Source organism: Salminus brasiliensis, chromosome 15 (genome assembly GCF_030463535.1).
Source record: "Salminus brasiliensis chromosome 15, fSalBra1.hap2, whole genome shotgun sequence".
Classification (NCBI taxonomy): domain Eukaryota; kingdom Metazoa; phylum Chordata; class Actinopteri; order Characiformes; family Bryconidae; genus Salminus; species Salminus brasiliensis.
Genome location: NC_132892.1, coordinates 24,491,458 through 24,563,546, shown reverse-complemented (window position 1 = coordinate 24,563,546; position 72,089 = coordinate 24,491,458). Strand labels below are relative to the sequence as shown.

The 72,089-nt window shown below is 39.5% G+C and overlaps 4 protein-coding genes across 6 annotated transcripts in view; 3 read left to right on the top strand and 1 right to left on the bottom strand.

The window, feature by feature from the left end:
* Positions 1-6,895: 6,895 nt before the first annotated feature.
* serhl (serine hydrolase like) lies at positions 6,896-16,263 on the bottom strand. The gene is made up of 12 exons (XM_072656793.1): positions 15,921-16,263; positions 14,797-14,940; positions 13,987-14,100; positions 13,735-13,776; positions 12,199-12,218; positions 12,004-12,078; positions 11,209-11,318; positions 10,976-11,055; positions 10,182-10,216; positions 9,343-9,419; positions 8,535-8,616; positions 6,896-8,390 (listed from the first exon to the last, which is right to left on the bottom strand). The coding sequence occupies exons 1-12, from the start codon at positions 15,976-15,978 to the stop codon at positions 8,259-8,261; spliced, it is 969 nt and encodes a 322-aa protein (XP_072512894.1). The 5' UTR covers positions 15,979-16,263; the 3' UTR covers positions 6,896-8,258.
* A 5,309-nt stretch (positions 16,264-21,572) lies between these two features.
* Positions 21,573-25,225, top strand: trappc5 (trafficking protein particle complex subunit 5). Of its 2 annotated transcripts, none has more exons than XM_072657042.1 (3): positions 21,573-21,644; positions 22,272-22,543; positions 22,978-25,225. In XM_072657042.1, the coding sequence occupies exons 2-3, from the start codon at positions 22,274-22,276 to the stop codon at positions 23,272-23,274; spliced, it is 567 nt and encodes a 188-aa protein (XP_072513143.1). In that variant the 5' UTR covers positions 21,573-21,644; positions 22,272-22,273; the 3' UTR covers positions 23,275-25,225. The 2 variants fall into 2 exon arrangements, with proteins under 2 accessions (XP_072513143.1, XP_072513142.1); XM_072657041.1 differs by having other exon boundaries at positions 21,574-21,644; positions 22,241-22,543.
* Positions 25,226-28,668: 3,443 nt separating this feature from the next.
* Positions 28,669-54,370, top strand: mcoln1a (mucolipin TRP cation channel 1a). Its single transcript, XM_072657481.1, has 15 exons — positions 28,669-28,884; positions 38,621-38,862; positions 40,258-40,422; positions 41,866-42,022; positions 43,361-43,442; positions 43,557-43,653; positions 45,210-45,309; positions 45,898-46,004; positions 46,572-46,721; positions 47,839-47,940; positions 48,631-48,753; positions 49,905-50,021; positions 52,898-52,987; positions 53,141-53,271; positions 54,183-54,370. Exons 1-15 carry the CDS (start codon positions 28,842-28,844, stop codon positions 54,217-54,219), a joined length of 1,743 nt encoding a protein of 580 aa, XP_072513582.1. The 5' UTR covers positions 28,669-28,841; the 3' UTR covers positions 54,220-54,370.
* A 7,596-nt stretch (positions 54,371-61,966) lies between these two features.
* prr36a (proline rich 36a) overlaps positions 61,967-72,089 on the top strand; it is a 27,339-nt gene continuing 17,216 nt past the window's right edge. For both annotated transcript variants that reach the window (XM_072657225.1, XM_072657224.1), the window contains exon 1: positions 61,967-62,242. The gene's annotated coding sequence lies outside the window, so the exon portion shown is untranslated. The remainder of the gene's footprint in view (positions 62,243-72,089) is intronic.

Here is a 72,089-nt window from a genome sequence, read left to right as displayed (position 1 = left end):
CTAAGCCTAGCCAAAGAGATATGTTCAATAATTGAAAATGCAGAATTTGGTCATAAACCTAATAGTGCTGATTTCTTGGACATGCACCTTTAAAGGTTTAAGTGGTTCTTGTCTGAGACACAGTTCTTCAGAAAGCTGAATTCCCTCTGTTTATGTAATATCTATAAAGGTTTCATAACATGCACAATTGTCCAAATGTTTGTGGACACCCTTTCTAATGAATGCATTTAGCTACTTTAAATTGCACCCATACTGACACAGATGTGCAAATGCACACACACACACACACAGCTTGTCTAGTTCCTGTAGAGAAGTACAGCTTATAGAATAGGCAGATAAACATGAACCTAATGGCACCTATGGGTCATAGGGCTATAAAGCCCCCAGCATTGAGCTTTGGAGCAGTGGAACTGTGTTCTCTGGCACAACAGTGCTCTATTCACTACTTTCAGGATGAGTTGGGGAATTGAGGATGAAGTAGGGTGGTGATCATCCAACATCCTGACCTCACTTATACTATTGTTGCTGAATGCAATCAAATCCTCACAGCAGTGCTCCACAATCTAGGAGAAAGCCTTCTTCCCTGGACAGTAGAGACAGTTACTCCAACAAAAGCAGGATCAACTCTTTTGAGAGTTGCCTCTATTGCTATATCTGAATAGAGACAATAGCAGTTTAGCCACACCCATTTGCACTGAAGTTGAAAGGAGTGTTTTGAATGAGGTGCCAATCAGAACCGAAGTCAGATGAATAAATAAGCCATGAAGGCACAGTTACAAAACTTGCAAAGCCAATGTTTTTTTCACCAATGATCTTATGTAGGTCTGGCTTACCTGGGTCTGGGAAACCAGCCATATAAGTTTATTTGATACAGAGGGATTACAGTGAAAACTGAAGAAAGAAAGTAGATAAACTGACCTGTTAGTGTCCGTCTGCATCTTTCTGTTGACTGGGAGAGCAGGAATGACAGGAGAAGAAGAAGAGAGAGAAAGGCAACAGGAAGTGGTGGGTACCAGATTCACATTCTCTCAATTCTTTCCCTCTAAAGCCTCGCTGTCTCATTCACCCACTCCTATCACTCTGCGCTTGATAAATGACAGAGGGTGTGTGAAACTCCCAAATGATCATGAAGAAAAAGAGAAACAACAAAGTTTTGAAATTCTTGTAGTTGGTAAGTTTTTGATTGTTGTTGTTTATGTACAAATTCAGCCCTCAGCCTGTCGAAATATGACACTTTTATTCATGTAGGCCATTTATTGTTTGTGGGAAAGTACACAAATCATAAATGAGGTGCTTCATGCTGTGGTAAATGATAAAATCATGAACTATATATAACCATATAAAACTATGGATACATATATATGTTTTCCAGCACACATCAACACGTTATCTGAGCTAGAAGTAGCAGACCCTATTGCCACATGACATGTAAAGTGCAGCTTGTGAAATAGAAAGAACAGTCCAAATGTCTCACAGCAAGTAAGTAACATGAATTTTGGTGTGAATCAGGAAACATTGGCACCTACAAAGCAGGAAAACACTGTATATTTGAAAGCTATCTAGATAGGGACCTCATAACTCACACATAAGCACTGAATAACATATTGGGCCTGTATTTACAGGACTGCATTGACATAAATGCACTTAAACTCTACTATAAACAATAATTCAACCCAAAATGTACCTTCATATAGTAAACAGCAATTTAGTTGATATATTAACCCTATTTAAACTGCTTTTGATCACAACACCACATTATTAGTATTTTCTAGATTTTCTCTAGTTAGATAGTTTCCCCTCCACAAAATGCTAAGAGCCAACATGTGGATGTTTCAGTGGATGTTTTAAATGTAGCGCCTTTAACCATAGCTGCAGCTCCTTTTCTTTGGAAGGAGGTGGATAGTTTGATGGTTCTCTACAACACTTCAATCTTTTTGTGTTGTGTTGTCTCTTGTTCAAGCAAAATTCTGATCTTTCTCCAATTAGTGTGACACCATCTAACCGAGCTTATTAAACTACTCACTGTATGTTATAAAGCATCATTCCCTAGTAATGGGTCTTACTTTATAATCATCTTATGTCATTCTGCAAACAGTGAGAAAAGCTGTTATAAATTCTCAAATGTTGCTTTTGAAAATGTTACTTAATGTTTATGCATGTTATATGAAGTCCCTATGTAGGTGCCCTTCAAACAATGAGTTACCATACTGTGCTTTCACAGTGAAGATGTACAGCGTAGACTATTGACAAATTTATACAGGTGTCAGTTTGGCAAACATGTTTAGTCAAATTTACTGAGATTATGTAGTGAGCAGTGAAACTGTTGGAACTAAACACATACAACCACAAATCCATGAATTACTGGATTCATTATTGGCATGGTATACAGCACCTCGCAAAGCTATTCAATTCCCTTAAAGCAATCAGATTTGTCTGAAAGACTGACCCTCAAAATTAAGTATTTAATAAATGTAATATGTAAAAGCTCCAACAGATGAGAATACTTCCTTAATGCGTACAATTGACCTCTATTTGTGAATCATTAAAAATTCAAGTACAAAACAATTAATTCAAGTACAACTGACAGACTGTGAATCTGAAGGTAAATTTGGAAAATGAAGACCAAAGAACATTCAAGAAAATTGCACAAGTTAGGAAAAGGCAAATCAATACGTATTTAGATATCCCAGTGAGCACTGTTAGATCAACTGTAAGGAAATGGAAGCAAAAATGCCACAAAGAAGCCAACAATCACTTTGAAGGAGCAACTGAGTTCAGTGTCTGGAGAGTGAGACTGGAGCATATAATTACACAATAATAATACCTAATTCTCAGTAAACACCATCTCAACAGTGAAGTGTCATGTTGTGGAATGCTTTTCATTTGCAGGGACTGGGCAGCTTAAGGACAAATGGCTGGTGCAAAATACAAAGGGATACTATAAGAGGTCTAGAGTCTTTGGCACTATTTGAAAACTGCAGTCCACAAGCATCATCCAACCAACAACTTGGAGCAAACCTGTCATGTAGAATGGGTGGAAATCTGGTAGAAAAGCTGGTAGAAACTGTAATAGACTTAAATCTGTGATCTGATGAGGTAAAAATTAAAATGTTTAGTTTAAAATGTTTTAGTTTTAAATCATTTTATTTTGCTGATAAATAATACGTTTTGCCTTTGAATGTATTTTAAGACCATATTGGTTTGTAATAAAAGTCCTGGCTGAAAATATGTGTTAGTGTCATTTGTAATCCAGACAAACCTGATGACTTTTAGGGGGTTGAATACTTTTCTGTATCTTAACATCTTCCAGGTCTTTTGACTGTCTGTAAACACAACCTTGTAATCACTTGGAAGGACACTGCATCCATATTTCCCCACTCCATTTTTCAGTCTTCATAGCCCCACGTTTGTAGCTTTTCTTTTCAGGAGCCAAAGTCCTGAAGTCATTCCTACTTTGAGAGCTCAGACTACAATGGAGCTGTTGACAAGCAAACTAGCATAAAAAAAAACCGACTGCCCACACTACTGGGATTCTCTTCAATAGAAGCTCTTTCTAACCTCTAAGAGCCAAAGACCACAAACCTCTACCTGTCTCAGAGCTCTCAGCTTAATACAACATTTATGAAATGTTTGGTGAACTTGTCCTTGTGTGTTGTGTGCTTGTTGATGTGAAGTCAGCACGAGGAGGCCACTTTTCATGTTCCCCCTCCACACGTCCTGTCATATTAGCGCGCTGCTGTCATCGTCTCGATGGGCATGCAGCGTCGGGGCAAGGGGTTGTCGCTTTATGGACTTGTTGCTCCACTTGTGGGCATCTTGAAGGCCGGGTTCCAGGAAGTAGAGGCAGGCCCCAAAGCCAGCCAGCACCAGGACAGAAACCAGAAGGTAGACTGGGACAAACCAGTCCACAAACATCCAGGACATGGTGCTGTGTATAGCTGGAGAGTGAAGAAGTAGGAGAGGGATAAAGAAACATAGAAGAAGCAAATCTAATTCAAATTCATACATGATGCTTAAGCCTCAGCATCTCCTCACATATTACTGCTTGTGCCAGACAACATCATACAGATGCAGAAGATTAGGTTGAAAATGCTAGATGATTCCTTTAACCCCTTAAACCCCATAGCTTTCTTATTGCCTTATTTTCCATGTATTTAATGAGTGATAAGCCTTAAAAGTTCTTTGGAAGATAAAACCTTCATCATTGCCAGGATTTTATTTCTAAACTGGGTTTAGACCATCCGTTAACTGTACATGACATCATATATTAAACATATGTAAGCATTTGTTATTCGCACATGACCTTCACCACATATAACTGTATATAGAACCCCTAATGTACCCCTATATGTACCATTACAGTGACTGCACATGACTTACCCCATATATTAACCATACATTAACTGTATATGACCTATATCATATGTACATCCTACATAACCATACCTGCAACCCCTATTATCTATATGAATATATTATATTATCCAAACATTGACTGTACACGCCTTGTATTATTATTTACATCATATTTTAACCAGGCATAATCATACATGACCATGCCCCGCATGACTTATACACCCTGACATATACTGTACTGTAACCATTCATGTCTTATACCATCTTTTAACCACACATCAATACATCATTCATTACACCAAATCACCATAATCATGCATGCTACACCCCATATTCTACATGCATGCACTGTTGCACCTGCACATACCTGTAGATGCTCTGGTGTTCCTTGGCTGGTTGTGTGACCCACTGAAATGATGTGAAAACACTGATGCTGCAGTGTGACCAGGCTGTGAAGGTGAATGGAAAGATACAACCCTTTGCTGATGTACACAAGGGTCTGCAATCTCACGCGGTCAGTCCTCTCACACACACACCCTCTCGCCTTAGTCAAGGCTGTGCCAACCTCGTTCCAGAAAGAAAAGGGGGGGGGTACGTAACTATAGTAACAGCTCGGGCTGTGACGAAAGCAGGGAGGGTGAGTGTGAGCCTTATGTAAGGGATTTTTTCTCTGACTCCTTGTCATTCCCTCCTTCTCTGCAGCGGCTGAGGCAGAGTGATGTAATGACGAATTGCAGATCAGTGAGTGTCAGACAGGCTCTGAAGTGGTGGCTCAGACAAAAAGTTTATTTACACAATTCTCCTCTGTGTCATTCTCAAAGCGGGTACCATTTACGTCTGCAATGTTCCGTGAGATGCATTAAGCTCAGAAAATGTGCCAAAGCGTGTTTTCAGGTTGAAGCTATTCATTCATGATCTCTAAAAAAAATAGAGTAGATAATTTTGTTATTAATAAATGACCAATTCACAACATGACATGACGTGTGCATGTAAAATAAATGTTTTTTGTTTTTTGGGGGGTTTTTTGGGGTTTTTTTTTTACCAAGTCTTTACATATAATATATTTCCTTAAACATATTCCTTAAACCTTATTTTTTTGCAAAAATATTACAATGCATGCATTCTTCAGTTTTACTTACCACCCCGTTACACTACATTTTTGTCCATAAATAATGTACTGTTACTTTAAATGACACCACAAAGAGGACGTGACATAATTAGAGCCCTTATTAGAGCAGCCAGGAACAAAAAAAAAAAAAGTTCTGACATTCTTAAACTTTATCTACCTTCCAAAGCCTAGCTTGTAGCCGAGGTAGAGGGGGTCCTCTGTAGGACTGTCCTATGAAGACTCCCTCATAGTCGACTACTGGTCACACAGATGGAACAGTCTAACGAGGCAGGGTGGTGACATCACCAGAAAAGTCCCGTCTCTTGCGGTGCAAAACTTGTGTGCACATTTGTTTTCACAGAAATTAATTGTAATTATAAAAACAATTTTAACATTTTAAAACTAACTAGAACTGAGGGCTTGTAAGGATACAATTGCATCCTCAAAATCTTGACGAAAGTGGGCTGCATTTCTAGTCTGTAGAAAACAACGTCCGAGAAACGTGGCCTTCCTCACCTGGAGCCTAGTCTTCGGAATGCAGCTATTATGTTTTTGGTGTGTCAAGCTCAACCCACCCACCCTGCCATGCGAAACAGATGGAGAGTACTGTTTTTATTACAAAAATTATATTATTAATGCAAAGAAAATAATATTCCAATTATCTGGCATGTGTCCTAGATCAGGGACTTAACTACTTGAAGAACTGCCACTATTTTAGGATTAAATTTACCACCCTATCACATTTTGAATATGGCTCCTATGCCTGAATACATTGCAATATTATTAAGGATTTTATGCCCGAGGTGGGAAAATATGTGCAGTAGACAGAAGACGAACATATCAGTCATGTTGAGAAAACTGCCCCCGTTTTTATACAATGACTCCTTTGACCCCAAATGTAGCTTGCCGTTAGCTAACTGACGGGGCACAAGCTTCCATTACTTGTTAGCTACATTAGCCTTGTAGCTCCAGCGCAAACCTAAAGAAGCAATGACTGCATTTGGGGTTTGGGGGAGGTGTTCAATTTGATTTCTGGTCAAATGTGAATTCTGGCCACTACTGCTTGAAAAATGACTTAAGAAAGATAGGATGACACACACACACACACACACATTACGACAAAGACATCTTCTCACTCAGCCTACAGACTGAGCAGCCACTGGCATGATCAGTAATACACAGTGCAGCAGCTTCTCCAGGCTATTAGACTCAGCATCCTCTCAGAGTGCCTCACGCCTGTTGATGGATCAGGGTGAGAGCAGTGTGTGGAGTGTGACAGACGCAACAGATCTGCCTTGACCTAGATATGAGCACAGGGACAAATTTAGATGGGTTCCCCTGGAGCACACTCACACCCACCCGTTTTACTGAGCGTATATAAGAATGTATCAGAACACGAGGGAGGTGCGTACACGGGGGATATGGTGTACACATTACTTATTTATTAAGAGCACCAGAACTCTACAGATTCAGATGATGTCAGAGCATATGTAAAAACAACATTTTAGATCATGTTATATAGACCTTAATATATGTTAATATAAAAACTGGTTTAGTTGATCAGATGACATATTGACCCCAATAACATTAATACAATATCAGTCTCCGTTTAGTTTGTATTACATCCATGTGAAACTGAGCCACAGCACTGCAAAGTTAAGGGCTTCCATAGTAGTAGTATTTTAGATCAGTCCATGTATTTATATGGTGCGTTTATGCCCCAAAATGCGCTTTTACTGGTAGTTGGTTCTTTGAGTGTCAAGGTTGTTGAAAAGCTGGTCATCCAGGTAAAAATATACCCTTTGCCGGTAAGCAAGCTGGTTGACCAGCTCTTTACCAACAAGAGCGTATATTGCAGTTGATCTTGGTCTTGCTGGTCATGCTGGTCGACCAGCTTGGTCAAGCTTTTTTGTGGTCTTGGTTGATCAGGTTGATGCTAGTATATACACACTAAACCATCAATCTCAAACAAAATCATACAATGTACTGACCAAGAGCTAAACTGGTCAACCAGCTTAACCAACTTGACCAGGTTGAGCTGGCCATGCTGTTTTTTCAGCAGGGTATTTTTTCCAACCTTTCTTAATTCTTTACAATTAAGCAATTTCAATTTATTATCATGCCTTTAAAACTGTCACACGTAGATGACCTCTTTGAAAATTAGTACGGGCTAAAATGTGCAGGAAAAAAAACTGATAAGCTTGGACCAAAATACTCCAGTCATAGACTGTGTGCACAGTTGCAGCACTTCTTAGCACTCCATGTGAGGGCTAAGCTGTGGTTAGCTGAATAGGTAGTCCTATATGAATGTTCATCATGGTTGTGACATCACAACTGTTAACACATTTACATATGACCCTTCCTTAGCATTTCATGGGAGGGCCAAGCTGCAGTAGGCCCAATGAATTCACGATGGCCTATTTTGCAGCTTAATTTCACATATGTGGACTATATGAACTAGGGAGTGAAGAGTTTTGACAATTTGTACATTCTCTATCATGAAAACAACATCTGTTTTTAATTATACAGGCCCTTTAATACAGTCAGTCCAACCCAAGAAGAGCTGGATCTGGTGTGTAAATTCGGCAATGCTGTGGCCCTTTAAGACTGACGCCTCAGTGTATAGCATTTAAACTGCAAAACTGTAAATAACCAGGCATTATGTTATTGTAAAACCTTGTTCATTTTACAGCACTTAGATTCAAATCAACAGAAAAAAATGAGCACTCTAGTCCTGTGTTCAAAGTGAGCATTCATGGTTCTGGATATGGAAGTATGTGTTCGGAGAGGTTTTTCATAGTTTGGCAGCTTGACTGGACGTGTTTTCTGGCGTTAGGGACTGCAGGAAGTCTGTGATGGCTGGTGCCACAACCGCTGGGTTATTCAGGTGGACGTGATGGTCACCTTCGACCGTCAGTATGGTACTCTAAGACAAAGAAAGAGAAAACACTGAGGAAACTGCAGTGTCCCAATTTGAGTACTAGCTACTTTAAGTGCACTTCACTAGGATGTAGTGCACCTGAATGACCTACTAGACATCAGTGTGTGTGTATATGAGAGTAAAACTCACTGCTTTATTCTCCCAGCCTTTTTCCAAGGCATCCATTATGTCCTGAGGTTGCGGAAAGGTTATTTTCAAACCCTGGTTTGCCCTGAAATGAACATATAAAGCCCTTTAATTATGCTGCTGTGTTATTATGTTGGTCCCTGACCCTATTTGAGCTAACCTGCTTAAGGCAGAACTATGTTAGTTTGGGGATTTGGCGCCATCTGTGGTGCCAACTGCAAGCATGTATGTAACTGCAAGCAACCGAATCAGAATTATAGGCCTTATTTACAGACTGTTGATCGCTGGTTCGAGTCCCAAGTCATGCAATGCATATGCACCCCTACTCTCTCTGGGGTGGGCTGATGGCACTTCCTCCCCACATCACTACTAGTGTGATGATGGTCAGCAAAGGCGTCCATTTCCTCCAAGCACGCTGGCTGCCTAGCAATGCTGCATCAGTAGCGGTTTGAAAAGAGGAGTAGTATTCACCCTCCTAGTGTTGGGGGGCATTGCTAGTGATCAGTTTACATGAACAGGGATTAAGTAATTCAGCGGTTAGAGCACTGGGCCATTAACGACAGGGTAGTAGGTTTTTGTTAGGACTTTTCTCAACAACTTATCAGGAAGATAGTGGAAAATGTGGCCCAATCCATGGCCCAGCCGTTTTGAGGTATCCTCCATATATTCTACAGGGGACTGATAATGCTAAAGCTAATGTAGTGTTGGAGCCTTCTCGGTAGGGTTGATATGAAAGGGGTTATCTTTTAGCCCAGAAGTCTGCTACGCTTAGTCAAAGCCACTGTACATTACACTTGTCAGCAGAACCCACCGCAGTACCAGCACTTTAGCTTTTATCTGTTCCTGCAAGAGTAGACTCTGCCCCAAATCCATCCTTGCAATATTAGTCTGGGAAAAAACAAACAAAACAAACACAAATAAACGCTCATAGTTAACAGCACTGCTCACAACAGCATGCAATAGGACATTTTTGACCCTGTTGACACCTGGTCACTTCATGTGACTACTATCTGGATTGTCTTTTTGTAAGAGTTGTGGAATGCGTCTTGGGGAGACGGATGCATTAACACTGCTATAACATGTGGCTCAAATGCATCTCCCACCCTACCAAATCTAATTTCTGGCAGGTAGCACCAAAGAACCCCAACCCACCTCCCACCACCAGGCTACAGGACACTAAACTGAATGAAAGCAGTCGACTGTAAATACCACCCAATAAGAACACTGATAGATCTACTGAGCAAAAAGAGAGTGTAATTAGCAGGCATCAGAATTCCGTTAGTTGCAGGACAGGTGGGATGTCAGGTCAGACCACCTCCTGAAGTGGTTTGAGTGATCGGATCTGTATCTGGTTTAAATGCGTCTCGGGTGCGTTTACACTTGCACTTCTATGTGGCTTGGCCTGACCCAGATGTAATCCTGATACTCAAGACACATGAAAGTGACCAGGTGTAAACAGGGTCTTTATTACTGGATACTGAACACATTACACAGGTACCTTTTTTAGCCAATTTTGTCACGGCTGATATACAGTATTAAATAAAGCTATAAGATTAAAGAAAGTAAATGAATGCAGAACAACTGAAATATTTTTTTACTGACAGAGAGAGAAACCAAACACATAGAAAAGACCAAAAGAAGGTGACTCACCAAGTTAATTCGGATGTCCCTGCTGAACACCACTCCTAAAATAAAAGAAAAAATATATAAAAATAAATAAAAACACTGTAAATAACATGAGACAGTGATGCTGTTTTCCTACATTCATTCCCACCTGACAGTCAGTCCTGGACTGGGCTGGACAAGAGGACTGAGGGTTGTGCAAAAAAAAAAATATGATTTATTCACTCGTAGTTGTATGAAAATGTTTGAAAACAACTGTTTAAATGAATGTTGATATTCCAAGTGAAGAAATACCACAGGGACAAAAGTACTGGGACACCAGCTCATCCACAGTTTCTTTTAAAATCAAGCATATAAAAAATGGGCTACCCTGATTTGGTTGGAGGAACTGTCTCCACTGTCTACTAGATTTTGGAGAACTGCTGTGTTATTGCTAAACCAGTTGTTTTACCCAAATACTACAAGGAGTATGCTGCCCAAATGTTTGGTGGACACCCTTGTAATGAATGCACTTAGCTACTTTTCTAGGCCTTGTAGTGAAGTGTCGCCAGGCAGCAGACACGCTCAGAGGAAAGTGCCGGTTTCCAAGCTCCACCACACCAGCTAACAGACGCCTGTGCTGGCCAACATCGCTTTAAGAGTGATGAGGGAAGAAAGAGAGCGCCATCTACCTACCCGGAGAGAGCACAGGCAAGTGTGCCTTCTTTTCTTTTTTGTTTTCTGGACGCTAAAGTGAGAAATGGGCAACTCACCCTGTAGCAATATTACATGCAACCAAGGCCTGTATCTTTAGAGTGGAAAACAAATAAAGAACTTCTAACCTCCGTCCACCTGATGGACCCCTCGTTCCAGGAGGATCTGAGCAGACTTATCTGAAAGAAATGGATTTGCTGCCTTCAGCCTGGAAGAGAATGAAAAAAAGAAATATCTTTAATCAGAGAAACAATCCCATATTTAGACATAATGTGTTTGTATAATTATTAAATAATTTAATTTAATTGAATTACATTTAATTAATTAAAATCAAAATAAATAAATGGGGGGGGGGGTAAACCTTTCTTGGGCTGACTCATAGGTGTAGACCCTGTCTTTTCTGTCATCCATCTTTTTTTCATACTCGAGCTGTTCATCTATACCTTTCCTTAGGTTGAGGTTCATCTTTTTCTGTGAGAAAATAAAAGACAAGACAAGACAACCATATTCACCATTAGTGTTGGACAACATCCGCTTTTAACCCATCCATGCAGTGAACACACACCGTGCATGATCTAACACAGACAGTGACAGTGAGCACACATGTCTGGAGCAGTGGGCAGCCATTGCTGCAGCACCCGGGGAGCCTTGTTCAAGGCCCCAACAGTGGCAGAGTCACAAGACCTTGCAACTTCTGTGTAAGTAGGTGTGGCTAAACTGCCATTGCCTGAATAGGCGGTTATATGTAAATGAGTTGGGTTTTGGTTTGGAGTGAGTCGGTCTCTACTGTCCAGGGAAGATGGTTTTCTACTAGATTTTGTTGTGAGAATTGTTGTGAGGATTTGACTGCTTCAGCTACAAGAGTATTAGTGAAGTCAGGATGTTGGATGATCATCACCCCACCTCATCTCCAAAGTACTGTCTGGAGCACCATGTATCATTCCAGTTCAATCCCAGCTCAATGCTGGGGGCCGTTATACCCCTCTTGCCCACACCTGGTATTAGGCATGGTGCCAATAGGTTCATGTCTATCTGCTCCAGAGAGTCCTATTATACTGGCTTTAGCTAAATGCGTTCATTAGAAGGAGGGACCACATCTGGACACTCATTTACTTTATAGATGTTATTTCTGTTTTTCGATGCGTTGTGGACGTACCATGTTTGCTGGGAGAAACCCATAAGAGTCCAGGAGCACTACAGCGTCCACCATCTCCGGATACAATGCACTGAACTGCCCAAAAAAAACAAAACAAAAAAAAAAACATCAGCGAAGAAAAACAAGCCACGCTTGTACTGATCACCATTGACCCCATTCACTGTACAGCATGACAAACATGTGATAAGGCCTTACCATTCCTGCTATGTTTCCACCTGTAGGGTAAACGAAGATATGATGACCGTGTTGGAGTCAATAAACCACTGATCAACAAACAGTTAAGCAGTTGGCCATTTACCCAGACTGACTACTCATTACATTTATGATAAGAGACGTGGTGTCGAGTTCATCCTGACCGTGACCTATCACCCAGATACCTTTGATTTCACTGCTGCCCTGTAGATAATAGACTTTTCACACAAAATACGGTGAAAGGGTTTGTTATTTGGAATGATAACGTGAAATATGCTCCTTGTTCATTTTTGTACCAACCGTAACTATACAACCAGTGATTATTCCTGCTCTAAAGTATTAATATTAAGAACATAACCTCATGAGAATTTCACAGTATTCATTATTCAATATATATATATATATATTTTTTTTTTTAGGTTTGTAAACAGACTGGAACAGACTAAATGCGCCAGCACACAGTACAGCAGTGCCATGTGCCAGTAAAATAAACTAATAAATAAATAAATAAGCACATGTATTTGCATTTGTGTTTTATATTTTTTAATTACACTTACAATGACACTAATTATAGTGCATGCAAATTTAAATGATGTAGGAAAAACACAGGAACAACTACAAATAAATTGTGAAAAGAAATTAATGAATCTAAAAATTTACATAAAGCAATATTTACTAAGGTGTTTAGCATTTCCAGTCATGCAAAAACCTTGTATCTCCAAAATGTCGACTTTAAAAACGTTAAAAACGTTCTTAATTTATCAATAAAAAGTAATTTTCGTATTGTCCACCAGATTCACATTATGTCAATAAAGTGAAAAGCGTCAAGAATGGAGATACAAGATTTTTGCCTGACAGCGACATTAGGCAGTTAGGAGTTGTTGTTAATAGGTTCTGTACAACTATTCTCAATCTCTTTTTAATGATACATGCAGTTGGTCAGCGTCCTAGAAGTACTGATGCAACTTTCTCAGACATGTCCATCACCCCTAATTACATATTGAACTAACAAACAAACAAAAAGACAAAAAAGACAAATGCATACTTTAAAACTACCTTATCATCTCCACAAAGTTATCTACAAGGGCTGAGCACTTGCAACAGTCACCTATTAATGACCAGCCTGATCCTTTCTATGAAAGCTAACTGAAATGCTGGAGGTTTTACGCTAATATTCGCACAGTGTCCCAAACCATACACTAACCACAGAGACTGTGGACTTAAAACAGAGCAATACGCATCAGTGTTGCAAAGTAGGTAGTTATGTTTTTTTTATGAAATTTGTGACACACAATTAGACCAGCCAATCAGAGGGAGCATGATCTGCTGCACATATTAAGCTGGAGCGGATAAGTGGAACACAGAGTGGGAGAATTAGAAACAAGTCCTTAATATCCTTAATATCCTTAACAGCACAAACCTCAAGTGCATCATTGCTTAATTAAATGGCTAGGATTGGGAGTGTAGGCAAAATTCAGAAGGTTCCTAATAAAAGTCTGGAAAACATTTCTTTCAGAGGAAGTGTAATAATCAGCTTACCCATACTGTGTCCTATTATGGAGAAACGCTTCCACTGTAGAGCTGCACAGAGAAACACAACATCTGTTAGTGGCACTGGGTCATTTCTACCATTCACACTCTACAGGCGAAGACAAGAATAAATAGACAGCAACTTTTAGGTTGTTCTACAATAAAAATAAAACTCTGTAATAGGTCACTTTGCCAGTCAGATGACCCCTGACGCGTTTAGAAGGAAAAAATAAACCCAAACAAAACATGATGGACTCATACCTTCTACGACTCGTCTCATATCTGCAACATAACAAGGGAAGCTGTAGAAAACTCCTGGAGGTCTATGAGAGGAAAAGCCATGACCTGGAAGATCTATGGCCAAACACCTCCAATCTGAGAGTCCAGGAGAGAGACAGAGAGAGGCAGATGTAGCACTCATAAGACATAACACTCCTTAGCATTGCATCTGGATTTTGTATTGTATATAGCTGTAGATTTCTACAGAGACTAGACAAGCTGTGTATGTGTGTGTGTGTGTGTGTGTGTGCATTTTCACATCAATGTCACCAATGGGTGCAACTTAAAGTAGCTGAATACATTTATTAGAAGGGGTGTCCACAAACATTTGGACATATAGCGTTTCTGCATCACATGCAAATATGGATCTATACTGCACACTTTTCCAACTAAAAGGTGCTAAAGGGTTTTGAGTGGTGCCACATAAGAATCATGTTTGGGTCCCGAAAGAACCTACCTACATCAACTAGATGTAAAATAGTACTTTATAGAACCAAAAGAGGTTCTTCTGTGGTATCACTCAAAGAACCTTTAATAGCACCTTCAGGTTAAGGAGTATGTGTAAATAACAAACACACAGACTGTAAATAAAATACTTGATACAGGGGTCTCTCAAATAGACACATACGACCATATATCAGATAGTAGTACTGTCAATACTGGTAGTAAAACATACTACCTGTATGTAATTTGTCCAAACAAATAAATAAATAAATAAATAAATAATTAAATAAATAAATACTAGGGAAAAAATGGCATCACATGCATAGTTGATCTACACTGAAACTTTACCGCTGGGCAGCAGTGGAATCAGGGTGTTAAAAGATCCACTGTTGTCCGACCAGCCATGAATGCACAGCACTGGTCGCCCATGATCTGGACCCCAAATCCGGCCCCTCATCTCTCCCCATGGCACAGGCATACGGAACTCAGACACTGTGGAAGAAATCAGAGGGGCTCCGTTAAAACAGTAAACTTTACATAACAGTTGTGTGAGGTCTACTGCAGAGCATCTACACAAGCGGTACTGGGCTAAGCTTAGGAAGACACTGAAGAACTGCAGCCATTCCAACAATGGACTCTCCTCTCTGCTGTGATCAAGTTCATCACCCTTCGCCCAGTGCCCTAGGATCATACCCTTCTGGACATCAGTCAAATCACGTCCTGTCCTTCGCCCATGATGATTGCTTTGCACTCTGCTACTCTCCTCGCTTATCTACATGTGCAACAAATCCTGTCCCATGGCATCTGTGACATCCTGGGCTGAGACCCACCCCTGGTTTGGAATGATCTGAATAATACTGTGATATGACAGGATGTTCTAGAGCTGGAGTGAGGGGCTTCTTGCTCATTGACTGCCTCCCAATGGCATGATAGTAATTCCCTTACGAATATCTTCTGTCACCTAATACTGTCCATGCCACAATGTCTCGCTAGTGTCATCTGAACCAGGGGTGGTTGTTCCCACTATTAGGTAGGTAGGTGTGTATGTGTGTGTGTGTGTGTGTGTAATTAATCACACACATTATTTAATAAATTTATCTGGGAACATCAATTTGTCCCAGACATTAATTCCTGTCTGGGAAACCGGCTCTATGGATATGTACGAATTGCGTGGTATACTGACCACTGACCATACCATAAACAATCTACAGGAATGTAGATAATATGATATAATTGATATCCTTATAATTGATATGAATGATATAATTTACAATATACAGAAGATACATACTGCTGGTAAGTGTCTGTGTTTACTACAGAGTTCCTGTAGAGTTATTAGAAAGCTATATATTTACTAGAAAGCTCTATATCTTCAAACAACACTAATATAGCTATCTGACCTGCAGCGCCACTTGGATCACCCACAGTCCTGAACACAGCCTCAGGTGGCATAAACAGTCTGTTTCCCTCACCTGTGTGTTTCATCGTTGCAGTGGCCAGGTGTCTGACACTCTTCAGTGCCTGAATCATTCTTCACACAGACAGCAGCAACACTTTCCCCACGTGACCTTTTGATCAAAGGAATCGAAACCTCTAATTTTCTGTGATCTACCTAGAGCTAACGCTGCAGGCCGAGATCATGGCCCAGGCAGGGGCGACCCGCCACAGAGGAAACCCCGCTGAGTCACAACATAGACTTTACAAACACACCGAAATTACGCTGGATACAAAGTTATGATAAGTGTCCTGTAAAGTCACGCCACCAAACCAGCGCTTTCTGACCCGGGTGAAGTCAGTGATGACACACACACACTTCACACGGCCTCGTCTCAACACGCACAGTAGAGGCATGCGCACTCGATCCCTAACAAGTGTCCGAGGCAGACTTCCGGGAGATTTTGCGCACTGGTTTTTTAGATTCGGGGGTTTTGTATAGTGCACATTTATTTATTAGTAATATTCAATAATGGTGTATACAGTCTTTTAGTGAGCACTGTTGTCATTTGGGATGTTCAGTATTCCAGCTCGAAGATGAACGCTTGACACAGTCGAGGAAATAAAGGAGCTGCTCGTCAGTGATTTCCAACCCTGCTCCTGGAGAGATACCGTCTCACAGGCAAAGTGGAAATGCTGTTCAGAAACCTTCCTTCAATGTAATAAATCAGTCCTTAAATGTAATAAATCAGTCCTTAAATGTAATAAATTGTTCCCTTAATGTACTAAATCAGTCCTTAAATGTAATAAATTGTTCCCTCAGTTTAATAAACTGTTTCCTCAATGTACTAAATCAGTCCTTAAATTTAATAAATTGTTCTTAAATTTAATAAAATGTTCCCTTAATGTACTAAATCAGTCCTTAAATTTAATAAATTGTTCTTAAATTTAATAAACTGTTTCCTCAATGTACTAAATCAGTCCTTAAATGTAATAAATTGTTCTTAAATTTAATAAATTGTTCCCTCAGTTTAATAAATTGTTCCCTTAATGTACTAAATCAGTCCTTAAATGTAATAAATTGTTCTTAAATTTAATAAACTGTTCCCTTAATGTACTAAATCAGTCCTTAAATGTAATAAATTGTTCTTAAATTTAATAAATTGTTCCCTTAATGTACTAAATCAGTCCTTAAATTTAATAAATTGTTCTTAAATTTAATAAACTGTTTCCTCAATGTACTAAATCAGTCCTTAAATGTAATAAATTGTTCCCTAAATGTACTAAATCAGTCCTTAAATGTAATAAATTGTTCTTAAATTTAATAAATTGTTCCCTTAATGTACTAAATCAGTCCTTAAATGTAATAAATTGTTCTTAAATTTAATAAATTGTTCCCTTAATGTACTAAATCAGTCCTTAAATTTAATAAATTGTTCTTAAATTTAATAAATTGTTCCCTTAATGTACTAAATCAGTCCTTAAATTTAATAAATTGTTCTTAAATTTAATAAACTGTTTCCTCAATGTACTAAATCAGTCCTTAAATGTAATAAATTGTTCTTAAATTTAATAAATTGTTCCCTTAATGTACTAAATCAGTCCTTAAATTTAATAAATTGTTCTTAAATTTAATAAACTGTTCCCTTAATGTACTAAATCAGTCCTTAAATGTAATAAATTGTTCTTAAATTTAATAAATTGTTCCCTTAATGTACTAAATCAGTCCTTAAATGTAATAAATTGTTCTTAAATTTAATAAATTGTTCCCTTAATGTACTAAATCAGTCCTTAAATGTAATAAATTGTTCTTAAATTTAATAAAATGTTCCCTTAATGTACTAAATCAGTCCTTAAATGTAATAAATTGTTCTTAAATTTAATAAACTGTTTCCTCAATGTACTAAATCAGTCCTTAAATTTAATAAATTGTTCTTAAATTTAATAAACTGTTCCCTTAATGTACTAAATCAGTCCTTAAATGTAATAAATTGTTCTTAAATTTAATAAATTGTTCCCTTAATGTACTAAATCAGTCCTTAAATGTAATAAATTGTTCTTAAATTTAATAAACTGTTTCCTCAATGTACTAAATCAGTCCTTAAATGTAATAAATTGTTCCCTAAATGTACTAAATCAGTCCTTAAATGTAATAAATTGTTCTTAAATTTAATAAATTGTTCCCTTAATGTACTAAATCAGTCCTTAAATTTAATAAATTGTTCTTAAATTTAATAAATTGTTCCCTTAATGTACTAAATCAGTCCTTAAATTTAATAAATTGTTCTTAAATTTAATAAATTGTTCCCTTAATTTAATAAATTGTTCTTAAATTTAATAAACTGTTTCCTCAATGTACTAAATCAGTCCTTAAATGCAATAAATTGTTCCCTTAATGTACTAAATCAGTCCTTAAATTTAATAAATTGTTCTTAAATTTAATAAACTGTTTCCTCAATGTACTAAATCAGTCCTTAAATGTAATAAATTGTTCTTAAATTTAATAAATTGTTCCCTTAATGTACTAAATCAGTCCTTAAATTTAATAAATTGTTCTTAAATTTAATAAATTGTTCCCTTAATTTAATAAATTGTTCTTAAATTTAATAAACTGTTTCCTCAATGTACTAAATCAGTCCTTAAATGCAATAAATTGTTCCCTTAATGTACTAAATCAGTCCTTAAATTTAATAAATTGTTCTTAAATTTAATAAACTGTTTCCTCAATGTACTAAATCAGTCCTTAAATGTAATAAATTGTTCTTAAATTTAATAAATTGTTCCCTCAGTTTAATAAATTGTTCCCTTAATGTACTAAATCAGTCCTTAAATGTAATAAATTGTTCTTAAATTTAATAAACTGTTCCCTTAATGTACTAAATCAGTCCTTAAATGTAATAAATTGTTCTTAAATTTAATAAATTGTTCCCTTAATGTACTAAATCAGTCCTTAAATTTAATAAATTGTTCTTAAATTTAATAAACTGTTTCCTCAATGTACTAAATCAGTCCTTAAATGTAATAAATTGTTCCCTAAATGTACTAAATCAGTCCTTAAATGTAATAAATTGTTCTTAAATTTAATAAATTGTTCCCTTAATGTACTAAATCAGTCCTTAAATGTAATAAATTGTTCTTAAATTTAATAAATTGTTCCCTTAATGTACTAAATCAGTCCTTAAATTTAATAAATTGTTCTTAAATTTAATAAATTGTTCCCTTAATGTACTAAATCAGTCCTTAAATTTAATAAATTGTTCTTAAATTTAATAAACTGTTTCCTCAATGTACTAAATCAGTCCTTAAATGTAATAAATTGTTCTTAAATTTAATAAATTGTTCCCTTAATGTACTAAATCAGTCCTTAAATTTAATAAATTGTTCTTAAATTTAATAAACTGTTCCCTTAATGTACTAAATCAGTCCTTAAATGTAATAAATTGTTCTTAAATTTAATAAATTGTTCCCTTAATGTACTAAATCAGTCCTTAAATGTAATAAATTGTTCTTAAATTTAATAAATTGTTCCCTTAATGTACTAAATCAGTCCTTAAATGTAATAAATTGTTCTTAAATTTAATAAAATGTTCCCTTAATGTACTAAATCAGTCCTTAAATGTAATAAATTGTTCTTAAATTTAATAAACTGTTTCCTCAATGTACTAAATCAGTCCTTAAATTTAATAAATTGTTCTTAAATTTAATAAACTGTTCCCTTAATGTACTAAATCAGTCCTTAAATGTAATAAATTGTTCTTAAATTTAATAAATTGTTCCCTTAATGTACTAAATCAGTCCTTAAATGTAATAAATTGTTCTTAAATTTAATAAACTGTTTCCTCAATGTACTAAATCAGTCCTTAAATGTAATAAATTGTTCCCTAAATGTACTAAATCAGTCCTTAAATGTAATAAATTGTTCTTAAATTTAATAAATTGTTCCCTTAATGTACTAAATCAGTCCTTAAATTTAATAAATTGTTCTTAAATTTAATAAATTGTTCCCTTAATGTACTAAATCAGTCCTTAAATTTAATAAATTGTTCTTAAATTTAATAAATTGTTCCCTTAATTTAATAAATTGTTCTTAAATTTAATAAACTGTTTCCTCAATGTACTAAATCAGTCCTTAAATGCAATAAATTGTTCCCTTAATGTACTAAATCAGTCCTTAAATGTAATAAATTGTTCTTAAATTTAATAAATTGTTCCCTTAATGTACTAAATCAGTCCTTAAATGTAATAAATTGTTCTTAAATTTAATAAAATGTTCCCTTAATGTACTAAATCAGTCCTTAAATGTAATAAATTGTTCTTAAATTTAATAAACTGTTTCCTCAATGTACTAAATCAGTCCTTAAATTTAATAAATTGTTCTTAAATTTAATAAACTGTTCCCTTAATGTACTAAATCAGTCCTTAAATGTAATAAATTGTTCTTAAATTTAATAAATTGTTCCCTTAATGTACTAAATCAGTCCTTAAATTTAATAAATTGTTCTTAAATTTAATAAACTGTTCCCTTAATGTACTAAATCAGTCCTTAAATGTAATAAATTGTTCTTAAATTTAATAAATTGTTCCCTTAATGTACTAAATCAGTCCTTAAATGTAATAAATTGTTCTTAAATTTAATAAACTGTTTCCTCAATGTACTAAATCAGTCCTTAAATGTAATAAATTGTTCCCTAAATGTACTAAATCAGTCCTTAAATGTAATAAATTGTTCTTAAATGTAATAAATTGTTCCCTTAATGTACTAAATCAGTCCTTAAATGTAATAAATTGTTCTTAAATTTAATAAATTGTTCCCTTAATGTACTAAATCAGTCCTTAAATTTAATAAATTGTTCTTAAATTTAATAAATTGTTCCCTTAATGTACTAAATCAGTCCTTAAATTTAATAAATTGTTCTTAAATTTAATAAATTGTTCCCTTAATTTAATAAATTGTTCTTAAATTTAATAAACTGTTTCCTCAATGTACTAAATCAGTCCTTAAATGCAATAAACTGTTCCCTTAATGTACTAAATCAGTCCTTAAATGTAATAAATTGTTCTTAAATTTAATAAATTGTTCCCTTAATGTACTAAATCAGTCCTTAAATGTAATAAATTGTTCTTAAATTTAATAAACTGTTTCCTCAATGTACTAAATCAGTCCTTAAATGTAATAAATTGTTCCCTCAGTTTAAGGGAGGATTTAATAAACTGAGGGGGAAATGATTAAGCTCAGGTCAGGAATCGTTAAATCGAGGGAACAATGTATTAAAGCTGAGGGAACCGTTTAAGAGTCTAAATAATATTGTTGCTACCAATCCACCCAAATACTGCCTACGGAAGTCTTTGATTGGGTGGATGGGGTGTGTTACATCTGGGCTGCAGTTAAAGAGACCACTCGTCTATAATGGGGGATAGGAGAACCGCTCTTTAAACAAACACAAGCTGAACATCGCAGCGAAAACAAGCCACTGAGTTCACGTGCAGTTTGATGCTGAGCAACAAATACAGCATTAATGACTTTTAAATCGGTTATCAACGTTTACATTTTTAAATGATTTTCATGTTAGGGATTAAGTTTATATAAAAACGTCTTTGCTTCGCAGCTGGCACATTTTAAACCCTTTTTTAAACACTTCTTTGATCATGTGAAATAAGTCCGCGGAGGACTTTTATTTTGAAATGCGTGCCCTCCGCCATCCGTCGATGATAGAGGGTTGAAATCCGGGGTTTATCATTTTAAGACGCAAAATATTAGCTAGGTAAGCTACAAGTCAGAACACTGTATTGTTTTTTTTTATTTATTTTTTTATATGTGCTATTTATTTTTATTTGTTTTATTGTGCAAACGGACGCGGTTTCATGTATTTACTGCAGTGTAAACCTTAGTGCTACTTCTCTAGGTAGCCAGCTGGGCTAAACGGGAACTAGCTAACGTTAAACATCTAGCCAGATGTTTCTACCAAAATCGTTTACGTATTGATGTTACGCTGATGCATCTCTGACTGTAGGAACAGACTAGCTGTATGTCGTGCGTTAATACTGCATGGCCTTACATTGTGCTCAGATGTTACCCAGCAAACCCAGTTATCTTGTGACAGCGGTGTGACAACCTACAGCTTTGGTGCCACAACACTGTCTGCTTGGTGCTCTCTACGTTGTCACAACGTTGAAACGTAGACAACATTCCTGCAGGTTGTGACAACGTACTGGCAACGTGAAAAAGAGCTCCTGTAATAATCTCATAGGGCAATCCTTATAATAATGACGTTGTGACAACGTCGAGACAACGTAAACAGCACCAGCTTTTGACAACATTATAGCAACGTTCTGACAATGTTGTGTGTGATTAACCTAGGTTCGCTGCCCGGTCTCCTCTTGTGTGCCAGATATGGAGACTCGCTTCACTAGGGGTAAGTCCTCCATCCTGGAGCGCTCCCTCACCAGACCCAAGACTGAGGTGAGTGTTAGCGCCTTCGCCCTGCTCTTCTCGGAGATGGTGCAGTACTGCCAGAGTCGGGTGTACTCCGTGTCCGAGCTGCAGGGGCGCCTGGCCGACATGGGCCAGGGTGTCGGGGCCAGTCTGCTGGATGTTCTGGTGATGAGGGAGAAGAACGGGAAGCGAGAGACCAAAGTGCTGAACATACTGCTCTTCATCAAGGTGAGGGTCCCAACCCAGAGCCGGTGTCCAGCACAGTTGAGTGATGTCCCATGTGTTTGAATAGTGACATCAGCTGATTTTGCTGGCCCTCAGCCCTCCAGAACTGGAACTGAGGAGCCCTGGCTTTGGGCTTGTGCCTTTTAAGGACTCAAAATGGCCTTTGTTTAGCTGAGTAATGGTTTTCCCACCAGGAGACACTGCTTGAAAACCCTTCAAAGTGGGATGATGGTGAAGTCATGTCACGTTTGTGACATTGGTGCTATTTTAATGTTGGCCAAGGATAAAAGCAAACCGCTCACCAGTTTAAAAAAAGACCATAATTAATGAATGTCTGCTGATTACTAGTTAATAAACTACAACAAACTCCATGTTTTTAGTATCTTTTCCTTTAAATTATGTCTATTTTTCTTTCTCTCCCTGTTTGTCTTGCTTAGGTGAACGTATGGAAAGCCCTGTTTGGCAAGGAGGCCGATAAACTGGAGCAGGCCAACGATGACGACAAGACCTACTACATCATAGAAAAGGAGCCGCTGATTAACGCGTACATCTCGGTCCCGAAAGAAAACAGCACCCTGAACTGTGCAGCCTTCACTGGAGGCATTGTAGAGGCTATTTTGACTCACAGTGGATTCCCAGCCAAAGTAACCGTCCACTGGCATAAAGGAACCACCCTCATGATCAAGTTTGACGAGGCAGTTATTGCTCGAGACAAAGCTCTAGACGGTAGATAAAGAATTGTGGTTTAGCCCTTTGCCCTGACTGCTGTTGAATTTTCATTACGATTCATTTGAGAGAAGACCGATGGAGTGCGGGCATGAAAGGGGGTAACGAAAGGGGACCAGGTCTTTGGTCTGCTTTAACAAAAGATCAAGCATCACCTGCCGTAGTGTTGAGTTAGGAGTGAAGTGACCACATTGTTGGGAACAGTTTAATACTGTGAGGTCAGCCTTTCATTAAAGGGTCCATGTCATGGTCTACAGAATTCTCACTTTCTAAGAAATAACAGTTTGATTTAGTAAACATAAACTTATCCTTGCTGTCACACAAAAACCTCATGCAATGTACAAATATTTAAGTATTGAAACTCTGACACAATGTAACGATCTGCTGCCCTGATTCAAATTGCACTATATGTCCAAATGTTTGTAGACACCCTTTCTAATGAATGCATTCAGCTACTACTCGGCTACTAAGTTGCACCCAATGCTGACACAGATGTGCGAATGCACAGACCCACACAGAGCTTGTCACTTCCCTGTAGAGAAGTATTGCCAATACAATAGGACTCTCTGGAGCAGTTAAACCTTTCATTGGCACCATGCCTAATGTGCTAGAGGGGTATAAAGACCCCCAGCCTTTAGCTGTGGAGCAGTGGAACTGTGTTCTCTGGAATAATGGAGGTGCTCCATTCAATCCTTTTGTTGCTGAATGCAATCCAATTCTCACAGCGGTGCTCCAAAATCTAGTAGAAAGCCTTCTTCCCTGGACAGTAGAGAATTACTTTAACAAAAGCAGGATCAACTCTTTTTGTAAAACTCCTGGTTTGGGAAGAAGTGATGAATGAGCAGGTGTCCCAATATTTTTGTCCATATAGTGTATGTCTAAATATAAAAAATAACCCTGCAAAAATGGAGGTGCAAGGTTTTTGCGTGACAGCGATGATGTGTAAACACAGAATCTTACTGTTCACTCCCCAGCAAGTATAATGAAACTGAGCTCATCTTGAGTTTGTTTTTGTGATTTTGTTTATTTATGTATTTACATATTCACATTCACATTTCCAGCTCCACATATTTATAATATCTTATATACGTTATAAAGAGTGTTTCAGTCTGAATGTCTTTTTGCATGAGGCAAAGTACAGAACAGGATCAGAACAGAGCTCATTTTCATTTATCAGTGTTAAAGGCACAGTAAAAAGAAAGCTGAGATTCTGAGAGATGAGGAGAGCTTGAAAATGGTCATGTACAGAAACAATTGTAGAAATTGCACCCACTCGGTAAAAGTCACACCTACTGTAGTTTTAACACATCCACTTCAGAGGTGTGACGCAACGTTCACATTTTGCTCGTAAGCTGTGTGTTTTCTGGCTCGCCACTGGTCACGTGGTGCTGGACGATGAATCAGCCTGACTGCATGACCGTTGTAGAAAACTAGGCAATTCCTCAAATGCCTGGATTGCTAAACACCATTTACCATCTGCTGTGCTGTAATTTATTTATTTATTTATAGGTTTTGTTTGGTTTTATCAGAACACACTTTCTGTACCTATTGTTTTTACATACCTGATTTTATTGAGACAAAGCATGGCCAGCTTTAACTCCTAGTAGATCACTGGAACTCACTTTCTTCTAATGTGCTTCATTGTCTACCAGTGCAGTCATCAGGGTATCCTGAATTGCTTGATTTATGATATTTCAAACAGTACAGGATATTCCACCTATGATAAATATTAGATGCTTGTATAACGATGATAGGCAGTCGCTTCTATGGCTGACTTGCTTGTACTGTATGACCCTAAACTGTCCTCGTACACACTGTTTAGGGTGAATGCTTCACAGCAGTTTGTGTTGTGAAATGGGAACAATGTTGTGTTGTCATGGAAGCTCTTATTTGAATATTCTTATTTGTCTTTGTGTGTTGTTTTTGAGTCAGTTTAATAAAATATTTCAACCTCAACAAGGACTGATTTAGTACATTGAGCAAACAGTTTATTAAATTTAAGAACAATTTATTAAATTGAGGGAACAATTTATTACATTTAAGGACTGATTTAGTACATTAAGGGAACAATTTATTAAATTTAAGAACTGATTTAGTACATTGAGGAAACAGTTTATTAAATTGAGGGAACAATTTATTACATTTAAGGACTGATTTAGTACATTGAGGAAACAGTTTATTAAATTTAAGAACAATTTATTACATTTAAGGACTGATTTAGTACATTAAGGGAACAATTTATTAAATTTAAGAACTGATTTAGTACATTGAGGAAACAGTTTATTAAATTGAGGGAACAATTTATTACATTTAAGGACTGATTTAGTACATTGAGGAAACAGTTTATTAAATTTAAGAACAATTTATTACATTTAAGGACTGATTTAGTACATTAAGGGAACAATTTATTAAATTTAAGAACTGATTTAGTACATTGAGGAAACAGTTTATTAAATTGAGGGAACAATTTATTACATTTAAGGACTGATTTAGTACATTGAGGAAACAGAAGAAGACCAATTACCCAAGCCCTGTTAATGTGAACTATTAACCCTACCACTGACAATGGCCCCTAATGGAATTAGGCATGGTGCCAATAGGCTCAGGTTTATCTGCTCTAGGGCTTTCTATTCTATTGGCAATACTTCATAGCAGGGACTAGACAAGCTGTCTATTTGTGTATTTGCACATCTGGGTCAGCAATGGATGCAGCTTAAAGTAGCTAAACACATTCATTAAACACAACAGGTGTCCACAAATATTTGAACCTGTAGTGTATTTATAGTGCATATAGATTTTTTTTTTCTAAAAAAAAAAAGATATTTTTTTATGTATGTTTATGTTTATTTAATTTGTGTCCACTTGAAAATATAATTGTATTTCTTATATATTTCTATTAAATTTCATGTAAAAAAAAAAAAAAAAGTACAGAAGAAACGAAAAGTTCTAGAGCTCAGCTCAAAGGATTTAAAATCTGCTTCATATGGGACATTATTTTTAGGATTTTTTTTAACTGTAGCATAAAAGTCAAAAGCAGCTTTCACATGTTTAGTTTGAATATCTAATAGTGACCTGTATCCATAGATCTAAGTGATCTGTGGCTTATAGATCCTTAAGTAAGTCTCGAATGCACCCTGGACCCAAACTATTGAGTCATTTATAGACTAGAAGCACTTTAAAATCTATTCTTCAGCTTACTGTAGGAGTTTAGAACTGGAGTAGCGTGCTCTGTTCTCTTGGTTGAAGGTCAATCCTACTGGACATTAAAGTGTGGATGAGTTTCTCTAGATTTGTTGAGATGATTCTGATGTTTTTAAGATAATAAAAGGTTAAAGTGATCTCACTGTGTGGCCAGTGAGGGTGAGAATAGAGTATTTCAGGGCAGAGATTTTGGACTTCTAGGTGCGCAGAGATACTGAATTGTTCCTCATTCCTTTGTGTTTTGCTGGGTGAAGTGTCGGTTTTATTAGGATGTGCCTGGTAAAGTGTTGGTGCATTAAGGTGTGCCAGGTGAAGTGCTGGCTTTAGGATATTTTGAGTGAAGTGCCAGTGGCTTTAGGATGTGTGTAAAGTGGCAGCTGCTTTACACTGGCTGGTCACTTTAGGATGTGCCGGGTGAAGTGCTGGCTGTTTTAGAATGTGCCAGGCAAAGTGGTGGTTGCTTTAGGATGTGCAGAGAAAGGTGCCAGCTGCTTTAGGATGTGCAGAGTGAAGTGCCAGCTTCTTTAGGATGTCCAGAGTGATGTGCGAGCTGCTTTAGGATGTGCCAGGCAAAGTGCCAGCTGCTTTAGGATGTGCAGACTGAAGTGCCAGCTGCTTTAGGATGCACTGGCTGCTTTAGGATGTGCCGGGTGAAGTGCTGGCTGTTTTAAAATGTGCCAGGCAAAGTGGTAGTTGCTTTAGGATGTCCAGGGTGAAGTGCCAGCTTCTTTAGGATGCACTGGCTGCTTTAGGATGTCCAGGGTGAAGTGCTGGCTGTTTTAGAATGTGCCAGGCAAAGTGTCAGCTGCTTTAGTATGTGCAGAGTGAAGTGCCAGCTGCTTTAGGATGTCCAGAGTGAAGTGCCAGCTGCTTTAGGATGTCCAGAGTGATGTGCGAGCTGCTTTAGGATGTGCCAGGCAAAGTGTCAGCTGCTTTAAGATGTGCAGAGAGAAGTGCCAGATGCTTTAGGATGCGCTGGCTGCTTCAGGATGTGCCGGGTGAAGTGCTGGCTGTTTTAGAATGTGCCAGGCAAAGTGGTAGTTGCTTTAGGATATGCCGGGTGAAGTGCCAGCTGCTTTAAAATGTCCTGAGTTAAGCTACTTTAGGATGTGCAGACACAAGTGCCAGCTCTTTTAGGATATGCAGACTGAAGTGCCAGCTGTTTTAAGATGTGCAAAGAGAAGTGCCAGCTGCATTGGGATGTGCTCGCTGTTTCAGGATGTGCTGGGTAAAGTGCTTGCTGTTTTAGAATGTGCCAGGTAAAGTGGTGGTTGCTTTAGGATGTGCAGACTGAAGTTTCAGCTGCTTTAGGATGTGCAGACTGAAGTGTCAGCTGCATTAAGATGTGCAGACTGAAGTGTCAGCTGCATTAAGATGTGCAGACTGAAGTGTCAGCTGCATTAAGATGTGCAGACTGAAGTGTCAGCTGCATTAAGATGTGCAGACTGAAGTGTCAGCTGCATTAAGATGTGCAGAGAGAAGTGCCAGCTGTGTTAGGATGTGCAGAGAGAAGTGCCAGCTGCTTTAGGATGTGCAGACTGAAGTGCCAGCTGCTTTAGGATGTGCAGACTGAAGTGCCAGCCGCTTTAGGATGTGCAGAGAGAAGTGCCAGCTGCGTTAGGATGTGCAGAGAGAAGTGCCAGCTGCTTTAGGATGTGCAGACTGAAGTGCCAGCTGCTTTAGGATGTGCAGACTGAAGTGCCAGCTGCTTTAGGATGTGCAGACTGAAGTGCCAGCTGCTTTAGGATGTGCAGACTGAAGTGCCAGCTGCTTTAGGATGTGCAGACTGAAGTGCCAGCTGCTTTAGGATGTGCAGACTGAAGTGCCAGCTGCTTTAGGATGTGCAGACTGAAGTGCCAGCTGCTTTAGGATGTGCAGACTGAAGTGCCAGCTGCTTTAGGATGTGCAGACTGAAGTGCCAGCCGCTTTAGGATGCACTGGCTGCTTCAGGATGTGCCAGGTGAAGTGCTGGCTGTTTTAGAATGTGCCAGGCAAAGTGGTGGTAGCTTCAGGATGTGCCGGGTGAAGTGCCAGCTGCTTTAAAACGTCCTGAGTTAAGCTACTTTAGGATGGGGCTGGGATTCCCGGCAAGCAGAGCTCGCACCCCTGCTGGAAAGAGTAGACGGTGAGTGAAAAAACAGAAGGACGCGCGCAGACACAGAGTCATGTGGTCTGGTCACATGACTGCGGTTAGGACGCGAGATGCTACAGTCGGCAGGGACGGAGTGTTGAGAGGCAGCAGGAGAACTAGCTAGCTACTTACCCCAAAATAAAGGCCTTCTTCGTCAGATAGGTTTATGTGCAGCTTTGTTTTAATGCGTCGGGACCTAAAGTCGCTTTTTATGTCGGATACTTGCCTCACGGTTTCGTCAACATGGCTGCGGTTGACAAAAATCATGTCATTCAGGATTCCTCCGGTAAGTCCTTCACTGAGTTTAAGGTTAGTCTTCCTCAGCAGCGTGTTTGCTAGCTAATTTACTGGTTACTCGTACGAAAGTGGTCAGTTGTTTTTTTAAAGCCTAAAACCTAGGTTTTAACGCTGGCCGAGGCGAGACGGAAGACCGAGGCAGGGACTTTTAACGAGCCGGTTGTTTACGGCACTGTTGTTGCAGCCAGTGAAGCAAATTACACGACAGCAGTGCTTCTGTTTCTGTGAGCAGCGTTTCTGTGGAAACCAGCCTGTTGGGAGAGTCACAGCAGCAGACACTCTTCCTCCCCAAACCTGAGGAGCGTGGAGCTGTCCAGACCTGGACCTGGACCTGGACCTGGGCCTGTTTTGGATCCATTTAGCCTTTAATCACAAAGCTCAGATGTGTTGTTAAGCTGTGTCCAACCTTAAAGCAGTGCAGATGCTGCAGCATTATACATTAGCTAGCTATAATACATTGATTATTGATTATAGATAGATGGATCACTTTATTAATCCCAGAGCGAAAGTCAAACACTACAGCAGATCAAAAGTGGTGAGAATAGCAAAAACAAAAGCAGATATAAAATCCCAATAACAGTATAATAAAATAAAGGACAGTAACAATGGTAGCTAAATAACTTCATAACAGAAATGAATGGTGACTAAAATGTAACAAATGTGCTTAAATACAAACAAGTATTATCATTAAAAAATTAATTAGAAGAATATATAAGAAAGTACTCATCATACTTGATTTACTATGATATGGCAAATTTTATTATATTATTTCATATCATCACTCTCATGCAAAAACTTGAATCTCCAATTTCTCCAATCAATGTAAAAAAATTAATTTCAAGTAGTTTTGGAGTTTTGGATTTCTGTTGATCCATTTGTCATGACAAGATGTAAAGAACAAGAGCTATTTCAATTGATGTCAATAAGTGAAAATAAGCAAGGCTTTTGTGTAACATCAGTATACTGCGTTTTTATAATGACCATTATATGTGTGGATATAGCTGTTTATCTGTATTAAAGAATAGAAGGTACTGCTGTATTTATAGTACAGTATAGAAAATACTGCTGTATTAATAGTAAAGTATAGAAAGTACTGATGCATTAATGGTAAAGTATAGAAAACACTGCTGTATTCGTGGTAAAGTATAGAAAGTACTGCTGCATTAATAGTAAAGTATAGAAAGTACTGCTGGACTTATAGTAAAGAATAGAACAGACTTGCATTTATAGTGAAGTATAAAAAGTACTGCTGCATTTATAGTAACATACAGAAAGTACTGCTACATTTATTATAACATATAGAAAGTACTGCTGCGTTTATAGTAAAATACAGAAAGTACTGCTGCGTTTATAGCAAAGTACAGAAAGTACTGCTGGACTTGTAGTAAAGTGTAGAAAGTACTGCTGGACTTGTAGAGGTACTCAGAAAAGCAGATTACAGTATAATTCTCAATTCAAATGATAAATAAGCTCTGTATTGTGATACTCCCCCTTTTAAATTACTGCAGTACAGCAAGTAGGACACTAAAGTGTGGCTAAAGTGACAGCCTATGTTCGTCGCCCTTATCCTACTGCAAATAATGAATTTGAGTAAAGAGTCACTTCTTAAATGTAAGCGCTGATAAATGTAGGGTTGAATGAATGTCTGTACTTATGCCAGCAACATGCATACATTATAGTATAACCTGAACCAAAGGTCTGATCCTCTATAGTTTTATCTTCAAGATCAACAGTCTGTAAAAGCTCAGTCAGTGTCCATTTTTACACCTACGTATTTACTCTTGTCATTACGGAAGAAGTCTGAATGCTTCAGAGAAACAGATACACAAGTCTTGTCACTGATGCAGTTGGCTTTGCGATGTTTTTGATGAAAAAAAAGTTGATATATATGAAAGTCCGAACAAGAAGAACAAGGCAAAGTCATTCTGCGTTGGATTTCCTAGAACATCAGCATGTGATGAGGGATGACAAAATGTCTGAGCTACGCTGAAAAACAGTTTGACAAGATTTTTTTTTCTTGCCATAGTAAGTGTGATTGTTATGTCTAGATAAAAAAACAAGTGACTCTTTAGGGCTGGTGTCATGTTGCAGAGTCATGTAATTGCATGGTCCAACCATGCCAGCCTGACCAGTGGTTAGTCTGCACTCTTAAGTCTCAAGTTTAATGGCAGTCTTTTAGCTTGTGAGCTGAATACCGCCAAATATAACCAATTTAAGGCACTTTTTGGTGAAATAAGGGAGTCAGTGAGTGCAGTCACTGCTAATGCAGTTAAGTCCTCTAAGCTGTCCAACTTGGCCTACATTATACGTGCTGCGCAAACCCCACTGAATGATTCTTTTGTTTTGCATCTGGCTGAATTATTCATTGACCCCTCTGCTTCGATTAAAGTATTGTGGTCACTAGACAGCACAACCACCCTTTTGAACAGTCACTCATAAATAAGTGCTGTTGTTGCTACAGTGGTTTATACAGAAAAAATGATAACGTGACAACACAAGACCTTTTCATGATGTACCATATTTTTATGGAGGGTTATAATTATTAAATGAATTAATTAGGTCAATCACAATCTTACCACTTAACAGCATAGTTATTAACAGCTTAATAGGCTTAATATGAGGTTGCTGTCACTGGTTTCTGTTTACTGGCTGTTTACTGGCTGTCTATGAAACTCACTTGATTGGTTATCGGGGTGGGGGGTGTAAGATGATTCTTTACCCTTAACTATCATGTAATTGCATGGTTCAAGCCTACATGCTGGTATAGGCTGTATATAGATAAGTGTAACTTACAGACAGATACACAAGTGAACTCAAACAGGACAAGATGAAAAGCAACAAAATCCTGTATATACTTGGGGTTAAGCATATGGCCATATTGCTTTTATCTTGCCCATTCCATTCACCCCTATTCTCATTACCCACCACATTACAACCTCTTCACCGGAGTAATCAGCTTTCCTCCATCAGTGCTTCGCTGGGTTAAACCCACCTTTACCACCAAATACTTCTCACTGCTCACGCTGTGAGCAGAACACCGCCACCACTACGGTCTGATACTGGCTCCAGAGGCACAGTAGAACACTATGTATATGGTCACTTGTCTCAACCACCAACTAGTCAGACCTATACAAAAATTAAACAATACTATGAAAAAAAACTTACAACTGATAAAGACCCACACCTAATACCCAGCCCGTCCCTTTCATCCATATCCTTACCACCCACTGCTTTGCAAGCTCTACACAGGGGTCTTCAGGTAGGCAACAGTACTTACCCTAACCATGTTTTTATAGTCTCCACAAGCCACAACTCCAGTTACAAGCGTGAAGTTAATTTATGATCAAAACATAGTTCAGTTTGTACAGATATCTGTTCTGTTCTGTTAATATTTACATCTGAAATCCAGACACATTGAAGTAGCCTTCAATTCATTCCCATAATATTGTATAATGTGGCATGTGAGAGTGTCTCTTATCAATTATTATTTGCCTAGGGGTCTAAGGGATAGTGTTGGTATCAGATTACTATCTGTATAGGCAGATACTCAGGGTTGCGATGTCTTTGTTGGTATCGGACATGAAAAACACACCATTTATTACAATAATGTTAGAACATCATCACATCGCTCACCAAATCAGGAACTGTTCTAAACTGCTTTGTCAAATCAACAGTCCAGACTCTAGAGGAAAGGTCATGCAGCAGGACTAATTCACCCCCTTTTGCCCAAATGTCTGGTTTCATCTAATTTCAGTAGAAAACACAGTGCAATACGAGTTCAAGACAAAATCTAATTTTTTGGGTTTTTTTCTTTTTGTTTATAATCCGCTTAACCAGTTCTGCTACAGGATTAGTCCTAGACCATGACCTGCTGCTCAGCGACCTGTTTCTGTTGACGTTTTTGCATAACATTTTCACTGCAGTTTTCTATGACATGACAAGCCCTCTAAGGCTGGGATTTTTGGGTGATACACTTGTTTTTGTTGATACACAGGCCAAAAGAATGACTTTTGCCACACTTTCCTTCCCTTTTTGCTTCCTGATGACAGTGTTTATCACACATGGTGACGGATGGACATGAACATTTTGTGTTTCCACAATTCAAACATCTCTGCTTGGGTTCAAACATGTTTATGCTTCTGTTCTGCTTTCATGACAACTGGGAACTGCACTAGTGTTCCATCTTGGAACTTTATACTTTCCACCTCAACACATACATGTGATCTGGGCTATTTCAGGGTTTGGAAAAACAATGACTGTTCACAGTAATGGATCTACTGCATCATGGGACAGTCCCACTAATGATCAAGCCTATCTCAGCTGCAGCCTAGGTTTCGGAACACAGCTGCTGTGTGACCAAGTCGGCGATTACCCGCATCTGTTTGACTGCCTTACATACCACCTTACGTCGTTGGCACTGTGGCTTTTTCTGCCATGAATATATAATCATCCAAAGGCTGATCTCTTTGCATCAAGTAACCTCGGAAGCTCTGCTCTGCCCTATAGTGGAAGCATCCAGTAACACATAGCACAAATAGCTAGTTCGGTGTATGCCTTAGTTTGGCCATGCGTGGCCTCGTTCAGTGGATGTTTCAGAAAATAGAAATTGGTGTTGAATTACTATGAAGGGCAATACAGAGCTGTGTGGTGTCATTTCCTGACCGCAGTGTGATCACACAGCCTGTGTGTGGTAAATGAGAGGGGAGATGCACAGTAGCAAGAGTGTGTTACATCAACAGCTAGGTTGGCAAAATTGAGCTGTTAGTCATGTTTTGGTGTTTAGCTTAGCTTTCCACTGGAGCTGCAAGGCTATAGAAGCTAACAAGTAATAGAAGGTTACAGTAACTAATCATGCAGACTGTGAGGTTAAATCTTACAGGCCTGAATTGAAATGTTGTCTGTGTGTGTGTGTGTGCTGTTTGTGTTGTTTGTGTGGGCAGTGTTGCTGTAGGTGGCCCAGTGTAGAGACTAGATAACATCTTCTGATTAGACCGATCGCTACGCTTCTTCTACTGCACCTTTCTTGACAGCTGAAGCGTGTGTACTAGTGTCTTCAGACTTGGCACGCTCCGTCAGCAGCTCTTGCGAAGCTGGATGGATGACATTTTTTTTTTACCTAAATAACCCTGTTTGATTGACTCTATCACTGTCACTATGTTTTAGACATAGGGGCTCAGCTTCAGCCTAAATATACCCGTATCCTGTACGTCTCTCTTCAAGATCAGTTTTGATCGGCCAGAGTACATCCAGATATTTTGGCCTGTTGACACAACCTGTTTCTTTCTGATTTAAAAAACAAAGTTGACGTAAGTTGACATCTTGTTGTCGGCCTCACGGTCTTTTCAGTAAAGTTAATCTACATAGCTTCAGCTTTGCTTAGTCATTGGATATCAAGATATCCTGATATGCTTCAGGTTTGGAAAAGTTTTGAATCCGAAAGGTTTTAAATGAAAACCTTTTTTAAAAGCAAACACACCAGGGGTGTTGAGACATGGTAGCAAAATGCAGCGTTAGGAATCGAACCTGTTTTCTACTTGTATTTTCCTGCAGAGAAGAAGAAAGTGAGGTGGAGACTTAGGAAGGCAGAAATGAAGTTGTTTAATTTGTCTGCAAGAGTTCTTAGTTCACAGTCCGTTCTGCAGGCAGCTCAACCCCAAGCTCCCCAAGTTCTTCCCCAGTTCTTCACAAGTATTGTATCCCAGTACACAGCTTTATTGTCGGTTTACAGCTTTTGGTGCAGGGCAAAATGTGTGTTCTTTAAATAGATGGTCAATCTTTAGGACTTTTAGGCAGTTGCAACAGGCTCTATCTGACTGACCCTAAAGCTTCTGACCCGTTAACCTCTAGGCTGTTAGTATCTCCAGAAAGTCTGCATTCTGGGCACACCTAGTCACCATCAGATCGTACTACAGTTTCACATTCTAACAAATGTAATATTTAACAAACCCTAGTGTTCCACATGGGAAAGCAATGTTGTTACCCCCTACACTTCACCGGCCTAAAGAGGCTGTAAATATACCTCCTGCACACAGCACTCATTCCTGGTTTAACTCGTTGCTAGAATGGAAAACTAGATTTATCTTGCCGTGGTTGAATTATGTTGAACGTTTGGTCCATAGAAGGGACAAACCATGAACCTCAAACACTGTTGAATCTATGAACGTTGCATACTCTTCATACATTTAGGAACAACTCAGGTAAATCTCAGGTAAATGCATTCTATAGCACCTTTAAGCTGCAGTCAAGTGCAGATTGTAATTTAAAGGTTGCTGCAAACATATTATTCAAGAATCTATATTACAGCCAAGAATGGGCTTGATTCGGCACAAATACTTGCACACAGTTTTGGTATTGGCAATAGAGAGCACCGATACCATGAAGCTTACTGATGCCCTGAAACCATTACTTTAAGCTTACGTTTAGTATCTTTTTACACCTAGACGTGAACTTGAATGTGAAATTGCTGCATTGTGGCAGTTTTTAGTTTTTCATAGCTCTGAAACTTTTCAAATGTGCCGTTCCTTAACCAGTAAATGCTCTTCTTTCAAGCTTATTATATCTTTTTTTGGGATAAGATGTAAAAAATACAACCTATACAAAGTAGAATTCCATAAGTATCAGGATTTATAGCCGTCTGTGGAGTATTTAAGTCAGAGTTGGTATTGGTATCGGTACTCGCTGTCGGCAGATACTAGAAAATCTGATATTGGTATCGTAAAATTGGAGAAGTGGTATCGGTGCATCCATAGTAATAACAGATGTAATTAGATCATTTGAAATGTTTGTCCCTCCATGATAAAATAAGACAATCAAGAGTGAAAAGTGGCGGGGGGGGGGTGTATCTTTTCTGATACTGATGAACCTTGAGTATTGGCCGATACTGATCTGATATTGTATATTTAATAACTACAACAATTTAAATGAGCTGTTTTCTACCTGAAGCTTAAGGGCATCTAAAGTAAGTTATGATCCTAAAACTAGTCAAACACCCTACTGTCACACTACTCTCCTACAGGAGGAAACACACAGCTAACATCATCACATGCTATTTCCAAGTATATTTCTTACAGAATCTAATCAGAAACCTTTTATTTCTCTCTTCCATTACCTATCAATTTTCTCCTGACATTGGCCCAGTTCTGATGCTCATTAATACTGATATGCTGTCTCTATGTACACTGTATAGTGCAAACAGTTAGCCGGAGATGAGCCAGAATGGACTTCAAGCCTCTGGAGTCTATGGAAAAACAAATCGTCTTAAGTAGACGTCACCTGACTTCTGCTGTTACAGACAGTTATGAGCAGTAAGAAATCTTCATATGTGTGGTTGTTAGACTGTGGCAGTCACATGTTCTGCTGAGTCAAGTGGACTTGTGAACTGGACAGACGGTGAGTGCAAACTGCTTCACCTTACCAAAGCCGCTAAAGTGCTTCGTAGACACATTCCCCTCTGTTGGCCTTTCCGTCAACCTTTTAGTCTCGTTTGCTTTGCAGACCCATTCGTTGTATTTGCCTTTCTTCTTCTTTCTTCTTTTACTTCCTTTTTTTCTTCTCCAGCAGTTTGACCGCTTTCGCGTCGGGCTCGGGCTGTGATTTATTTCGCCTTTAATGAGCCATGCTGAGCGCTCTTCCACTATCGCTCCATCCAGTGACCACGCGGGCCTGCGGGTGATTTTAAGAGGCTCACTTTTAGAAATGACTTGGCGTGATTAATGTCACCTCGAAAATCGAATTCCGAACTGCTTTTAACTGATGTTTTTTTACCTAAAGGTGCCACTGTAGACTACAGCATAGTGTTGACCCTTAATAAGCCGTAGCACAGTGATCCTCCTCCAACAGTTCTACAGTTTAAGTGTCTGTGTGTGTGTATGCGGGCATTTGCCACTTTCTATTGTGGTTCTATGTGACGTAATTTACTACGAATTGAATTCCTGCGTGTTTTTTTTTCTCTCAGCCACAATGCTCTTGTATGTCAGAGAGAGTGCGCTCTAGCGATAAAGTGCATAACGCAGCAGATATTAGGAACAGCTGTAAATAACTGTAAGTAAACATTTCTATGTTTTCTTTACAATATAATATCAGCACTGTGCAGAGGGGTCTTGGGCACCTAGGCTCATTGTTTGCACATCAAATTCAGCCAGTTACCGTAACCTCTGCTGCGTGTTAATGTGAAACTAGGAATGATTGAACTAGGAGTGGATTGGAGAAAATTGCACAGGATGAAACGGATACTACAAGAAAGAAGACTGACGTACATTTACATTTACGGCATTTAGCAGACGCTCTTATCCAGAGCGACTTACAAAAGTGCTTTGCTATTTACCCAAGAAAAACCTCAGCTAGTTAGAATAGACTAATAATTCAAAGATACCTCTAAGCTTAGACATTACTAAGCACAAGACAATAAGGTGACCATAGTACTCTGCTATTCGCCCAAGTATTCTCTGAAGAGGTGTCTGCTTTTGAAGTATTTCCCACTACACCACAACAGGCCATACTGTATTGCAGATTTCTCTGCAATATTAGATTTCTATAATAGATACAACACGTGAGTAGAAGGTGCCATGATCACAGGTACATGTGGCGTCTGATTTTTTTCATGCTTTGTTTTTTTTTTTTTTTTTTTGGTAGTGATCTCTACAGAGGCACATTTGGACAGGTGGAAGACTCTATCCATTTAACCACACTCCATTGCTCCCAGAACAAATTGGCTGTACTGGGGTAGGTGAGGCAGAATGATGGGATTTTTTGTCTGCTTCATGCCCCAGCATGTTTGCCTTCACCACTGGGATTGACCCTCTGCATCTCAAGGGCTATTTGACTGGAAGGAATACTTTACCCAAAACAGTGTGGCTAATACTGTATGAAAAATGATAGGGATCAGTTAGAATGGGGTTGTTGGGACAGTGCTCATTCTAATGCATTCATCATTAGCAGTCTTGGCCTTGTTAGATAAAGGCTGAATTACCAAGCTGTTACAGTGCCTCATCTTTAAACTGGTAGAGAAACTTCATGTCAAGTAAACCATTCTTTACATACTCTTTTAGAAATGTGTTAGCTTGTAGAACCCAGAGTGGTTCTTCTATGGCATCTCTTTTGAGAGTATATCTGTGTAACGTGATGTAAATGTAAGCTGGATAAGCTAATGCCATACATGTAAAATTAATGACAGGGGTCTGAAGCTCAAGGCTAAAGTAGCATAGGAGATGTTGTACAACAAAACGATGAGTGTCCAACAATAGTAAAGGCAACATCCAGGTCTTAGTCCAATCAAGAATCTATGGCAGTGTTTAAAAATTGTGATCACCCAAATCAACTTGAACAACCTGGAGCAAATCTGCCAGGAGGACCAAAGGGGGTTCTACCAAGTACTGGTCTGAAGGGCATGAGTTATTTATTTATTACTTATTAGATCTGCAGACAGATCAGGAATTTTGGCTTTTAGAGCATGGAATAGAAATACTCTATTCTCATTTAAATTCAGCCATATCTAAAGACTTCTAGGGGGGTTAAATACTTTTGTGAGCAATTGTTAGTTAGGTGTGTCATAGGTTAAGCATGACAAACATGGCATCTGATGTTTTAATCCTGATACGGTTGTTGTGGCGTGTTAAAGAAGATTAAATCACAATTCTGCTGACTCTTATCACATTCTTTTTGGTGCTAGTATCCTGTCTATTGTGTATTCTTGCTTTGCAAGTTCTCTACTCTCTTTTTCATTCCAGAAAGAGATCGGCTGCTGTCTCCAGTGACTCACTATGGTTCCCATGATTGCGGCAACGACCATGGCAACCCCAGGTTGTCCCAGGCAGTGGGAGCCTGGGTGACCATGGACCAGGAAGAGGAAGCGTTGCGCAGGAAGCTGAAATATTTCTTCATGAGCCCTTGTGATAAGTTTCATGCCAAAGGCCGGAAACCATTTAAACTGTTCCTACAGCTCATAAAGATCATTATAGTCACAATACAGGTACGCCACAGGTCTGAAGTTCATTTTCTTTATTTATTGTGTTTATTAAGTAAGAGGGTAGAGTATTCAGAATATAAATTGGGCAAAGGAACATTTGAAATGGTGTACTTAATATAAAAGAAACCTCAGTCTTTTATCGAAACAGGGTAAAGGGAAATGGAGCCAAACCTGAAAATATGTACATTACTACACTATTACTCCCAAGGCTTGTAGATAAACAATAAACTGCAGCTGTTCTGCACAGATCAGCCATCACATTAAACCCACCTGCCTAATATTGTATAGCTCCCTTCAGACTCCAAAAGACCTCTGAAGGCATCCTGTGGTATCTGGCCCCAAGCCGTTAGCAGCAGATCCTTCCTAGCCCTGTAAGTTGTGAGATGGGGCCTCCATGGATTTCATAAATCCTGATTCCGGTTCACCAGTTGATTCCTTGGAGCTTTTTTGGTAGGTACTGACCACTGCATACCAGGAAAAAAAAACATAAGACCTGCTTGATGTTTGGAGATGTTCTGACCCAGTCGTCTAGCCATCAAATTTTGGTCCTTGTCAAAAAAAGATTCAGATCCTTATGCTTGTCCCTTTTTATCTGTTTCCAACACATCACCTTCAAGAACTGACTGTTCACTTGATGCCTAATATGTAGATCCCACCATTTTACGTGCCATTGTAACCAGATAATCAGTGTTATCCACTTCACCCTTTTTAATGTTATGGCTGATCAGTGTAAAAGTTTCAAGGGATGTTTGGGCTGTACTTGTAAACTGGTGAATGTCATGATTTATGACCGGGAAATAGCACTCAAACGGCTATATGAGTCATAAGTTCTTCTGGTAAACTAGGACAGTTCCATGCTGCTGAGGTTTTACAAGTTATAATGCAGCACTTGCCAGAACGTTTGCAGGTTACACAAATGCAGGTTAGTGTTGGCCAACCTGACAGACATTGGACTTACTGGAATTATCAAGCATTTCTGAGTGAAAGTACTGAATTAGTATCAGCCCTCTTAGGTCTAACCTAATCCATTATTATGTAAATGGAATTAACTGATCTATGATTAGCATTATTACTCTGAGAGTTTGGATAAATATGGGCCAGTAATACTCTGGGAACAACAATGCCCTGTTTTAATAACAATAAATCGGTTTGTAGCAGTGAGTTATGTCATTTGTCCAACTTTGCGTCCAGTTCTAACATAATTATAATAACATATTTAGTCTTATTTTCGGTTTAGTTAGTCATATTAGCATTGTATCTCTTCACTGTTGCTTAACCTTGACCCTGATAGCAGCATGACTGTCATAAAATAACCAAATATGGCGTGATGTGTACTGTAATTCAGTGTCATATGCTTGATACAGCAATAACTGAATGCTTCCCTTCACCTCTCTCTAGCTGGTGCTGTTTGGTCTGAGTAACCAGATGGTTGTGACATTTAAAGAAGAGAACACAGCATCCTTTAAACATCTCTTCCTCAAAGGCTATGATGGCGCAAGTGATGCACTGGCGGTGTACACACAGAGCGACGTCTACGACTGCATCTACTATGCGATAGAGCAGGTAAACTGTATTAACCATCTACATCCCTTTACAACACCTAGTCATGTCGGAACACTCTCAAGGAGGTAGGCCTGTCATTGTTAAAGCCTACAATCAGGAGATCAAGACTTTATTCATATAAATACAGAGGGTTTAACCTGAAGCTGCAGACCACTGATAAGACTCAAGAACAGAAAGGCCAGATTAGACTGTTATTAAGCATCTAAGGAAGCCTGACCAGTCCTGGAACACAATTCATAGGACAGATGAAGCCATTATTAAGGAAAAGGAAGGGTTCATGATCTAAAGAATACCACATCATCTGCCAGACATGATGGGGGCACTGTTATAGAATGGACCATAATTGCATCAGCTGTTTTTGATGCCTTTATGATGCTTGGAAAGTGGCTGTTGAGTAGGGAAAAAACACCCTACTACACAATGAAGTGCTTATAAAACATCGGAAGAGGTTTTAAGGATCTTACTATGGACTGATCAGTTTCTGAAATTGTTTGGCCTTTCACAAAGACTTTGTTAGACACTTAGACATGATTGGAATGTGATTTCCCTTATTGGGTAAAATTACTCTAGTACTGTGTGACTCTGAGAGTGGTTAATGTAACCCAGACCGACAGTGCCATACTGGGAGTCATGTAGTCTTGTGATGTACTGTGGATGCACTTGTGATCATGTTGACAAGATTGCATATAAAATATGAAAGTAAAGCTGCTGAAGGGGGGGGGGGTAGTATAATCGGATCTGTTACCCATGCAAAGGCTGTTCTTTGATTTATAACTCAAGTTCAGTGTAACTTACAGACGGATACACACATTATAACAAGCAGAAATACTTGCCCTGTCTAACCATGTTATTGATGATGATCTAGACAGCTCTGCATTATTCACATTATTCTAGAATGCTGTTCCTCATTCATTTTGTTCTACAATGCTCTGCACCATTTACATGGTTCTAGACTCCTGTGCTTCATTCAAATTGTTCTCTGCATCATCCACACTGCTCTAGGCTGTTGGGCTTTATTCACGTTGTTCTAGAATGATGTGCTTCATTAAAGTTTTAGGATCAGAACATGGTCAAATTTAAGAAGACGCAAAGATATGCAAAAATCCTGAAAAAAACCCAAACCCTTAAAATGTGTTTTGAGGTGTTTAAAAAAAAAACGTTCCTTGAGGAAGGTTCCTCAAAGCACCTTCCTCCACAGTTTCAAACTGAAGAACTTCCAAAGGTTCTCAAGGATCTTGCAGTGTAGATTCTGTATGCGTTCTTGACATTTCTCTTGTCAATATTATGTTCATATTAGTTAAGATATACAGATTTTGTAATGTGATCTTACCTTGCTGGCTTTTTACTTTGGGGACAAGGTTTTGAACTTGTGTAGCATTGTTTTTCTTTGCCGTTCTTCTTTCACATTCTCATCAATTCCTCTTTGCTTCTGTCCCTCTTCAGTACCTGGCCTTGCCAGATACCACTGTGGGCCGCTACGCATATGTGTATGGAGTAGGAGTCAACGGTAGCGCTCTGTCTCTCTGCCAGCAGTATTATAAAAAAGGTTGGATAGACCCCGCCAACGACACCTTCAGCATCGACCCCCACATTATTACAGGTAAACCCAACTCAAGCTCAAATTCTTGGTTGATTGCATTTAGCATCATTGTAGAAAACAAAGTTCTGGGGGCTGGGGGCTTGATACCCCTCTAGCCCATGCCTGGGATGAAGTATGGTGCCAGTAGGCTCATTTTCTTTTGCTTCAGAAATCCTATTCAGTGTTCTATAGCTTTTCCTAATTTTCCTAATTATCAGCATGACTCATCATGCTGGACACAGAGAAAACATATTAGTTCTGGATTCCTAATTACCTGAAACCACTGAAAATGTCCTGGACTAGCATATTAGAATAATTTATACATGTATCGCCAATTTAATTTATCTTGATACATAATGTTGAATCTTTAAACCAAAAACAGCAAAGAGCTGATATCAGTTGCTGATTGTATGATCAGTATGATCATGAAGATGATCTTGTGAATTCCTGTGGAGCTCTGTGGAGAGTGGTGTTAATGGTCTTTACTAGCACTGTTGTGTTCTGATACTCACTGTACTGGACTGAGTCAGTGTACGGACATCAACGCTGGCCTTAATGGGATTCTGCAGCTGTGAGTCATCTAGCAATTGAATGAGGAACTGCAGCATCATATGACTTCACTGCAGAAACTTGCAAAAAATGGATCATATGATCTGACCAGCTCTCCGAATCGGCTGAAATGTCTGCTGATCGCATATTTTTCCCTGATACATAGATGATCTGTCCTTTCATGTTTAAAAAAAAAAACCTATGAAATTCCACTGCTGTGAATAAAAGAACCAAGCATTTTTGTACAAATTCATACGTTTTTGGCAGTGTGTTCTCCGTCATCCTAAATCGAAACTTAATATACCAAATATTGCAAAACTACGGAAATGTAACTCATAATTTACTTAAACAAGGTTTGACTGGCCCTCCACAACTTGTTATAGCGGCTGTACGTTTGTACAGCTACTTGTCATTGATCCAGTGAGTCACAGGTGTTAGGACTTCTAAATGATGCATTTTGCATACTAGGTGTGTGAATATGCACCTAAATGTAGTGATTAACATACATTGATTTTTGGAATGCTAGAAACTGTAATCAAGTGTATTACAATTTAATACAATATGTGCTCATTTATTGGCCAATGGATGTTTGGAAACATTTGCAGCCCTGCTACAAGCTACATTTAAAACACGACCATAAATGCTGTAGGAGTAAATACTTCTTCCTGTGTTTGTAGAAGTATCACTTCCTGTGAATGCACTTAAAAAAGGGAAACAGTTGGCAAAATGAAAATCTTACCATTTGTACAATGTGAACCTGTTCATGTGATCAGAAAGGAATCTGAGACCTCTCTTTCCCGGTCTCTGTAGATTGTGTAGGGGTCACGCCACTTGCTACACCTCCAGGATTTGTGGGAAGTGACTACAAAAACTTTACCCTCAAATTTCACAAGTAAGTTTGATTCTGTTCCAGAAAACAGCCTTTGTTGTGAAAATGACAGAATTTCTCATGTTTTTCCCTTTTTGTTTGTCATCTTCCTTTTTTTTGTAATCTGGGTTTTTTCAGACTCATCAACGTGACGATACAGTTTCAACTGAAGGCTATAAATCTTCAGACCATCATAAATAATGAGATACCAGACTGCTACACGTTTACAATCACGGTGAGTAGTAGATTACCCTTTCCCTGTACAACTCGACTATACTGTTAGTTGAACAAGGACCAATCATCAAACACCCAGACTTGCCCCAATTACTCAAATGGGGGTATACCATATTCACACTTCTCTAGACCGCTCTGCTTCATACACATTGTTCTAGAGTACTTGGCATTGTTCTAGAATGTTCTGTACCGTCGACACTGCTCCAGACAGCTGTGCTTCATCCACATCGTTCCAGAATGTTCTGCACCATTCTCACTGCTCTAGAACGCTATGAACCATCCATACTGATCTAGACTGCTCTGCTTCATCCACATTGTTCTAGAATGCTGTTACTCATTAATATTGTTCTACAGTGCTCTGCAGACATTACATGGTTCTAGAATGCTGTGCTTCATTCATATTGTTCTAGAACACACTGCATTGTCCACACTGATCTAGGGTGTTGTGCTTTATTTACATGGTTCTAGAATGCTGGGCTTCTGTCACATTGTTCTAGAATGCTGTTCCTCATTCATATTGTTGTACAGTGCTCTGCACCATTTACATGGTTCTAGAATGCTGTACTTCATTCAAGTTGTTCTAGAACACTCTGCATTGTCTACACTGCTCTAGGGTGTTGTGCTTTATTTACATGGTTCTAGAATGCTGGGCTTCTGTCACATTGTTCTAGAATGCTGTTCCTCATTCATATTGTTCTACAGTGCTCTGCACCATTTACATGGTTCTAGAATGCTGTACTTCATTCAAATTGTTCTAGAACACTCTGCATTGTCTACACTGCTCTAGGGTGTTGTGCTTTATTTACATGGTTCTAGAATACTGGGCTTCTGTCACATTGTTCTAGAATGCTGTTCCTCATTCATATTCTTCTACAATGCTCTGCACCATTTACATGGTTCTAGAATTCCCTGCTTCATTCATATTGTTCTAGAATGTTCTGCACTGTTCACACTGCTTTAGGCTGTTGTGCTTTACATTGTTTTAGCATGCTCTGCTCCATCCATACTGCTCTAGACTGCTGTGCTTTATTCACATTGTTCTAGACTGCTGTGTATCATTCACATTGTTCCACAATGCTCTGCACATTCAATTTGCTCTAGAACACTCTGTCCCATCCACACTACCTTAAACAGCTTTGCTTAAAGCACAGTGTTCTAGACTGCTGTGCTTCATCCGTATTGTTCTAGCGTGCTCTGCTCCACCCATACTGATTTAGACTGCTGTGCTTCATCAACATTGTTCTAGCATGCTCTGCTCCACCCATACTGCTCTAGATTGCTGTGCTTCATCCACATTGTTCTAGCATGCTCTGCTCCACCCATACTGATTTAGACTGCTGTGCTTCATCAACATTGTTCTAGCACGCTCTGCTCCACCCATACTGCTCTAGATTGCTGTGCTTCATCCACATTGTTCTAGCACACTCTGCTCCATCCATACTGCTCTAGACTTCATTCACATTCTCAGTCTTCTCGGATGTTCTCCCACATTCACCTGCCAGCTTAATACTGTTGAGCGCTGATGTAAGCAGTGTTCTTTCCTGACTGTCTGAGCAGATAGTGCTGGATAACAAGGCTCACAGCGGCAAAGTGAAGATCAGTCTGGATAATGAGGTCGCAATCAAGGAATGCAGAGACCCCAGTGTATCCGGCCATGGTGAGACTTTTTAATTAATTAAAAAAATAATATATTTATTGTACAATTGCACCCCAGAATGTACATGTCCAACCTTGACAGCAGAAGATCACAGCAGAAGTCAGGTTTCTGTCAGGCAAGAACCGAAAGCTGAGGCTGGAGTAGGGAACAGGCTCACCAAAACTGGACAGTTGAAGGCTGGAGAAACATAGCCTGGGCTGATGAATATGAAATCTCAAATTCGTGGCCTACTTTGGGCTGGTTAACACCGATCAGTCATCGCTTGAGTGCTACAGCCAGTTTGAGTATAAACATGACTATCAGTTCAGTGGCAAGTAAAAGTTTCTTGATTGTTTACCTTTGTTGTAAAATGTCCACAGTTAACACAGGCACTGATGCATTAAAACATTAAAGCGCTGGTATCCCAGACCAAGATCAAGTCTAGACTGAAAAGAATTTTCAGTGAACCAAGATTAGCATTACAGTTTAATGCTAAACTTAATTCATATGTGCTAATCCCTAAGACCGTCAGGTGACATACACATGGTTCTGTTTCCACAAGACTTTCCTCTGATCCTGCTGGGTTAATCTTTTTCTTTCTCTCTCTAGCGGAGAACTATGCTCGGGTGGCGTTTGACGTGGCTGTAGCAGTGGTGTGCGCGCTGTCTCTGCTGCTGTGTGGTCGCTCCATCTTCAGAGGAATCCTCCTTCAGCATGTAAGAGAGATAGATACATGTTCTCCATCAAAGAAACATTCTGTTGTTCAATTCTGGAACTGTTCTAGAAACATTAGTGAGCTTTTGAAGGATGGACCCCTTCTAATGAATGCATTCAGCTACTTTAGTTTGCAACCATTGCTGACACAGATGTGCAAATGCACACACACACAGCTTGTCTATTGGCACCATGCTTAATGCCAGGTATGGGCTAGAGGGGTATAAAGCTCTCCAGCATTGAGCTGTGGAGCAGTGGAACTGTGTTCTCTGGAATGATGATGCTTTAATGATGATCCGATACTTTTGGGACGAGTTAGGGATGGGTTGTTATGGTGATCATCCAACATCCTGACCTCACCAACGCTCTTGTCACTGAAAGCTATCAGATCCTCACAGCAATGCTCCAAAATCTAGTAGAAAGCCTTCTTCCCTGAACAGTAGAGAAATGTTACTCCAACAAGGTTTTGGAAGAAACAAGAAGTGAGCAGGTGTCCCAATACTTTTGTCCATATAGTGTGTAATGTTACAATACACAACTTCTTCAACATTTCATCTTTTTTGTTGTAGGAGTTTGTGCAGTTCTTTAAGGACACCCTGAATCGCAAAGTGTCTTGGGGAGACCGAATGGAATTCATTAACGGCTGGTACATCCTCCTCATCATCAGCGATCTTCTCACCATTACTGGCTCCTTTATCAAGATTGGAATTGAGTCCAAGGTGTGTCCCACACTACTGACCTCATTATTAGGGCTCTCTAACAAGGGAAGTAGGACCCTGGCGACCAGGGGAGGTTGTGTAATGTGATTCTTAAGGATTTGACTAGCCTGTTCATGCTGGATTAGGTCTTTGTATAATTTACCCCAATTACCACAGATGGCCTGATTTAAACCCTCAAAGCAATTCATTTTATGGAAATGATTTAGGTATAGTCTTAACTCTAAAAAGGCGCTACAAATGGGTTCTTTGAGCTGTGCCATAGATAAACAATTTTTGGTTTAAAATTTTTTTTTTGCTTGTGTGAACTTTTTAACTTTCTTTAGCAGAAGGTTCTTTACCAGTTTAAAGGTTCTTAACACACTCACATCTCAGATTTTTAAAATGGTAGGTCTGTATTAGGATAACATTTATACAGTTCTCTTGGTATGTCTACCAGCCACCAGAAAGAGAACTCAGTACTATTGAGATTTGTTTTAGCATTAATGCAATGTCAGCTCAACAAGAGCACTATTACAGAGGAGGCTTATGGTTCAGCTCATTAATAAAGCTCATTTATTCTGGGATTACTGTAAAAAGTATTGCATAAAACACTATGGGCATTGCAAACTTACAGCCTACCCAGGTAAATCTAGCTCAGGTTCAGTAGAGCTAATGTTATAAAGTTTCAATGTCAGTTACTTCTTGTTACTAATCAACAAGTTTTGCCACATGGCTAATCGCCTTATCAGAACCGAAAGTAATGTCCTAGTCTCTAGTGTCTGCAGGTTTCTCTTTGAGATTTCCATTCCAACTTCTAGTTAATATCCTTATATGAAGTCTACTTAATAATTCATAGCACACTTTTACAGGTACTATGCAGAGTAAATGAACCCTTTGTACTCCTGTGTGATATTGTAGATTTCTTTGCACACAAATACAAGATTTCATTCCTGCCCACTGGAAAAGGCCTGTTCTCTCCCATTAGTTTGGACTAATCACACAATGCTAAGAAGGTGAAGGTTAGCAGGCTAGCCACCTTCCTTGATGCCATCATATCCTTCTAGGGAGAGTGTTGGCAAACTCGATTGCTTTTTCTCAATTCTAATGCAAAAGTTACATTCTCTGACTCTCCCCACAGAATATTGCATCTTATGACGTATGTGGGATTCTTTTGGGAACGTCAACACTGTTGGTTTGGGTGGGGGTCATTCGCTACCTCAGCTTCTTCCAGAAATACAATGTAAGTTATTTAACACACAGCCATTTTCAAACCTTCTATGTCTCAAGTGTTACTAGGATTGTTGTGATCATCTTATTCTTCTCCTTCTTGTTCTCCGTTTTCTTCCTCCTTCTTCTCATTCTTGTACTTCTTCTTCTCCTCCTTTTTTTCCCTTATCCTGCTTGTGTACTTTCTTCTTCTCCTTCTCCTCGATTATCTTCTTCTTCTTTTATTTTTCTTTAGTGCAGTCACAGAACCCACCTTCCTTTTTACTAAAAAAAAAAAATATATATATATATATATATATATATATATATATATATATATTATAGATTGCCATTAAAAGTACAATTAAAATAACATTTACAGTGTAAAAGCATTTAACATACTCCACTCACCTACTCCCCCTTCAGCCCATTTGGCACTGGACCAACCAGAATCTCACTCTAAGTTAATTGTAGCAGTTGGCAGGCCTGATGTATAGTCATTGTTGTTGTTTTTGTTGTTTTGAAACACATTGTTGCAGCCTTACAATGTAGAGAGCATATACCTAGATATGACTTCAAGATTAAGCACAATACATTTTTGAAATTCTTACCAAAGTGAAAAAAGTGGAAACACTTTATCTAGAATCACGCCTCCGTTGTTGTTGTTTTTTTGGTGTTTTAACACTAGATGTATATGTAGATGAAATTTTCTGTCCTGTTTCAGATCCTGATTGTGACATTGCGGGCTGCGTTCCCTAATGTGATCCGTTTCTGCTGCTGCGTGGCAGCCATATACCTGGGCTACTGCTTCTGTGGGTGGATTGTTTTGGGACCATATCATGTCAAGGTATGAAGTACAAGCTCTCATTTGATTGGTGGGCCAGTGTCCATGTGAGTTTACATTCATTTGTGTTTTATTATTATTAATAATAAAAATAAATCACATGCACTGTATGTTAATTTTATAGTTTTTACTGATTAATATATTGGGCTTACTGTGGCCAAATACAGCGAGGACATCATATAGTGTAAAAAGTTTTTGCTCCCTCCTGATTTTCTTCATTTTGCACAGTTGTCACATTGATTAGTTTTGATCCCCAAAACTAATTCTTTAAAATTCTTTAGAAAATTTGTCCCACTTTTAAAAAGCAGAACTGCTTTAATTGAGCTATATTGGGTTTTATCCAAATTGAAACGGGCCTGTTTTAGGTCCCACCCCAGCATTTCATAAGGGTTCAAACAAGGATAGGTCACTCCAAAACCTTAATTTGCTGTTTTTGAGGCATTCAGACTGTCTCGTGGATACCATTTTTGTCCAGGTCCTTACTAATACTGGAATAATCAACAGTGACATGTGAGGTCTGCAGTTCCTTAAGTGTTTGTCTGGTTTCATTTTGTGACTTCTTGGAAGAGTCATGCTCTTGGAGGGCTTTTGCTAGGCCAGGCACTTCAGGGAAGAATCACCACTGTTGCAAATTTTCTTTATTTTGGGGATAATGGGTCTCTCTGTGGTTTGAAACCCAGATCCTTAGGAATGTTTTTTTTTATCCTTTTCCAGACTGATGTAATTCAGTAACTTACCCTCTAATCTCTTCTGGAATTTCTTTTTTCTCCTCATACTTGTTGATGTGAAGTTATTCTATTTAAGTGATGTTTAGACTCAAACCTGGGTGTATCTGGTTCAATTAATCCCAGTTATCAGTTAAATGTGGTTAACTGGTTGATGATGTAACAAATGGGGGCAGTCACTTGTCCCCCAAACAGGACCAAATAGTGTTGGATATCTTTTTTTTTTTTTTTGCTGCTGTTGTCTTTGTCTTGTCATTTTTTCAGGAGATCTGAAATTATACTTTTTCACAGCCATGTAATTGTATAAGAGGTTCTCTGACTATCCTCTTATACTCTCATAAGTTTTACAAATACAGACATTTCCTACTGATGAATAATAAGGAGGTTTGGGTTGTCTAATGTTAATTCTGTGGTTTCTCTTCCCATCAGTTCCGCTCTTTGTCCATGGTTTCGGAGTGCCTGTTCTCTCTGATAAACGGAGATGACATGTTTGTCACCTTCAGCGACATGCAGGAAAGCAGCACACTGGTGTGGGTGTTCAGCCAGGTGAGTGTGTACTCTCCACACACACACACACACACACACACACACACACACACACACACACACACACACACATACATACCTTCTCTTTCTCTCTTCTATAAGTGTTCAGTCTGGTGTGATTATACTGTACGTGTAGCTGTGATGGGCGCTCATGTATACCCACACATTGTTACTAGTGCCGTATGATGAATACTCTGTGATCCTTATGGTTCGCCCCCAACGGTTCGGGATGCATGTGGACCACAGATTAATCAGCAAAGTTTAAACATAATAGTGTGGATTAAATTTATTGCCACTCTTACTTCAGACTCCCTAATTGCCTCAATCTGGACGTGTGTGGATAAAACTGGTACAATTTGTAAACACTGAGCCACGAGAGCCATAAGGCAACACATTTGCAGAGAAGTCACTCTGGTGTGTGAGTGGAGAGCAGAGTTCTTTTAGTGTAAGGCGTAGCAGTGTAAAAAGGAGGTACTTTAAGTAAGTCCTTAGACCTTAGAACGACAAACTCCACTACTAACACCACTACTAATCATCGGGTTGTCCTTGTGGTTAATTACATTTTGTTTGGAGATCTGAAATTATTATCATTATATTATTTTATATTATAATTCTTACATTTAAAATAGAGTCACTAATACAAATGAAACAAACAGTCTTTGTCAAAATAAGTCACTAATATAAGCAAAGCAGCAACACAATATACTTTCAAACTGAAAGCTACAATTATATCTGTACAAGCACAGATAGCATAGCAAGAATGTGGGGATTATTAACACATTAGTGGTTGAGCTATATGGCGTTTGTCTTGAGCTCCATAGTGTTTGTCTGTGTCAATACAGTATGTAATTCCATTCAAAGAAATGAATCGCTGACCACAAATCATTGCAGTAGGCTTCTGCAATTTCACTTTCAGTTTGCTTAGCTCTGTGGCTGCTGATAGGCCAGAAAATAGCTGAGATGTGTAGGAAAGGAGATAAACATGACACTGAGTGGAAGCGTGACAGTAAGTCAGCACATTTAGTTCATCTTAAATAGTTATTCAGAAACTTCAGTTTGGCTCTGTGCTAATATATTACACTCGAGTTAATTGTGGGCAAGATCTCTGACCACCTCCTCAGAAACACTAAACAGCTACAAACATTTTCATGCACATACTTCTCATAGCATTTAGCTAAAAACTGACCCAACAGTAACCCTTTCATACCAACAAATGACACTTTTGTTGTTCCAAACCTGGCTAGTGCCCCCCCAAGAGGGTAAAATTAAGATCTGTTGCAGAGGTGGCAGACATACACAAGTCCTATACTTAAGGAAAAGTATAAATATTCAATTTTTAGAAAATACTTAAGTAAAAGTTAAAGTATGTTAGATTTTTTTACTCAAATAAAAATATAAGCTCCAAAATACTTAAATACCTAAAGTAAAAAAAAAAAAAAAAAAATATATATATATATATATATATATATATATATATATATATATATATATATATATATATATATATATATATATATATGGGCCTTCTAATTTCTTGACTTTTAACATTTCTTGAGGCTTTTCAGGCAAACACAACCATGACACTGTGTAAATAATGGTTTGTGGTAGAACTGCAGCATCATCTATAAAATCATACACAGTATTTTAATCTCTGCTTTTCTTTTTGCACCTTAAAAACTAATGTAATTAAAATTTATACATAGATATATATTCAGTTCACAGATGATGGTAATATATGGTTATAGGGTGGAAACCCTATGATACCATGTGATTAACACTAACACTAATAGCCTGTTTCTGTTTTTTAATTCTTTTTAATTTTACCAAATTTACTGATAAATTAATGTAATGTTTAAACCAGCAAAATACCATTCCTGTTTAACTGTGTTTGGTTTCCAGTTATTTACTGGATAAAAAATGATGGTTTACAAAATTGGGGGTTATCCAGAAAATTGGTGAAATGTTCACCTCTGTCAGTGTTGTCCAGTCAGATTTAGTAACCCGTTTCTCAGACCACTGATAACCCCAGTTTTCCTACCTCACAGGATAAACTGATTTAACTCTATTGAACTGTTGAAACTGATTGGCAGCATTAATCAATATTAATCAATATTAAACACTGTTAGATAGCTATCCATAGATGCTTTTGAGTACACTGTGCATAACAGTAAAAGTGCAGTGAAACAGTCCGTACGTTAAACATCGTGGTTTCATCGTAATTCAGCTCCTTAGTGTATCTGACAGAACAGTCTATAATACAGATTACAGAACCGAAATGGATTCAGATTCACTAAAAGCAGTGCACGACTAGCTTCCTTATTAGAAACCCAAACAATTCAATTAAAAGGAACAAGCCGGTTTAGCAAATGCAGTAAAAAGTACAAATTTACAAAATTTTACAAAAATACTTGCAGATACTTCAGAAATCTACTTAATTACAGTAATGAAGTACTTGTGCTTAATTACTTGCCACCTCTGTCTTCAGCTCAACCTTAGTTGATAATGAAATAGTGAGGATTTCCTCCTCCTCACTATGTACCTTCTGTATGGTGGCCACCAATGTTTCCGTTCTTCCCTTCCCATTCCTCACTAAGACCCTGCCTCTGCATGATTGTTACTCGCACCCCTCATGCATGCATTTTTCCATTGTACTAAGAGGGTGGGAGACAGTAGAGAGTAGATGTTGAGAATGGATATTCTCTTTAAGTGATCTGACCATAATCCAGTGATATTGCACCCTGGGTGTGTTTACAGCTGACTTTTCATCTGTCAAGTGAAATCTTGAAAAAACAGTCACTCTAAAAGTCTCTTCTGCAGCACATTTTAATGTTTTTCTGTAGGTTTTGCTAACCAGTGTATATTTTCTTTCTGTAAAGGTATACCTATACACCTTCATTTCCCTGTTCATCTACATGGTACTCTCACTCTTCATCGCCCTCATCACTGGTGCTTATGAGACCATCAAGGTAAGATGGATGGATGGATGAAAAGGAAAAAACAGTCAATGTAGCGCATGAACAGTTTTTTCAGAAGGTTGTTATTTTCCATATTTATCTCATTAATAGTGTGTTTATTTATTTATGTTTAATTCATATTTATTATCTTATTTTTTTTAATAGCACCAAACTCAGGAGCCCATACACATCACTGACCTGCACGCCTTCATTGCTGAGTGCAAGGACACGCCCAGCTCTGGGAAGTTCCGTGGCTTGGAGACGTCGCCATGCTCTTTCTTCTGCTGCTGCGACAGGTCAGGCAGAAGTTTGATGTGTGTAGTCGGGCTGGTCAAAAGGACAAAGAATTGGAGTTTGATTAAAGAGCTTAGCTAAATTTGTCCAGATTTTGTGAATTTAGCCACTGTATAGTCCCTTTAGCAGGATCTTACTTGCACAATGCTGTTTGGCTGCTTTAGCTTTAGTCACTCCGGACTCCTTAATGCCAGAGGTTAGACTAGTGGAGTCTTGGGGGGGAAGTCAAGTCTTGCCCATGGTTTCATTTAGACTGCTAGTATTGAGTACTAATTCAGTGTAATTCTTTCAAAGACCTTGTTAATGACTCTTCATGCCAGTTGTTACATCATTAAGGTTCTGCGAAAGATCTATTCATAATATACAGAATAATACGGAAAACCAAGCAGATTTTCTTTCTGGGTGAGAAGTCCATGAAGTATAGATATCCAACCTCTCCTGGATGTTCCAGTGGCTCCTAAAAGCCTCCAAATTGTGTAAGAGAATATACACTGTATGTCCAAATGTTTGTGGACACCCCTTCTAATGAATATATTCAGCTACTTTAAGCTGCACCCAATGCAGACACACAGCTTGTCTAGTCCCTGTATAGAAGTACTGCCAATAAAATGGGACTCCACAGAGCACATAAACATGAACCAATTGGCACAATGCCTAATGCCAGGTGTGGGCTAGAGGAGTATAGAGCCCCCCCCCCCCCCCCCTGCAAGTACACGTTTTACCAGTAGGTGCTTGTTGTGTAGCAGTCTCTATCTGACATACACTTTGTTTGCTTCTAGAGAGTGCATTTTAGGCAGAACTTTTCCATTTACAGGCTTTATTTAGCCGTAAATACTTTGAATACCCCTCTATCAGCATTAACTAATATGTGTTAATGAGTATGTGCTCAATAACTTCTGCTTGTATCTTACAGGACCACCACCTATGAGGATGTGCTACTGGTGAACTAGTCCCAGAACTACGGCCTGGCTGTCGCCATCTGTTGGTGACTTTGTTGAACTGCGGCATACTTGAGCAGCTAACCTCATTGTTGGCAACAGAACTGTGCATAATGTCTAGACTGGTGCATTCAACACATTCAGTCCCACAAACACACAGCTGCGCACAGTGTGTCCTCACATGCTGAAAGACGAAAGGAGAGAGGACATTTTCCTCCTGAACTGACTGGTGAAATGAACGGTGGACACTGTGTTGTGAAGGCTGCTCAGTAGATTTTTGTTTTATTTTCCCCCCACTTGGTTTACACAGAGCATATGCCACCATAGGTGAAGTACAGAGAGGTGGAGAGCCATAACACTGGGTTGGGGAAAGGGGAAGAAGGCCTTTAGCTGTTAGTAGTCATCATGCTGTCTGTCTGTACTTCAGTCGTGACTGCCAAAGCTTTCTCCTGAAAATGCCTGAAAGTTGTGATCATTTTATACCGTGTTTAACTTGATTTTAGTGTTTAGTGGTGAATTAACAGCAACTAATATATGTACTGTTGCTAACTGGAATCTTTTAAGATCATGTTTTTAACTTGATGAGTTATGACTGCCTTAGGAATTCTGAAGAAGGAAGAGAACTGTCCCTCGCCTGCCCCACGATGACTTGGCACTTTTTCTGTATACAGTTTCTGCCACATTGTTCTATACATGTAGACGCTGTTTGCCATGGATACACTTTCCATTAGACCTGCTGATTGAGAAGGGAAGTTGTGGTTGGTGGTTTAGCAATACACTAAAGACAGCGTTCCCTAAAGAATTGCTATTGAAAGTTTTGGAGCTATTGCTAGGCCTGAAGGAAAACTTCTGTGTTTTTCACTGATCTCCAGTTGCTGTATCTGTAGCTTGTAGCCAGTTATCATAGGTGATCAATAAAAAACAAACTAATGGAAGGTAATGCAACTCTTCATTGGTTTATAATATAAATTAACAGGTTTTCTGTGCTTTCAGTACTTTTTAAGGTACCATTTTTTTCAGGTGTTATTTGACAATTTTGTCGCTGTCAGACAAACGTTGAACGTCCATTCTTTTTTGTCGTTTCACTTTTTGACATAATGTGAATCTGGCCTTCTTAACATGGTGCCAAGATGAATGGGCCAATGACTTGGAATAAAATATTTTTACATACTTTTTACATGTAAAGTTGTTATTTTGGAGATGCAAGTTTTTTTGGCGTGACAGCAACAAAATGCTAGAGATACAGCTTATAGAGATTAGCTTGAGAAACTTGTGAAAGTATTCCTTCAGTCTGCAGTGAGCACAATTCCGTAAGTGTGTCAACAGCCAGCCTGAAATGTCAGTGGTAAACATGTAGTTGCTTTGACATTGCCTCAAACCCCCATTTCAAACCCGATTTTAGAGCAAAGTGTGAATTGCCTACATTCAAATCAGAACCACAGACAGCTCAGACTGGGCTTCAATAGGAACCACCATGTGATTAGATTAGTGATGCTTCAGTGAGCTCTTGTTTAAACATGCTTTGGGACAATGCAATAAAGAACTCACCCTGCAAACTTAAGAAATAACAGAGGCCACAGTGAAATCTAATGACTCCAGAACCTTAAAGGCTCAGGTACAGACATTACATTCTGGACAATTTTACCAAGATCTCTTCAGTTTATGATGCTCATTGATGTAAACTAGCTCAGCAGGGTGCAGCGCTCCAGTTCTGTAGGATCTTCAACAATAGAAGTGCTTTAATTATGCGAGGCGGCGGTTGACCTACATTATGAGCGTCTCTGGACGGTAAACACATTTGCCTTTTTTTGATGTATAGTTTTGAGAAGTTTCCTCCGCATTGTGGACCACTGTAGTGCACTGACTTTACTTGACAGACCTCAGAAGTAAATTGATTAAATTGCCTCGTTCTGGAGAGGTAAACAAGCACACAGCGAAGGAATGGGATCAGATAAACTTAAGCAGTTGTTGAAATGTAACACTTGACTTTTTTTCTTTTCAGTACCAATGTCTAAGTCCTAATCAATCACAATGTACAGAATTTTAATTTATTGTTTGTCTGTCATTTTCTCTGTGTATGTAGTGATTTTAAAATGCACAATCATTAGTAGGCCTCCTTTTTCTGCAGATTTTTCCAGTTTTTGAGAAAGTTCACAGTTTCCCTTGAATTCTAACCTAGGGCCAGTTTCCTATATTGCAATTTTAAGTCCATATCATTGCAAGAATAAGGGAAAACTGTCCCCAGGTCAGCATTTAAGGGCTAGAATGATGGCTCACACACAGTTGCATGGCCAGGTCAAACGCGTTGGGTGTACTTGAATGAATCTTCTTAAAAATAATAGCCTATTTATGGTGTGTATGCCAATTGTACTTGTTTACTATAACAATGTACAGTGTTTCTCCATTTCTGTAAATTCCAGTTGTTTTGGCATTGTTTTTTGACCAAGGTGTAGTTCTATTACTAGTGGATAATAAGCTACTTTGTTTAAGATCCAATGTTTCTGGAAGAGGCTTGTTAAAATTGAATTTGGAGACTTGACCGTTGTTGGACTTCTGTTTTGTTGTTTTTTTTTGTAAGAGGCTGTTTTTCACAGCTTTGCCTGTATTTGTCTCCGTAATGTGTATATTTATCCATGTTGGTACATGTTCAATACAGATTTTTTTAAAAAGTGCTCTGATGTCTTATTTACTATTTAATATTTAATAGTGTAGTGGTTCCTTTCATATTTAACACACTATATGGACAAAGGTATTGGGACACTGGCTCATTCATTATTTGTTCTGAAATCAAGGGGATCAAAAAAAAAAAAAGATTTTCTTGCTTTTCTTGGAGTTACTGTCGCTGCTGTCCAGGGAAATATATTCTATTCAAAGCTATTTTGGAGCTTTGCTGCAAGGATTTGATTGCATTCAGTGTAAGTTAGTGTACATGTAGTTTCATTAAATGATGTATGTGTCTATAATTGTGACAGAAAACAATCAGGCCACATTTTTTAGCAATCAATGCAGAAAGCCATGTAATTCTAAAAGGTTCACTTTCTATTTCTTACTACTTTATATGGAATTTGTACTAAAAAGAAAAGGAACTACGTCTTCCAGAATTTAGAGGTCCCAGTGTCTCAAAAAATATTATAGCAGAAGATTAACTTATGGTAAAGAGAGTGTCTAGTGTGAGGCTGGCTTGACCACTTAATATAAACTTAATAATAAGAGGCTTTCAGTAAACCCATTCATTTAACAGAAAACATAAGGCCAATCTATGCTTCGGGTGAAAAGTGAATGGCCTTCTCCTGATAAGAACCTTTTTTTAATGTGGAAAGAAGTCATCATAACCAGCTGAATTCATGTAGTAATACTCCATCTCACCACTAGGTTGCAAACTAACAACATCAATTCCCAAATCTGCAAATACACCAAGGTTTGTGTTTTTATGGAGTATATTACAAAGAGCAAGCAGCTTTTTATTATTTTTTTAATGGTTTGAGTGCTGGGCTGCCCAAGTCTTGTCCAGACAATCCTAAATCATGCACAGTTCATTGATATGCCAGCTCAAACATAGCAAACATGGTCATTAAAGCAAAGAATTGCCAAGGAAAATCACATTCACCACACAATTTTCCCCTTTAGCCCCAAGAGTAATCGATCAGCTAACACGTTTGGTGCCTGGCGTTCACTTCTTTAGGTTTGCACCGGAGCTACAAGACTAATGTAGCTAACAGGTAATGTTATCATCATAAACCTACCTCAGACTTACCATGTAGACTAGCTTATGTGGCTTGTGACACTGCATGGCATACTAATATCTATAAAAATGGACAAGAGCATATTTTATTTAACATAATCGGAAACTACACCCTCTTGTTTAATTACAGTCAAATGCAAACATTTGAGCACATGTGGCAGCAGTGCCATGAATAAAATAATGCAGATACGGACCAGCAGCTTCAGGCAATGTTCACATCAACCATCAGAATGGGAGTTCTGCAGCAGTTCTGCAGATGGGAATGGTCAGACTGGTTGGAGCTGGCAGAAAGGCTACAGTAACTCAAACAACCACTCTGTACAATTGTGGTGTGCAGAGAAGCATCTCCACATCACACCTGCTGGGCTACAACCTCAGATCATCACATCCACTTCTGTCAGCCAAGACCAAAAAGCTGAGGTTGCAGTGGGCAATTGGGACAGTTGAAGACTGAAAAAAAATGATGGTAGAATTTGGCAATTTGGCAAACAGCATTAGTCAATGTGCCCAATGTGCCTGGTGTCAACAGTCCAGGGTGGTGAAGATGTGTAATGGTGTGGGGAATGTTTTGAGTACTGTTGCTCTTGACCATGTGCATCCCTTCAGAGGCACAATTAGCCCTTCTTGTAACGTCTGCTTCCAGCATGATGATGCACCATTTCTTATGACAATGAGTTCAGTGTTATTCAGTGGCCTTTCTGGTGACCAGATCCAAATCCAATAAAAGTAGTAGGAAGGGAGAATTGCACCTGCTGAACAATCAGCAGAAACTGCATGATGCAGAATCTCAATAATCTCCATGGCATTAAGAACTGAAGCTTTTTGAGAGCAGGGGCCCTACTCAGTAATGCAGTATACTATCCCTAATAAAATGCTTGGTGAGTATAGTATGTCATTTTTTTCTCCAATATGATTTGTGCTTAAAATGTGCAGGCTGTATAATGACCAGGCAGAAACTGTCTTGTTTAACATCACTGACACTAACTTCATTTCTTTGTTTATTCAATTAAATTCTGACCTTGGATGATACATCATCCTGGTACCTCGGCTGAGAAAACCTACAGCCTGTGATGTAACAGGTTTGGTAAAGTGCTACAGGCCTCTTGAGGGTTTTACTAAGAGAAAGGGTGGGTCTCACTAATAGATTTGCTCTAAAGCTCCAGGTGCATTTAAGGTCAGGAGAGTGACTTGGTGGATTCTCCTGACCACAATCACAGCTACAGCAAGACCTTCAAGTAGGAAATACTACAAATATGAAGGATTATTTGAAATGAGATTTTCAAAATGCCAGGATGTTGGATGATCACCACTCCACCTCATCCCCAACTCTGGAGCACTGTCATCATTCCAGAGACCACAGCTCCACTGCTCCATGCATGCCAGTCCACACCTGGCATTAGGAACAGTGTCAGTATGTTCACAATGTGCTTCAGAGAATCTACTCCAGAAAGTCCTATTTTACTGGAACACTTCTGTACAGGGACTTAGAGAGGCTGTTTGTGTTTGTGCATTTGCACATCTATAGTGGTTGCAACTTAAACTTGCATTCATTGAAAGGGATGTCCACAAACATTTGGACACAGAGTGTATTAGCTTTAGAAAATCAGTGGTTCTCGCCCACCCCCACTTCCAGTGATGTGTACCCACATGAAACATGGCTCATATATGGAATGACGAGTTATCTACACTAGGCACACTGTACACAGAGATACGGATGCATGCTGAGATAAGACCAAGTGAAGTAAATACAGACGCACATAGACAGACAGGCAGACAGGCAGACAGACAGAAAACATGAGTCATCTTTCTTTCTCTGCCTGGGAGGAGGGAGGTGGGGTTGGGCTCACACATTCAAACTCCATTTTTCTATCTTTCAAACACACCATAGATACACTGTGTGATGTGTGTCAGATAGCATAAACGATTCCCTTTAGCCTCTGTATGAGTCTATGTGCCATGACTTGCAGTTTGTTTGGAGGCCCTCTTTTTCCCTGAATACGTATTTTACTCCCCTGCCCATCCCTTTCTTTCTTCCTTTCTGGCTTGCAGTATTTGTCTCTTCGCAACAGGCTGTATCTGGATGCATCTTCATTCAGTCTCTCTTGTCTTTTCCTTTCTCCTCTTTTCAATAGCTGCAGCTGCACACATGACTAACAAAAGACACTGCTGTTCTCATCAGATAGATCTTGTTTAAGCACATTTAAGCTGTCCAATAGACTTTAGGCTACCATATCCACAAAGTCTTTGTCCCTCATGTTTTGCTTACATCTAGCTGCAGGGTAAAGGCTCCAGCTTGGGTGGACAAAGCTACCCGAGGTATCTGGCTGGCTAAAGTGTAGGTGGGAGAACCTTTCTGTTAGTTAATACTGTATCATAATTACATAAATTAGCCTAAATCAGGGGTAGGGGGTAGCTAACATTATCTCTTGCCCAAAGTTTTTTTTATTTTGAAGAAGCTTTAGGAGCACTAGACCTTTTAGGGTCCTTCAGGGGTGCTTTAGTAAAGGCAATGGGTCTTCATATGCAATTGGAACCTTTTCATATTGCTCTTCATTAAACCTTTCATAGAACCACAAAGGTTTCCACTATGCCGAGTCAAATATATATGGTTCCACTACCATATAGAACCCTTTTTTGAGGGTAGCTAATGTAACTGGTTCAAGTTCAAACTATGACCTATAATTTAATGGTTTCATTTTGAATGAGCAAGCTTGCTAACATGGCTGGGAACGTAACTTTTCTATTTACCTAATATTGATGTGAGCTACCTCAACAACACTTTAGCTAGCCAACTTAAGTAGCTCACCATCTAGCTGGATAACAACTGCATTGGCCCTTCTGTGCCATGATGCCATCTATGCAATGTTTACATCTGTAAAAAGGGTGAGACTGTCTTCAAACGCGGACTAAAGACCCATTTCTTTTAACAGTACTTGGGTGAAGTGCAGTGCCGGATACTGTGGCCTCCATAATGACTTGTGTATGGTAGGATCTTTCTGGTCCTAGCCAATACAAACTAGCGAATAGTATTTTCAGAGTAAACAGAGAAGCACATTTGTAGGTGACTCTGGAGAAGAGCATCTGCTAAATACCTTAACTGTAAAAGTAATTCTAATGAAATTACAACATAAAACACTAGGGATCGGTCAAACCTAATCAGATCCAGTATGACCCAGTGCATCCCTACAAAATACCACATTATTTACATGAATCTTGAATTTGCCTAGCCTACATTTTCCTCTGTATACCTATTTCTCTTTTATATGTCCATGCATATGTGCATGACTCCATTAGTGGAAGTAGCACATATCAGGTTCACTCACTGAATTGAACTTGCTGGGGCTAAGGTCATGGCGGCACAGACAACCATGGCTGCTTCCAAATAGGTGAATGAATCTTCCTTTCCTATGTGCTGATTCTGTCTGATCTGTAGCCCAGTGGCTCACTCAATATACTGACAGGGCTGATCCGAAAGTGGATCAACACGGCTAGCTGCCAACACGGATCAGGCAAATCAAGAAAAGCAGACTAAGCAGGCCATAATAAAAGGACTCGACCTATGAATCAGTGAATCGTTGATTTGCATGTTTGATTAATTGCAAGATATCATTGGTAAACGGATGGGTCAAGAGCATTCATTCATTCATTGATCTTCTCCTTCTTATCTGCTTGTCCTGGTCAGGGTCACGGAGGGTCCACAACCTACCCAGGATCACACCCTGACACATCCCCCGAAAGCATCGGTTCACTAAACTGAATCCTTTGAACTAGCGCCTAGCGCCTCATCACGGTTAGGTAGCAGGTGAGCAGAAAGTAAGTGAATGGTGGAAAATAATTGCATTGAAAAAAATGACTCGTTGAATCGGACGTTTGATTCACTGAGCCTGACTCGAATCCCTACTCCCATCGCGATGGTGGGCAAGGATGAGCGGCGCTCTTTGGGGCCGGTGGGTGTGGCGCAGAGTGAAGGGGGAGATGGGGTGGGGTGGTGCGGGGAGGGGCGGTAGTTTATAAAACGTGACATCACCAAGCCTGGAAGAAATCTCGTTTCAGCCTTAGGTTTGGCTCGGCCGCAGTAAGGAGCTGAGAAGATGAATTTTCTTTAATCGTCCTGTGGGTTTTCTCGTCTAGCCGTGCTTCAGGGCTCCGAGCCCGAGTGGAGCCGGGAGGGTCCGATCCGAGCTAAAAACCCCGCGTTGGTCCTCAAGCTCGCCGGTTGGGGGTTTTGTTTGTCTTGGCTAGACACACACGCCGACAGGAGCCCGGAGTTCAGGAAGAGGAGTTCAGTCGACGGTAGGGACCAGCACCCCGGCTTTATCTAGATAATAACTGCTGAGGCGCATCGCTGTGCTACACAGTACTATTCACAACACTGGGCTGCATCAGTGTAGTTAGATAGATAGATACGGCTTTATTTAGCTAGCTAGTGTTAGATAGACGTTAGAGGTGTTTGCTTTTGCACAATTATGCCCGCTATAAGCCTTTACCACCACCCGGAGTGGTTGAGATTGCTTTTCTGGCCAAGCATGTGTTTATTTAGTGAGGAGACGCTGTTGTGAGGAAGGGATGAGAGGGCTGGGCTGTGAACAGCTGCTGGTCGCACGCCCTAAAAAAACGGCCCTCTGCACAGACTGAACCCGTCCATGTATCTAATAGTAGCTAGCAGCTAGAGATACCTCAAAAAATAGACAGCGAGGGCTCGATTTTGCTTGGTTTTATTATTCAGGCGAATAAAATGATAGCTGAAATGCATTCATCCTAAATGTGTGGTGCTCATGAACCCAATGCATTCAGCCATTGTTTGGCAGCAGCCATGGATGGCAGTGCAAGTCAGTAGCTTACCGAATATAGAGCCATCCTGAAGGATTTGGTGTTTTTGTGTGATTGCAGTCTTGGTTAAATTAAGATCAGGGGTCATTCTGTAACGCCCTGTTGTTGTTGTTGTAGTAGGTGGCTGGCTGTCCGGTTGCCTGGGTCAATGGAGCAAACCCATCACCGTGGTGGTGATGAAGAGCAAGCAGCACCACCACAGTACCCTTTAAGGAGTTACAGCTAGACAGGTGCTCCTGCTAAGCAAGTGGAGGCAAGTACTTCCTCCTACTCAGATAGGAACTGCGCTGGACACACTGCCTGTCATCCTGTTTACTGGAGACATTTACCAAACGTGCTTAGAAAATCAATAGCCTGTAATGGAGCACAGTAGGTTCAGATGTCCTGCAGGAGATGTGCTGTGAACAGCGTTGCAAAGCCTGGGGCTGGGGGTGATCAGCCCGAATTGTGGACTGTTCAGATGAAAAATGTGCCTTTAAGGGGAATTCCACTGCACAATTGCGGAGCTCATTTGTTGAGAGATGAGCCAAGTCTTTCAGTGTGGTTTGATGTGGGATGGTTGATTATAGAGAGGTCTAACCAATGTGGTTACTTTACAATGTTGGTGACAGGAACCAGGCTTCGGGCCTTGAAAATCAGTGGAATTCCCCGTTAACTGATTGACTTGACTTTGGGCCTAAACTGACCAGCTGCACAGAACCTTTGCTTTGTTAAACGCCTCCCCCTAGTAAGTGTGTGAGTGTGTGTGTTGTCCCACCTAAGGGTGAGACTGTTGTTAGTTTAACTGTTGTCAGATGTTAACGTGTGGTTTCTGAAAGGCTTGAATTACTCACTTCAGATCTGCATCACACTGTGTGTACATTACAGAGGTTTAAGGTCACTGCCGTCGTTTTGTCTTGGACTAGAAACTGTCGGTCGTCCTGATGTCCGTTTGTATGTATGCATATAAATGGGACTAGCATTGTTCAGCATTACTGTTACTACTGCTAGACGTGTTAATGATTGCAATATTGGCCAGATGAGACTTGTGATTCTTGGATCCTTCTGAGGTTTCTTTCTCCAGCTTTGAAAGGCTTACATGCTGTGTTTGGTTTGATTTTTTTTTGTCGTCTCTCCAGGTTTCTGTAAAGCTGCTTTGCAACATCAGGTTGTAAAAAGTGCTATGCAGATACTTGACTTACCTAGCCAAATGACCCTGCTCTTTGCATACAGAAAATGAAGGAAGGTGTGGCAAAATGGGGATCTTAAGTAGCACATGTGCCGTGAAAGATGTGGGTGACATGTTCTGAAGTGTCTATTGGCGATATTTTTACATTTTGATGCACCTTTCTGGCCATTTGTTTTAAATTTAAGTCCGTACACCCTTACACTGCTGTAGTTGGACATGTTTCACTAAACCATTTGCTGCCATGTGTCAGCTGGCATGCTGTTCGTCCTATCTACATTTCCTGGGCTACTTTGCAAGATATCATATTAACAAATGGGTGGTTTAAAAGTGACAACTGCTGCAGCCCACTTGTGTGAACACACTGATGTTTGACAATTGTTATTAATGACCTGATGCGCCCTGTTTCTCTGGGGGGGTGGTGTCGTCTGCACTGTGAATGTAAACCCAGGGGGGTATTTTATGACTAGTCACTGGTCAACTTGGGTCAAACAATAAGGCCAATGTCCAATAGGAGAATATTTACTGAATCTGCTTATAGGAAGTCTTGGAGGCTTTGTGAAACTCCTCATTGCAATGTTTGCAAATTATTTAATAATTTGTTTATTTAAAAGAAAAGACAATATAATTTATCAGGGTGGTTTTAAAAGAAAGTTGTGGAACTGTGAAGTTGATCAGATTGTAGAATTGCTTAGTCTAGCTGTTGAAACATCAAAGCCTGAAGTTCTCCCATAGGGAAATTTGACATTGGTGGCTTTTTGTCCGTCTTGTGATTTATTAGGCTTGCAGTTTGTCTTCTGACTGTCTCAGCATGTGGCTGACTTTAGACCACTCATGGGACAGAACATGGTTGCTTGAGGTTATTTTAGACACTCTTCGTGAAGAGCCCTTGGCCACATTGGCTCATTAGGCAGCTCATAAGTGAGTAGAGCTGTTTCTGGAAGTCATTCCTTTGCAGCATAAATGTCCCTGAGGTTTAAATGAATAAAGGTGACTGTGGCTCTGTGTTGTGGAACATGTGGAGGCCGACCCTGGAAGCTGTAACGGTTACTTTTGGTGGTGGCCATCAGCGTTGCATGCAGTGAGCTAACGATTTCATCATTCTTTGAGTCAACAGTTTAATGGCTTCTACAGTCTCTGGCTCCTCTGTGCTGTCTGTCTTTGTGTCTGTGAGTCTAAATGATTGAGCAAATGCTTGTTTTCATCGCTGAGGTTTGGTGTTTTTGGCTTGCTGGCTCTTAAAGGTTTCAAGCTGTGAAAGCTTTGGCCACCTGAGCTGTCTAAATCTGTCCCGATTGTGCGAAACCACTGCTTGCGAGAAGCAACAACGGTGTGACAGCTGTTTGAAGAGTTGAAGAGTCTCTGTGAAGTAGTTTTTTCCCTAAACTTCCAAAAGTTGTCAAATGGTTAAGGCTTTCAGAGTGGCTTTCTTCAGCTTATTTACTGCTCCCGCTGTGTTCTTTTCCGGTCTGATACCAGTTTATGAGTTTGTATGTTAATCATTTTATAGCCATCTTGCACAAGCTTTGATGAGCTTGGAAAAAGAAATTAACGCCTGTGCCGGTGCATGCAGCTCCACCCTCTAACAAAATAAACCCTAAAATCACAACCCTTACAATTTACATTTGATTGCTACATGTCCTGTCATTTGAGCATGGGTGTGTCCAAAGCCTCAGCCCCACTCGTCTCTCCCTGCTTTACACTGATGGACTGCACCCAGATATCTAGGTTTGATGTCGGAGCGTGATTGGTTTCAATCCACTGTTATGAATTAGATTTTTTTTTTTTTTTTTTAAATAATTTTAATGTTACTTCAGGTTGTGCATTTGGCATCCTTTTGGGCTATGGACTATGGCTGCTGGAGCTTATGACTCAAACGTTTGAGTCCATTTCATCAGAAACCACTTTAACTGGAACAAACGCTTAAGTGGACGTTTCCCAGAACCGCAGTGAAAGTTTCATAGGCGACTGAAATACTGTTTTTTTTTGCAGCTGAAGGACTGGCTTGGAAATTAAGGTGATGTCAGCCTTGGTAGTTGTCAACAGAGGCTTGGCAGCTGACTGGCTTATATCCTGATCTGAAAACACACACACTCTCATGGTGTTTGGCATGTAAGCAGACTCCTGTGCCCTGTTTTAATCCACTTGTGCACGGTCCCTATCCATTACTGAGCCCTGCTGTGTGCTGTATGCAGACCGCACTGTGCCAAGTGACTCAGCCCATCACGCCATCATTCACCATCTGTCTGTCTCCCTCTCTCTCTCGTGCTGTATATATGCGTCTCTCTCTCTCTCTCTCTCTCTCTCTCTCTCTCTCTCTCTCTCTCTCTCTCTCTCTCTCTCTCTCTCTCTCTCTCTCTCTCTCTCTCTCTCTCTGCATGTGTATGTAACTGATCTCTACAGGGAAAAAAATGTTGTTGGCAGTATTGGCTTTCTTTTGGGGTGTGTTTGCCACTAACAAACCAGTCGGTCTGTCTGCCTTTCAATCTGATGGTCAATCTCTCTTTCTCCCTGTTGGTGTCTGTGGCCTCTACAGTGTTTCGGTGATGCTGAAGAGGGGGTGATGGGGACATCAGGGAGTACAACTGTACGGAACTTGACTTGTGTGAAATTGGAGATAGAAACATTTCAAACACAACTTTGTCAATAAAGCAAAACCTACGCAGCAACAGTCTCTTGGAAATCGCATAAAGCATATTTACTGCAGAAACCTCAGTCTAATGGAAACTGCTGAAGTTGCTTGGCAGAAAAATAATCACTTGGAAAAGCGCAAAGTTAAACCTAGCTTGTCTCTCTCCTACTCATTTTGAAAACATTTTTTATGGTTCACCCGATGCCCCAGTCATGACTTTGCCCAGCCCCCCACCAGCTTGGCACAGTACAGAAGACAATAGAACCTGTTTCTGTCTTAATCCTTACAATACACACACCCCATATCAAACCCTTCAGGGTCTTTACACCCCTCCACCCCACCCGACCAGTGCTAGACGCTCGCATACACACATGCATGTCTGGTGCTAATCCGGTTGGATGGTAGAGACACTGTCTGCTTCAGCACGGCTTTCCTGTTTATCTGAGCCTTCATGAGCAGTTAAACCTCCCTGTATTCAACCCTCTCCAGCCCCTTTCACTATTTATTCTGTGCAGTCTCTTCGTTTATACACTAACATTCAGTCTACTGCAGACGCTGCCTTAAAGGGAAAACCGATTTGCACATTCTTCTTGAAATCTCTTGTTTTTTTTGAGGTCCTTAAAAAAAACCAACCCATTTATTCGTTATCACGATTCAGCTCACAGCAGTTTAGCCCTGCCTATTCACACAAATTAGTGTTTCAGCTTGAACTGGTTTTGATTGGCTGCTCCATATTGTTAATGTGTGTAATGTATTTTGAACAGTTATTAAAATCGCGTCTGTTAGCTGGGCACCAAACAGAACTGTGATGCAGTGACAGACACAAAATTGACAAAAGCAGAGCCCTCGTCCTATTGCATCTTTATGACCTATTATACATGTACACGGGCATTTGTAAAACTGGGTTTTTTTACTTTTAAATACTGTCCACACAAGCACTGTTTTAAAACAAGACTCTGCAACATCCACTTTGCTTGTTGTCTCACCAACTAGAGGTCCAACTGGGTCACAAACTGGGAGTGCTGGATATAGCAGACACCCCTGTTCTTTAATATAGTGTAGGGGTGACTGTGCATTTGTGTAAATGTGTGACAAGTCCTGTTAGTAATGTTAACTAGCACTAGTTTCACTGTGCTCACCATTGCACAAAATTGACTAATTCAAACGAAGGAGATGGCGGTGCACACTTGATGCCAGTATTTTTGCAAAAGGTCTATTTTTAGTGACCTGTTTAATGGAAAACTGGGTTTTTGCCATTGTTTTATAAAGCTTGCCAAGTTGACAACAGTTGCTATTATTGAATGTGTTTGCAGGTGGTACATGAATACTTTACAACCATCTATGTGACCCAGCAAACAAAATTGCAGTCAAAATACTGTTAGGGTTCAGTTGTTTACTATATTAAACTGTACTGTATTCTTTAAAGTATTGAATTTTGTTTATTTTGCAGACCTCCAGTGTGGGAATAACCTTAATGATTTTCAATTAAAATATCCATTGCGCTGGAATACTACACTCTTCCAGTTAATTCCTAAATATTGGCAGTTTGTGCGTCAGGCAGAAGTCGTTTGGTCTTCTCCTGTTGGAGTACTCACAGAGCTGTAGCTGAAGAGGTGTAGTGTTACAGAAGAGCCGCAAAGTGCCAAACAACGGACTCTTCCCACACTGCAATGCTAAAGTAGTTCAGATGCACTGTAAAGGTAGAAGTCTTCCACAGCAGGGCTCCAAGCCAACACTCTGCTGTGATAGCCAGAGCAGTGATAAATGGCTGGTGATAATAAGTAGGGTTGAGGGAGGGAGGGAGGGAGGTAGGGGGGGGGGTCAGCGGTGAAGAATGAAAGGTATGAAGGAAAAAAGAAATTTCAGGATTTGTGTGTGCACCAATGGCTGTTTGGTGGCATGGTGAGACCGCAGCCTTTTATGGTTGTGTTAGGAACGCGCACACAGCCTCTGATGATGGCTTGTTTATTGCTTGCATCTGTACCCCCCTCATAAAGGAAGAGATATGGGTTTTTAATCTGTGCTTTATGGACACCTACTCACTGACCCTCGCTAGAGAAGTAGTAGTGGACCCAGTCCTCCAGCTGTTGTCAGTGAGAAGCAGTCATTAACATTAATACTACTAGGCAAATACAGGGGAAAAAAAGGTCCCGTCATAGAGGCCCAGTGTGTAGCTTAGACTCCACCTCTTTCCACCTTCTTCACTCTGATTTCTATAATCAAATGCCTAGTTTTGAGGCTCAATTGAGGCAAAGAGTTTAAAAGGGATGTAAATTTTGGAAAATGGTCCAATTCTAGAACGTTGACGTAACGGGCTTGACCTTGGTAATACAGTCCAATGCCTTGACTTTAGGAAACTGTGGTGGTGGTCATACTGGAGAGCAGCACATTACCACCACCTCCATACTAGTTTTTGGAGTTATGGTTTGCTGTGTAAACAATAATGGCAGCAATTTTTAAAGACCTACGCAGTAAGAACTCCACTTTCTGTTCATAAAAGCTTTAGTTGGATGCAGCTGCATTTCTCCCTGATCTTCTTTCCGATCCACAAGCTGGAATTGCTTAAAATGGAGGGATTTCAGATGGTAGAAAGATAGATTGGGTTGTAGTGCTGGCTCTTATATCAAGAATGCAGGATGTGGCCAGTGTGCAGCTGCACAGGAACGCCACACACACACACACACACACACACACACACACACACACTCTCTCTCTGTCTGATTGTTACAGCTGTTAAAGTTTAGCAGTCAACAGAGATCCAACACTGGAATGTAAGCGAGCTGCTTTCACTCTGGGCCTCATCATTACATAACTCTGTTATACATTCCTTTATTTTTGCTGGTAATTGTACCTCTTTTTACTGTCTTCCCACCCACTTGTATATGAATGTGTGGTGTCCTTGTGTGGGTGGGTGTGAATGATCCACATTTACACTCCCTTTCAGATAAAATGGGTCCTAAAAATGCAAGTGAGCGTGGCTTTAATGGTCAACCATTGACAAATTGTGCTCCATTTGAGTTGTTAAGGGGTGGTGATGGATGTGACTGCACTCCCCTTTTCATTTGATTGCATGTAAGCCAATATTAATGTAATTGATGCTTTATTTATTGTTCCATTTAAATATCATAACTGCATAAATCATTCATCTAATATGTACCAAGATCTTGAATAGGTTGAAATTGGATTGATTTGGGTTTGGAAAACTGTTTTGCAATTCATTGTAATATATTGACATCTAACGAATCACAGCCCCACTTGGATTTTCAAGAGCCATCCTTGCTGCCTTTATGGATCATGTTCCATATTTTCATTGGGTTAGGATCAGCACAGGCATCATTGCTAGTTTTGTCTCCTCAGTTTGCTTCGATTTGAAAAAAGATTTAGAGCGTCTTTGTTTTCATTGTTCACTGTAGCCTACACGTTCATCAAAGCCTCGTGACATTTCAGTCTGCTCCTAGAAGGCTGTGGTAGTTTGCGTCATCAGTCAGCCCACTTCCTGTAGGCAGTGTCAATCTGTCATAAAGAAGCAGGGGTCAAATAAAGTTTTTGATGTGCTTGTTAATTGTGATGCACCCTGACCCTAATGGCATATTGGTTACATTAAGCGTCTTGGTTTTCTTTTTTCTTTTTTTTCTTGGAATTCAGAATTCAATTCAGAACATTTAGCAATGCAGCAGAAAATGGGGCATGCAAACAATCACATGCCTTAGGTTATCATTGTTGAGGTTTGTTTTCAGTTGATGGCTTTTTAACATTTAAGTACAGTGTTTAAAAGCAGAAGCTAGAAGTTAAGCTAAACAGGATAATAAGGCGCATGTGAGTTTTATACACCGTATGCAACCCTCTGGACTGTGTGCTTTAGTGTGGGTGTGTTGTAGGTAAAATCGGGAGATGGACCTTGGACCTAATTGGCTACCCAGTTACAACGGTAGTCCATTGTGGATAGCTGGGGCCTTTTCTTTTGTCTGTCACTCTTGCCGGCCTTGGGCCATCTTTGGGTTAATGCTGCTGGGGATCTAGTGTGTGGCTTTACTGGAGTAGGGTTTAAACAGTGGGGGTTGGCTCACTTCAGTATTGTGGGCTCTGTTGATTTTCTGCTTTCCAAGCTTTCAAATAACTGAATATAAAAACCTGTAGCTTTTGCTACAGTTTTCACTCTATAAACTGCTTGAACTTATTCCACAACAAACAGAACGTGACTGTCGCTACATGCAAACTTCATGTATGTATGTTTTTTTTTTTTTTTGGGGGGGGTTTGGGATGCCTTTTAGGATGCCTTTTAGGATGCCTAGGTGCGTGGGTCATAAAATTCAATAATTTGTGCTTTCAGTTAAATAGGATCCACTTTGAAACAAGAGCTGTGCTTTAGTGTTTTTAATCTTGCCCTATGGCCACAAGCTGTTTGCTCCCAGCTAACAGGGTGACCGCAAGCTAACAAGAATAAAAACCCTTGACACCTGCACCTATAGCCCCCCCAGATGCCTTTCCCTTCTCACATGGCAGTTAGGCAGTTTAATCCCTGCCTCAGATCATGTGTATGTATTGCTTTCATACAGTCCATCCCTCTGAATTAATGCACACGCTGAGGATGCCCACTGGACTGGGCAGAGTGCAAGTGCAGTTTAATAGGCATTAAATGTGACCCACTTAAACCCAGACAGATGTTCTAATACAAAAAGAGAAAGAAGGCCAGAAGATTGCAGTGGCACGACTTGTTTTCAACATTAACTCTGCTGCATTCTCTTCACTGGCTTCCTTTAGCTGCTTCCAGCATCAGATTCCAAACCCTGATATTGGCCTACAAAGCCAAAAATGGACCAGTTCCTCCGTACTTGATGACAGTGGACAAAAGCCGGTCAGTACCAGGAGCCCTCCGAGCTTCAAGTATGGCTTGCCTTGACCCGCCATCCCTCAAGATACATGGAAGACCAGCATCCTGGCACCGAAGTGGTGATACAAACTTCCCCTGGGAGTCTGAAAACACCTTTTCTGAGAGTACTTGGGTGACGTGTAGTTTTATGGTCTCCATGTTGACATTTGTGTTTACTACTATGTAGGCTTAATAATTATCTTCGGATCCTAGCCTATACAAACTAGCTAAGGGTATTTTCTGAGTAAACACAATATACACAATTTACATAATATAGAAAGTAATACTTATCAGTAATGTACAATGTAGGGCTGAGTTGTGTTGTACCTTGAGAATTGAAGTGTGGAGTGCTTTCCTAAAGAACTGTGATCTAAGGAGCTGTTGAGGTTGGAGGTTTGCTCCTCTCATGATTCTGGTCAGTGATTAAAAGGCAAATGCAGGAGTGTGCAGGTTTGGGTGATAACTAAAAAGGCCTGCTTGTGTTGTCTGGTCTAGACAGTAGTCTGCACTCATCCCCTCAGAGACTGAACAGTTTTATGAGCTGTCAGATCTCACCCCTACAGAGGCATATTTTTAGAGTTGTTTGTGTCATAAATGATGAAGCCGGGACTTGGAATTTGTCTGTTTGCATGGATGTTCTGCT

Coding starts and splice junctions, on each gene's coding strand:
- serhl (XM_072656793.1), bottom strand. CDS start 15,978: ATGATTCAGGCACTGAAGAGTGTCAGACACCTGGCCACTGCAACGATG. Junction 14,101..14,796: donor GATTCCACTGCTGCCCAGCG/GTAAAGTTTCAG, acceptor CTGGACTCTCAG/ATTGGAGGTGTTTGGCCATA. Junction 10,217..10,975: donor GGTCCATCAGGTGGACGGAG/GTTAGAAGTTCT, acceptor CTTTTATTTTAG/GAGTGGTGTTCAGCAGGGAC.
- trappc5 (XM_072657042.1), top strand. CDS start 22,274: ATGGAGACTCGCTTCACTAGGGGTAAGTCCTCCATCCTGGAGCGCTCC. Junction 22,544..22,977: donor ACATACTGCTCTTCATCAAG/GTGAGGGTCCCA, acceptor TGTCTTGCTTAG/GTGAACGTATGGAAAGCCCT.
- mcoln1a (XM_072657481.1), top strand. CDS start 28,842: ATGGCTGCGGTTGACAAAAATCATGTCATTCAGGATTCCTCCG. Junction 28,885..38,620: donor TGTCATTCAGGATTCCTCCG/GTAAGTCCTTCA, acceptor TTTTCATTCCAG/AAAGAGATCGGCTGCTGTCT. Junction 45,310..45,897: donor CCCCAGTGTATCCGGCCATG/GTGAGACTTTTT, acceptor TTCTCTCTCTAG/CGGAGAACTATGCTCGGGTG.